Source organism: Heterodontus francisci, chromosome 1, assembly GCF_036365525.1.
Source record: "Heterodontus francisci isolate sHetFra1 chromosome 1, sHetFra1.hap1, whole genome shotgun sequence".
Taxonomy (NCBI): Eukaryota; Metazoa; Chordata; class Chondrichthyes; order Heterodontiformes; family Heterodontidae; genus Heterodontus; species Heterodontus francisci.
Window position 1 is genome coordinate 120,942,913 of NC_090371.1, and position 72,089 is coordinate 121,015,001.

Here is a 72,089-nt window from a genome sequence, read left to right on the forward strand (position 1 = left end):
AGAACCTCTTTCCTTATTCTGTCTATGTTGTTGGTACCTACATAGACCACAACGACTTTATCCTCCCCCTCCCACTGTGAGTTCCTCTCCAGCCCTGAGCAGATGTCCTGAACGCTGGCACCAGGCAGGCAACACAGCCTTCTGGAATCTGGTTCTTTTCCGCAGAGGACAGTCAATCCCGCTCACTATACTGTCCCCTAATACCACTACTTTCCTTTTAACTCCCCCTACTTGAATGGCTTCCTGTACCATGGTGCCATGGTCAGTCTGCTCTCCACACTACAACCCTCGCTCTGTCCATACAAGCTGCAAGAACCTCGAACTTGTTGCTCAATTGCAAGGGCTGAGGCTCCTCCACTCCCACCTTCTCGATCCCCTTCCCTGCCTGACTCACCATCACACCCTCCCTGACCACTCACCAAAACAGACGGCCCTATCCTAAGTGGTGTGATTGCCTTCTTTGGAACAAAGTGTCCAGGTAATTTTCCCTCTCCCTGACGTATCACAGTGTCTGCAGCTCGGCCTCCAGCTCAGTGACTCTGAGCCGAAACCCCTCAAGCTGCAGATACTTACTACAGACGTGTTTGCCGTGGACTGCCGTGGCATTCAGAAGCTCCCACATACTGCAGTCGCGGCACATCACCTGTCCTGCCATCTTTCTTGTGTTAATTTGATTAAATTGATATTTTCTGAATTAATTTATAATTCCCCTCCTTACTGAACTCCTTCACTTACCAAATGCCCTTCTTCACACTCTGTGCCATCCAGCAACACTCAGTGTAGACAAGCAGCACTGAGAGTAGCCTGAATTTATACTCTCTGAAAACAACGATGGGCTGAATTTTATGAGCATGTCGCAAATCGTGTGGGGGCTCATTTAAATGGAGGTCGCGGAGCGGCTGCCCCCGATGACATAGAGGGGGCAGCTGCCCTGTCCCCAGCAATGGCATCCGGTGCCACTGCGCAGGCCCAACACCATTTTTAAAGGGCTGCAAGCCCTTACCGGCAATTTTAATTTTTAAAGAGACATGGAGGGCAAATTAAAATTTAAAACCTTATTCACCGATCGAAGCCCCTTTCCCACCACCCCTCCCCATGACCATTAAATGTATTTAAGACGCATAAAAAACTTTTCTTCCCATCACCAACTTTGCTACATTTGCCCTTCAACCCCTTCCCAACATCCCTTCAGTCAATGAAAAAATGTTTTTGCCATTCCCCCCACCCCCACCCCCACACTGATAATTTTGCTCCTCCCCCCTCCCCCACCAGTGTCACGCCTCGGAACTCCGAACAGCAGCCGGAATATCAGCATGGGACAGCCGCTAGAACAAGGTAAGTTAATTTGCATGTGTTTAACTTAGTTTTAATACTGAAATGAAGGCCCCGCCACTGAGCGGCAGGGGGCTGCACTGAGGCCTCACTACCAACGATAAAATGCAGCGGGACCTTCTTGGCGTCGTCGTTCGTGGCTGGCCTTTCCCGGAAGAATTTTCCAGGCTCCCCGGCCACAACCCTCAATGTCGGAGGGCTCATAAAATTCAACCTGATGTGTTAGCTTTGCTGGAGCTCAGAAACCAGTTTAAGTTAGCCACCTAATTAACTAGCTACAGCTACTCTCAGAGAGCTTGTATACCCCTGTTTAAAACTGTAAGAAAGTTAACTTGCCTCTTAAACAGTAATTTCAGTTAATTGCAAAATGTAAACGAAACAAAAACTAGTCTTTAGAGAGATTAACCCTTAAAATCCCCTCACTTATCAAACTCCCTTCTTCACACTCTGTGCCCTCCAGCAGCACTCAGTGTTTTCAAAGTTGAATCCTGATGCTACCCAAATCTTAAATTAGTCTTTGGCTTTATTAACTTATTCCTAGAGAATCATAACTGCACATTTTCATTCATGTAGAATTAAGACAATTTTTTCAGCTATTGATTCTCGTGATTAAAAAAAGCTTCTAATGGCACATTTAATTTATCATCTCAGTTATATTAGAAACAATAATGGTCTCAACTATAAACCTGTTCCTCGAACCAAAGGCATGAAAGGAGTAGCTATACCACTCGAACAGTATATTTGATGATGTTTCTATGAAGTTATGATGTTTTTTTGTTAAAGTAATCATTTGAAACTGTAAAGTGCAGGATAATGATTAGCCTTTTATCCCCACATCTAAAAACACGGCTGTTACTTCTTCAGCAAGTGAGACAAATCCCATGTGTGTGATATTTCTCCTAGTATCATTGATATAATTTAGTAAATTCTAGCATTAAATAATTGTGAATGCTAAATTCTTTAACATCTATGATTTGAATCATGAAATAAACTGTCAACAACTTGGAGAATGCCCTGTTAAGGGCAGTTTGAACTTTTAATTTATCTTTTTAAGACCACAATTACCATATTTTCCAAAATATTCCCTATAAATGCTATTTTGAAGCCCAACAGCGTAGAAACTAAATTTTTGAGTAAGCAAATGAATAACTCAATAAAGAAAATTGTCTTGCCACTTAGCTCTTTGATTTGTCATTTTGACTTCATTTTTTTATGTTTTTTCATGATAATGCAATTCAACTGGAAAAGGTTGGGAGCTGCAAATGATATTTTAAAGAGCCACATGTGGTTCCAAAGCCACGGGTTCCTGACCCCACAGGCTATCCGATTAAAACCAATATTTAGAAAATTGACCCCATACTTCATATATAGCCTAGCATTCTACTAGCCTTTCAAATTGTTTTGCCACATTTTCTGGGCTACTGTTACTCTCAAGTCTCTTCCTAATTTTATCCATACTAATTCAATTATTCATGTATTCTTCTGTCCCACACTTCTTGGACCTATTTATAGCACTTTATCATTTATCATTATTAAATTTAATTTACCCTCTGTCTGCCCAATTGCATAAAGCATCAAATTCATCTTGCAAATCTTTTATTGCATCTTCTATCGCCATTGTTCTCACTATTTTTGTGTTTTTGGCAAATTTCACTGACATCAGCACTTTAGTACATTGTATTTTATTTTTCAAGAATTCTATACAGGAGTCATTGGACAATGCTTTATTGCAATGGATTCTCTGTCTGGTCAGGAATATAGTTATCTGAAGCCACTTGTGTTCAAAGCTATATAGATCAACAAACAAAAATTAATAATGGAAAAATGTTCAAACACTAAAGGGCCACTGAGAGTTCAGAACCCCCAAGGCCCTACAATAGCACACAAGATTGTATATTGATTCATTGCGCACAGCATCTTGCAGCGCCAGATTTGGGTGATGAAAATGAGACTGCACAAGTGCCTCATTTAAATTGCATCATTATTAAAATAAGGTATCCCGATAAATTTCATATCTTAAGGTGAGACTCCATCAACAGCGTGTACCTTGAAGTATTTACTTAAAGTCAGGTCAGTCCACTTGATAGAACACCAAGCAACAGTTAGGTGGAGCAAGTGGACCTGGAGAAGCAGGAAGCAGCTAAGCAGGGACCAAGGACTAATCCTTCCTCTGCTGCAGAGAGCCAGATTCCTGTTTATAATGGGCAGCTCATAGAGGAGAGGCTGTTAATTAGCAAAAGTACCCCATGAGGTCTTGTTGGAACATTAAGATCATCCAGCATGACATATTGTGGATTCTGTACAAATACAGCGCTAACATCCCTGCAGCAATGCAGGAGGGATACATAGACTTGCAGTTCATCAAGCAGGAAGTAGCAACTCCATGGATATCTGCAGGGAGCTGCCAAGCTCCAAAGTGCAGAACTTTGTTATGGCCTATTTTTAGAGGCATAACTGACGCCGGCACACAGCATGTGGCTGAACCAGGAGACCCAAAGTTCACCTGGAATGATACCTCGGGCCTCGTTGTAATAATTGGGGTGAGCTGAATCCAAATCACTGGCCCTTTTAATGATAAGTTACTCTTTCACTATATTACAGTTAGATTTAAAATTTGAGGCACTAGGGGACTGGGAGTCAATGTGGTCCAAGGAGGACTGAAGTGATAGGTGAGTGGGAATTGTGCGGGATAGGATACAGGCTATTGGATGAGCTGAATTTTATGGATGGTGGACATACAAGGCCAGCCAGGATAGTATTGGAATAGTTAAGTCTGAAGGTGAAAAAAGCACCAGGAGGTCAGTAGCAAATGGGCTGAGGTAAGAATGGAGGTGAGCTATTACAGTTGTACAAATTAATGGTCTTTGCAGTGGAGATGATGTGGGCTTGGAAACTCAACTTGATGTCAAACAGGTCGGCAAGGTTGCAAACAGTTTGATTCAACCTGAGACTATGGCAGGGGAGGGAGATGGAATGAAAGTGAGGCTAGGATGATTGTAGCAGAAACAAAAGACAATGGCTTCAGTTTTCCCAAAATTTAACTAAAAGAAATTGTGGCTCATCCAGGACTGAATGTCTGACAAGCAGCTGACAGCACAGAGAGATTGCAAAGGCTGAGACAGGTGGTGAACAGTTAGACCTAGGTGTCATCAGCTTACATGTGAAAGCTGGCCCATGTCTTCTGCTAATGTTGCCAAAGGGCAACATGTAGACAAGGAAAGGCCAGGGTGGGATAGGGTTTTAAAGGTAGATCCTTTGAGGACACCAAAGGGAATGGTGTAATGGTGGGGGTGGGAAGTGAAACCATTTCTAGAGATGCTTTGGCTATAGTGGATCATACAGAAAGTAAAAGTAGCAAAGCAACTGAAGGGTAACAACAACCACATATTGAATAAATGAAAATTTTCCTTTTTACAGTGAATATTTCACTCACTGGTGAAGCTGAGGCATATCCATTACTGTCAGAATTCTGGAAAACTCAATTAAGCATAAAACTCCTTTTTTGATCAGTTGCTGTGACCGGGTTACCTGTCTCATATATTTGATTACTGAAGTCTGGCAATTGTCATAGAGGTCAACAGCTGGTACTTGATCAAATATGGTGTGGCATTGAAGTTGAAGACAACACCTAGTCTCAAACAGACAAATGCTCCAAATTTGCAACAGCACAAAGGTAAACTTATCCACATCATTCTATGTAACAGCTGTGTACTTGATTGATTTACCCTCTGGGTAAACAAGTCCAAGATACCTCATGTTTCATGCTGAGGAAAATCTGCCTTGCAGCTATTCTCTCATTTGCAGGCATTTACAATCCTCCTTCTGGATAGTTTTGAAATTATACTCGGTGCCAGCCAATTTCACACAAGGCTGCATTATGGAAAACTAAATTCTGAAAATAAAACATGGGGTGGAGAAATAGACAATTTACAAGGATAAATGTCCTGGATCTCTGGAACAAAATACATTGGTAGGTTATTTCCTACAAATCATAGAAAATCCTTCAAATTCATTAAATGAAAAGACATTGCAATTCTTCCACAAAAGACAAATGCTGAAAGCTGCAATACCTTTGGAAGTGGTGAGTCATTTTGATAACTCACCCCTTACTTGCAGATTTGGAAAGTGCCATCATTAACCATTTTACACATTCTTCTGGCATTTGTGGTTTAACTGGATATGACACATGACCGAAGGACACAGGCAGCTCTCACTGAACCGCATTTTAAGCTTTTTTGTTTGGTTTTAACCACTACACGGTACTTTTTTTTCAAATAACAGCTCCTTTAATGCATCCACATTAATAAATGTTAATTATCGTAAGCCAGTCACCAGCCTTTTTCAATGCAGTATTCCCTAAGTTAATTAAATTGCAATCTCCTTATTTGGTTAATATAATGTATAGATGCATTGATGTTGAAAGAATAAACATTTACCACATTTATAATTTAATTTTATACATATATTTAGTACATCTGTTTAGGGCCTCTGTCTCAAAAGCAGTATCTTTTGCCTGCTAATAATATATGCTGAGTAAAGGGCAACTAGATAGGTAACTCTGCATATGTCGTTCAGACAAGTGGAACCATTCTGCCGAGCAACTGGTACAATCGTTGACTGTAAAATTCATCTCTGTGGAAAACAGAGACACAATTATATCTACACAAAATGGAACCTTCAGATTCTATTACCAGAGGCCACAGTGCAAAACATTGTCCTTGCAAGATACACCAAGTATGAGGCTCATTCATTCAGAATTACACAATGGAAGGAATTGCAAGAGAGCCAAGTCCAGTCACAGCATTTGCAACACCTGCATTTAAATGGCAAAATGTCTGTACGGTATTCAATGTCAGGCATCTGTCTTTGTATCGAATGCAGATTTAGATTTTTTAAATCCTTGAAATGAGGGTTGGTTAGCTCTGAATTTTATACTGGTAGGTCAGCATATTCATATTGATTTTATATAAACCATATCAATATTTAATTTGTTTTAATTCAGATGTTATGGAAACTTGGAACTAACACCTAGGGCAGTTTTTGTTCATCAAAAAGTTCAGAGAGATTGCATGTGGGGACATATTTCAAAAACAAAATTGTGATTTTTCGCCCTTTTCTAATGTAAACAATATAGTGACATGTGTGTGGGGTTGTCTGACCAATTCTATGAATTGTAAAATAGATCTTTCTCCATGTGCATCTTTATTCTTTGACGGTTTTTGCACTTTCCAAGATGCAGAAAATCATGGAAATGTGACACACCATGGGTAATTTTAATTTTTATTGCACAATTTCCTTTTCCATTGAAGTCAACAGAAAAGAAGATTGAGTAAGGTGTACAACAGGCTATGTGGAGTCTCAGCCAATGGGTTTGCGTATAAAAGAATTGGAGGAACCACACCCATGGTTTCCCAATATCTACTATTCCAATGTTCTTCTTGCTGGCCTCCCATTCTCCACCCTCCATAAATTTCAACTTTTCCAAAACTCTACTGCTCATATCTTGTTCCTTGCTGACATACTTGCCAAGCATCCCTCAATGCATTAGTTTTAAATCATATCTCTGTAATCTCCTGCATCCCTACATCTCCCGCAACACTCCATTCCTCTGAGCCCAGCTTTTTGTGAATCCTCTTCTACCTTTACCCCTTTGGCCTCTAGCTGTCTGGGTCCTACTCACCTGAATTTTCTTTCTAAACCTGTCCGTCTCTTCACCTCGCACTCTCCTCCATTAGCAAGACTTAATTGTGTTTTTAATTATAATCTTCTATAGTTTTAAATTTAAAGGGTTCAGTCATGGCACGAGAGCTTGAAGCCGTGATTTGCTCCTCTTGCTGCATGTGGGAATCCGGGAACATTTCCAGTCCCCGGGACCAACATGTGTGCAGTAAGTGTGTCCAGCTGCAGCTCCTGGAAGCTCTGGTTTCAGAGCTGGAATGGCGGCTGGAAACACTGTGGAGCATCCGCGGGTCTGAGAGCATTGTGGATAGCACGTATAGAGAGGTGGTCACACCGCAGTTGAAGGGACTTGAGGAAGGAAGGGAATGGGTGACCACCAGGCTGTCCAAGAGAAACAGGCAGGTAGTTCAGGAGTCCCCTGGGGTCCCGCTTGCAAATCAGTGTTCCATTTTGGAGGCTGATGAGGCTGGTTCCTCCAAGGAGTGCGGACAGAGCCAAGCTTCTGGCACTGCAAGCAGCCTGTCTGCACAGGAAGGGGGAAAGAGAGGAAGAGCAATAGTAATAGGGGATTCTCTTGTCAGGGGAACAGGTAGGTGCTGCTGTGGCCGTCAACGTGACTCCAGGATGGTGTGTTGCCTCCCTGGTGCCAGGGTCTGGGATGTCACTGAACGGCTGCAGGGCATCCTGAAGGGGGAGGGTGATGAGGCAGAGGTCACGGTACATGTTGGTACCAACGACATAGATAGAAAGAGGGATGAGGTCTTGCATCAAGAATTCAGGGAGTTAGGCTGTAGACTAAAAAGCAGGACCTCTCGGGTTGTAATCTCTGGATTACTCCCAGTGCCACGTGCTAGCGAGTATAGAAATAGGAGAATAGCACAGATGAATGCGTGGCTTAAGAGTTGGTGCAGGAGAGAGGTTTTAGATTCCTGGACCACTGGGACCGTTTCTGAGGAAGGTGGGACCTGTACAAGCGGGACAGTCTACATCTGAACCAGAGGGGGACTAACATCCTTGCTGGCGGGTTTGCTAGTGCTGTTGGGAGGAGTTTAAACTAATTTGGCAGGGGGAGGGGATGCAGACTCCGAGCAGAATAGGGACACAGCTAAGCACAGGAAAACGAACAAGTCAGAGGGAATACAGCGGAAGTAAGTTTCAAGGGAGTAAGACCAGGATGGAAGGCCTCTACTTTAATGCCAGGAGTATTGCGCAAATGACTACTGGCAACACCTATGCAGTCATATTCAGCTGGCCTCAGACACCGGAAACATCAGAGGAATGTATGATGGCATTAAGAGAGCTTTTGGGCCAACCATCAAGAAGATCGCCCCCCTCAAATCTAAATCAGGGGACGCAATCACTGACCAACGCAAGCAAATGGACCGTTGGGTTGAGCACTACCTAGAACTGTACTCCAGGGAGAATGTTGTCACTGAGACCGCCCTCAATGCAGCCCAGCTTCTACCGTCCATGTCTCTGCTTTAAAGACATCTGCAAACGCGACATGAAGTCCTGTGACATTGATCACAAGTCGTGGGAGTCAGTTGCCAGCGATCGCCAGAGCTGGCGGGCAGCCATAAAGGCGGGGCTAAAGTGTGGCGAGACAAAGAGACTTAGCAGTTGGCAGGAAAAAAGCCAGAAGCGCTAGGGGAGAGCCAACTGTGTAACAGGCCCGACAAACAATTTCTTCTGCAGCACCTGTGGAAGAGTCTGTCACTCTAATATTGGCCTTTATAGCCACTCCAGGCGCTTCTCCACAAACCACTGACCACCTCCAGGCGCTTACCCATTGTCTCTCGAGACAAGGAGGCCAAAGAAGAAGATTGCAGGTAAAACAGATAAGTTAAGGGCAATGATTGACACGTGGAATTGTGATATAGTAGCCATCGCGGAGGCATGGTTGAGGGAAAGGCAGGATTGACAGCTCAATATCCCGGGATATAGAATCTTCAGGCGAGACAGAGGAGGGGGTAAAAGAGGAGGGGGCATTGCAATATTAGTTAAGGAGTCCGTTACTGCAGTAAGGAGAGATGATATCTTGGAGGGGGCATCAAATGAAGCTTTATGGGTAGAGTTTAGGAATAAAAAAGGGACAGCCACATTGCTAGGTGTTTATTATAGACCCCCAGATAGTCAGCAGGAAATTGAGGAGCAAATATGTGCGCAATTTGCAGAGGTGTGTAAAAATAATAGGGTAATTATATTAGGTGATTTCAACTTTCCCAACATTAATTGGGATAGTCATCATGTTAAGGGCTAAGATAGAGTGGAGTTCTTAAAATGTACACAGGAGAACTTTTTAACTCAATAGGTAGAGGATCCAACAAGGGAGGGTGCAGTGCTGGACCTAATTCTGGGGAATGAAGCCGGACAGGTGGTTGATGTGTTGGTGGGGAAGCATTTTGGTGATAGCGACCACAACATGGTACAATTTAAGCTTGTTATGGAGAAAGAAATAGACAAGTTTCAAAAAAAGTTTTTGGATTGGGGGAGAGCGAATTTTAGTAAAATAAGGCAGGATCTGGCCAAGGTAGACTAGAAAGAGTTACTTGTTGGAAAATCTACAGAAGAGCAGTGGGGGGCATTCAAAAAGCAAATGAGGAGGGTACAGGCCCAACATGTTCCCTCGAGGGTAATAGGTTGGAGCAACAAGCCCAGAGAACCACGGATGACCAGAAACATTCAGGGTACGATGAGAAGGAAAAGAGAGGCTTTTAGCAAATACAAGGAGAGCAAATCAATGGAAGCATTAGTGGAATACAGAAAGCGTAGGATGGAGCTTAAGAAAGCAATTAGGAGAGCAAAGAGGGGATATGAGAAAGCTCTGGCTGGTAAAAGTAGGAAAAATTCCAAGATATTCTATAAGTATAACAATGGAAAGAGGATAACCAGGGAACGAGCAGGACCCATTAGGGACAAAGGGGGAAATTTGTGGGTGGAGCCAGAGGACATTGGTAGGGTGTTGAACGAATACTTCAGATCTGTCTTCACCCAAGAGAATGAGGATGTAGATATGGAACTTAGAGACAGAGACTGTGAGGTTCTTGAGCAAATTGTCATAGGGAGTGACAAGGTATTGGAGGTTTTGGAACGTTTAAAAGTGGACAAACCTCCAGGTCTGGACGATTTGTGTCCCAGGATGCTGTGGGAGGCGAGGGTGGAGATTGCAGGGGCTCTGACCCTAATTTTTAATTCCTCTCTGGCCACAGGGGAGGTGTCAGAGGACTGGAGAACAGCTAATGTGGTCCCAATATTTAAGAAAGGTTGTAGAGATAAACGAGGGAACTAAAACTAGTGAGTCTCACGTCAGTGGTAGGGAAATTATTGGAGAAAATTCTGAAGGAGAGAATCTATCTCCACTTAGAGAGGCAAAATTTGATTAGGAATAGTCAGCATGGCTTTGTCAAAGGGAGGTCATGCCTAACAAATTTGATTGAATTTTTTGAGCATGTGACCAGGTGTGTAGATGAGGGTAGTGCAGTTGATGTAGTTTACATGGATTTCAGCAAAGCCTTTGACAAGGTCCCACATGGGAGACTTATCAAGATAGCAAATGCACATGGGATACAGGGTAACTTGATAAGGTGGATTCAAAATTGGCCTAGCTGTAGGAGACAGAGAGTGATGACAGACGGCTGTTTTAGTGACTGGAAGCCAGTGTCCAGTGGCGTACCACAGGGATCTGTGCTGGGTCCCCTATTGTTTGTCATTTATATAAACGACATAGATGACTATGTGGGGGGTGGGATCAGTAAGTTCGGGGATGACACAAAGATTGGCCGAGTGGTTAACAGTGAGGTGCAGTGTCTTAGGTTACAGGAAGATATAGATGGGATGGTCAAATGGGCAGAAAAGTGGCAGATGGAATTTAACGCTGAAAAGTGTAAGGTGATGCACTTTGGAAGGAGTAATATGACATGGAAGTATTCAATGAATGGCCTGACACTGGGAAGTTCCGAGGAACAAAGGGACCTTGGCGTGTTTGTCCATAGATCTCTGAAGGCAGATGGGCAGGTTAATAGGTTGGTGAAAAAGGCATATGGGACACTTGCCTTTATCAATCGAGGCATAGATTACAAAAGCAGGGAGGTCATGTTGGAGTTATACAGAACTTTGATAAGGCCACTGCTGGAGTACAGTGTGCAATTCTGGTTGCCACATTATAGGAAGGATGTGATTGCATTGGAGGGGGTGCAGAGGCGATTCACCAGATGTTGCCTGGGATGGAACATTTAAGCTATGAAGAGAGGTTGGATAGGCTTGGGTTGTTTTCACTGGAGCAGAGAAGACTGAGGGATGACCTGATCGAGGTGTACAAGATTATGAGGAGCATGGACAGGGTGGATAGGGAGCAGCTGTTCCCCTTAGTTGAAGGGTCAGTTACGAGGGGTCACAAGTTTAAGGTGAGGGACAGGAGGTTTCAGGGGGATTTGAGGAAGAACTTTTTTACCCAGAGGGTGGTGACGGTCTGGAATGCCCTGCCTGGGAGGGTGGTAGATGCAGGTTGCCTCACATCCTTTAAAAAGTACCTGGATGAGCACTTGGCACATCATAACATTCAAGGCTATGGGCCAAGTGCTGGCAAATGGGATTAGGTAGACAGGTCAGGTGTTTTAATGCATCGGTGCAGACTCGATGGGCCGAAGGGCCTCTTCTGCACTGTATTATTCTGTGATTCTGTGAAAAAGCCTCTCAAGATTCAGCTGCAGAATTGATCTCCAGGTAAGGACTGGAATTATTTGTGCTTCTATTTTATTTTTATTTGGTCATGGGATATGAGTGCCGCTAGTAAGGTCAGCCTGTATTGCCCATCCCTAATTGCTCTTGAGACATTGGTGGTGAGCTGTCTTCTTGAACTGCTGCAGTCCATGTGGTGTAGGTACACCCACATTGCTGTTAGGGAAGGAGTTTAACCCAGCGACAGTAAGGGAACAGTGATATATAGTTCCAAGTCAGGATGGTGTGTGACTTGGAGGGAAGCCTGCACCCGGTTGTGTCTCTATGTGTCTGCTGCCCTTTTACTTCTAGGTGATAGTGGTCACAGGTTTGGAAGGTGCTGTTGAAGGAGCCCTGGTGAGTTGCTTCAAGTGCATCTCATAGATGGTGCACAATGCTGCCACTGGTGGAGGGAGTGAATGTTTAAGGTGGTGGATGGGGTTCCAATCAAGCAGACTACTTTTTTCCTAGATGGTGTCAAGCTTCTTCAGAGTTATTGGAGTTGCACTCATCCAGGCAAGTGGAGAGTATTCCATCACACTCCTGACATGTCTCATAGATGGTGGACAGGCTTTGGGGAGTCAGCAGGTGTGCAACTTGCTGCAGAACTCCCAGCCTCTGATCTTCTCTTGTAGCCAAAATATTTATATGGCTGGTCTGGTTATGTTTCTGGTCAATGGTAACCCTCAGGATGTTGATGGTGGGGAATTTAGCAATGGTAATAATGCCTTTGAATGTCAAGGGAGGATGGTTAGATTCTCTCTTGTTGGAGATGGTCATTGCCTGGCACTTACATCATATCCAAGCGTGAATGTTGTCCAGGTCTTGTTGCATGTGGGCACAGATTGCTTCAGTATCTGAGGAGTTGTGAATGGAACTGAACATTGTGCAATCATCAGCGAACATCCCCACTTATGTTGGAGGGAGGTTGTTGATGAAACAGCAGAAGATGGTAGGGCCTAGGACACTATCCTGAGGAACTCCTTCAGATATGTCCTGGGGCTGAGATGATTAGCGTACATCAACCACAACCATCATTCTTTGTACAAGGTATGACTTTGTACAAGCCATGTGAGCCGCATGGAAGATGGCAGGATCCCCAAAGACACATTGTACAGCGAGCTCGCCACTGGTATCAGACCCACCGGCCGTCCATGTCTCCGCTATAAAGACGTCTGCAAACGCGACATGAAATCGTGTGACATTGATCACAAGTCGTGGGAGTCAGTTGCCAGCATTTGTCAGAGCTGGCGGGCAGCCATAAAGACAGGGCTAAATTGTGGCGAGTCGAAGAGACTTAGTAGTTGGCAGGAAAAAAGACAGAGGCACAAGGGGAGAGCCAACTGTGCAACAGCCCCGACAAACAAATTTCTCTGCAGCACCTGTGGAAGAGCCTGTCACTCCAGAATTGGCCTTTATAGCCACTCCAGGCGCTGCTTCACAAACCACTGACCACCTCCAGGTGCGTATCCATTGTCTCTCGAGATAAGGAGGCCCAAAAGAAAGAATGACTCTAATCAGTGCTATTGACTGCAATTTTACTGGGGCTCCTAGATTCCACACTCGGCCAAATGCTGCCTTGATGTCAAGGGCAGTCACTCTCACCTCACCTCTATAATTCCACTCTTTTGTCCATGTTTGCACCAAGCTGTAATGAGGTGTGGAGCCGAGTGGCCCTGGCAGAACCCAAACTGTGCACCGGTGAGCAGGTTGTGTGCCACTTGATAGTACTGTCGACCACGCTGTCTATCACTTTGCTGATGATTGAGAGTAGACTGATGGGGCAGTAATTGGCTAAGTTGGATTTATCCTGCTTTTTGTGGGCAGGACATATCTCGACAATTTCCGCATTGTCGGGTCGATGTCACTGTTGTAGCTGTAGTGGAAGAGCTTGGACATGGGCATGGCTCGTTCTGGAGTACAAGTCTTCAGTACTATAGTTGGGATGTTGTCAGGGCCCATAGCATTTGCTGTAACCAGTTCCTTCAGCATGCAGTGCTTTGGGGAGCAGAAGAGAAAACAGGCTGAAAATGCATCCTGTGTTGTTTATCTGCACTGTTAGTTCAACAGCAGCACTGACTGGGCAGCCTATTATCCACGTTGACACCATCCAAGACAAAGAAGCCTGCTTGATCGGCACCCCATCCACTACCTTAAATATTCACTCCCTCCAGCACTGGCACACAGTGGCGACACTGTGTACATATGAACATACACACATACGAACATACAAATTAGGAGCAGGAGTAGGCCACTCGGCCCTTAGAGCCTGCTCCACCATTTAATAGGTTCATGGCTGAACTGATTACTCCACATTTCTACCCACCCCTGATAACCTTCCACCTCCTTGCTCATCAAGAATCTATCTACCTCTGCCTTAAAAATATTCCAAGACTCTGCTTCCACCACCTTTTGGGGAAGAGAATTCCAAAGACCCACGACCCTCTAAGAGAATTTCTCCTCCTCTCTGTCTTAAATGGACGACCCCTTATTTTTAAACAGTGACTCCTAGTTCTAGATTCTCCCACAGATCCTTTCTATATCTACCCTGTCAAGACCCCTCAGGATCTTATATGTTTCAATCAAGTCGCCTCTTACTCTTCTAAATTCCAGTGGTTACAAGCCTAGCCAGTCCAATCTTTACTCGTAAGACAGCCCGCCCATTCCAGGTATTAGTCTAGTAAACCTTCTCTGTACTGCCTCCAACGCATTTACAACCTTCCTTAAATAAGGAGACCAGTACTGTACACAATACTCCAGATGTGGTCTCACCAATGCCCTGTATAGCTGAAGCATAACCTCCCACTTTTGCATTCAATTCCCCTTGCGATAAACAATAACTTTCTATTAGCTTTCCTAAATACATGCTGTACCTGCATACTAACCTTTTGCGATTCATGCACTAGGACACCTAGATCCCTCTGCATCTCAGAGCTCTGCAATCTCTTATCATTTAGATAATAAGCTTCTTTTTTATTCTATCTGCCAAAGTGGACAATTTCAGACTTTCACACATGATACTCCATTTGCCAGGTCTTTGCCCATTCACTTAACCTATCTATATCCCTTTGTAGCCCCCTTATGTCCTCTTCACAAGTTACTTTCCTACCTATCTTTGTGCAAATTTAGCCACCATACCTTCGGTCCCTTCAACTAAGTCATTTATATAAATTGTAAAAAGTTGAGACCCTAGCACAGATCCCTGTGGCACACCACTCGTACCATCTTGCCAACCAGAAAATGACCCATTTATGCCGACTCTCTGTTTTCTGTTAGCTAGCCAATCTTCTATCCGTGCCAATATGTTATGCCCTACACCATGAGCTTTTATTTTCTGCATATATTTATATATTTTTTTAAATATGTTTATTTTCTGTACCATATACAAGATGCACTGCAGCAACTTACCAAGGTTCCTTCGACAGCACTTTCCAAACCCACGACCTCTACCACCTAGAAGAACAAGGACAGCAGACACATGAGAACACCTGAAAGTTCCCCTCCAAGTCACGCACCATCCTGTTTGAACTATATCGTCATTCCTTCACAGTCATTGGGTTAAAATGCTGGAACTCCCTCCCTCACAGCACTGTGAGTGTACCTACACCAAATGGATTACAGTGGTTCAAGAAGGCAGCTCACCACCACCTTCTCAAGGGCAATTAGGGATGGACAATAAATGCTGGCCTTGCCAGCGACACTCACATCCCAAGCACGAATTTTTAAAAAACCTTCACATACAGAGAATTGTACATAATACAAAAACAAGGAAAATCTAACAAGACTTTTCTCAAATAACAAAGTCAAATGAAAGATAAAAGAAAACCATATTATCTTCCTGAAAAAACTAGCTGACATGTTACTTTTAGCTTGGAATGGGATTAATGCCTGATGAATAAGGCATTAAGGTAAGTGGCACAATAATGTTCGTCAACACAATTAACAAAGCAAATGAATAACAAAGTTTTCCAACCACTTATCAGGAAAGAAGTGTCATTTAAGAGATCAAATGTGAATGGGAATGGATTGATAATAATTCTGATTTTAATAATAATAAAGCAAACAACAATAAAGGTGAACTCAGCTGTACTATTATCTGAACATTGAGGGTATTTACCAAAATTGGAGTGTTTGCATGTAACCTTTTTAAATCAAATCCTATACTTGTCTTTTCTTCAGATGACATGATCCTTTCTCAGAATCTTAGTGATTCTTTCATCCTCGGCCCACGAAGAATGTTTTCCTTTTAGACAAACCTTACAGATCCCACCACTGATAATGTGATAGCCATGATAAATGGTTGTGGTGTCATTACAACCCTGTAAGAGTATTTGTACAAAGGCTGGTATTCAGTGCAGAGGTGAGTGAAGGACCTATATTGGTTTTCTGCAATCTAGCTATGTTGGCTAATCAATAAATATTAATACTTTGGCACTTATGCAACAAATTCAGTCTTTTCTTTTTAACACACAGTACAGTTTGTACCAGCTTACAACAGTGGAAACTTTCTCTTTTGTTGATTTCAATTCTCCACATCAGAGCTACAAATTGAAACCTATGTTTTTGTCTGTTAAAACTATACAATTTAAACTCTTCTCTCCAAATTTTTTAAAAATTGCTATGTTTTACTTTTTCAAATTCTAGTCCTACTGGTATCTAATGGTGTTAGACATGAAGGAAGAATATCACAAAAGGTTATTTCCACAAAGAAAGGTTAATTCCTGAAACAAATGTTATCATCTTATCTGGGCTGCATTTCCTGAGATTCACTGAACTCAACCAGAAAACAAGAAGAACTGAATAAAAACACAACCATTTAAAACCTAAGAGACGTTAGGAATGAGAAAAGGTTTCTCCGCCCATCAAAGGTCATTCTTCTAGCACAATAGCTAAAGGAATGACTTTTGATGGGATTTAATTGTATTTTGAATAATCCCAATGCTTTTGCCTTTATTATTTAGATTATTTTGAACATTTGAATCAACTGGGTCCATAGTATTTACTGAAATATAAAAAGATTATTATCTTTCAGACTTTATCATTGGAAAAGTCATTTATTATCTCTGCTAATTTAACGATTTCTGTCCATCAGTACTGACAGAACACACACTAATGACATTTACAAATGGATGAATCATATATCAGTTCCAGAAAATATATTTAAGTCCTCTCTGATCAGGCCTGCCCCAATTTTTATACCAACAGATTAGTTTTCAAGATATTTCTTGTCAAGCATATTAAATTTGCACAAAATACTGACACATACTCTAGGTTTTCCTTACCCTTCCATTTATTACTAATAGATTGTGCATACATGTTAATCCATGCCATACTGCATACATTTCTGTTAACATCCACATTAGGTGCAGATGCCACACAAATAAATTTCTTATTTGACTCTTAGAAATGCATGGTATAGTATGGATTTACAACTTGCAATGGAAAGTCAATCAGACAATTCCGAACAAAATGCAATGAAACAAACCAATGACAAAAGACCTGAATAATCAATTACTGACTAAGAACATTCACAAGTCTTAATTTATTTAAAGTGATAAAGACAATGAGCATTTTATACATATTTAAAACAAATGTACTTTAATGCTTTAACAGCTATGTAGCTTCTTTTTCACAATCTCACTATGACTGCCTAATATTACGACTTGTTTCTAAATCTAGTGCAAATCTCTAAATAGTAATGTAGCATTCTGAACAAGACAAAGAATGTCTGACCTGCCAAAATTCTGATGTCCCAACAATCACTGCGTAAAACTGTGATTCCAATTTCCCATTGTTATTATTAATAAACTAGCCATTACATAGGTAAACACTTATAGCACAGCTACATGCTCAGACACATTAGCCATTACTAAATTCATAACAGTCTTCACTTGTATTTCAAAATGGTTCTTACATTTGATCAATTATTAGTTTAAAAGACTTTAAAAGTAAGATTGTACCACAAAATACTCTCTAACAACCAGGATCAATAGACACCAATAAACTATCCACTAATAATTAACAATATTTAGCCAAACTATTAAATTGTGCTTTAAAATAGCATATACATTTGGCTATGTCTCTTGAGATGTTATAAATGTATGTGGTATTATGGCTTCTCCTTTGAACTTGCATTATTCAATGTCTAGTGGATGAAATTGGGTTGAATTCAATAACTGATTTTATGCCCAGCCCTACTCATTAAGAATGGTTAGTTCTTCAAGGGCAGCAGGCATAATAGGTTATCTTATAATGTGTGCATGCAACATTAGCATTCTCCCTAGCAACATATTATAAAGAACAGAATAGTAATACAATGAATCAAGCTATTCTTCATGGCAATTCACTCTGGTATTTGATTATGAATAATATAATGAAAGATGTGCAATCATTACACTCTCTGAAATTTGTGAATGCAAAACAAAGAAAGCTGATGAGAGCTTTGAAAGATGGCTGAGTTCTTTACATATCTTATCATCCTCTTAAAATCGACATCTGTCTGCATGCAGATAGAACAACAGAAATCTCCTTGTTTTCCACTTAATAAATCAGTCAGTGCACTTTTAGCGTACAGGACTCTAATACTGATTTAATAACCATCTACATGGTATTTTAATTTTATAGACTAATGTATCAAACTGCCTTACAACAACAAACTGGCCTCTTAAAAACATATTCCAAATGGACAAGCTGTTATTTTGCTTTTTGTTGTGGTAAAGAAAACGTATTCTAGAGCAAGACGAATATTCATTCAGAACAGAGCAGTAGATCTTCCACTAAACAAAATGGGTAACATGTCAAGCAATGAAACTGCACAACTAATGTCAAATAGAGCAACAAATTGCTGATAAATGATGCCATTAAAAGCTGACAGAATGCTTTCAAAACACCCTCTTTCCACCAGCACCGATTTGAATCGCATGCTCTTTGCTCCGTGTAAATGAGTCAGCGATCACTGAAAACAGAGGGAGGAAGATTTTTAAACAGAAGAAAATGCAAAATCTAACACCGTAACCTTGTATATGAAAGCGATATTTCCTATCTATATATATAAATCATATTGATAAACCGCTGTGTTTTATTGATTGATCCACTTTCTGTTTTTTCACGAGCATCCGATTAACGGTGAGCTAGCGACTGCTTTTTCCTCCAGTTGACCTTTGCATCGCTTTGCCAGTTACTATTGCTCCCTGTTTCATAGACTTTATCAATAAACACATGGCTCACTAACACATACATTGAACCTGCAACGACTGTAATCACAATTCGGTTACTGTACCATAAAACAGAACGCAATACCATCCATCATTTTACATGAGGTTTAAAATAAAACAGCCATACCTTACATCTAATTCACCAATTCAATCCCTGATCATGTTTCGCCCCTCTTCTCTTTCTGCGTTGATGGTTCGGTTATGGCGTTTTCTTTGTTGTTGTTGGGTTGGGATGTGCCAGTCGCACGATGTGCAGTCCAGAGGTTTGGGTCTATTTCGCCTCCATTAACGCTTCTGCTGAGGGAGGACCAGTGGCAAAGAGCTGTCTCCTGAATAATCCCACACTCCCTATATGGACCATAGATCAGCCCTTTCTCCACGTGGGGAGTGACAGGAGCTGCTCCTCTTTGCAGCCAGGCAACAGTACGGGGCGCTTCTCATGGAGCTCGTTTTAATAAAGCTACACGCCCTGATACAGTCACAGAATCAATATTAAATGCAATTGTTAAACTTTGAATCAAACCTGAAAGTGTAGATTATATTAGGATGCCTTGTGAAAGGTAATGTCAATTATTGAATATATTCCCAGCAAAAGAATTATCCTGTCCGACATGAGGCAAATTACCACTTTTTCATAAAAGTGTATCTGCTGATGATCATGTTCACCTGATGCAAGTAAAACATAATCAGAGCAAACGTGATTATAATTTCTATTACGAAATCTAAACGTTTTCCCTATTCTTAGCTTTGTTTTTGTTTATTCTTCTATTTTCTCCCAAGTGACAGGAACACCAAGGAACATTTCTACGCAGCAGAGCAGAAGCACCTGGGTCCCAGAGTACTCAGCACAGACCGAGCCACAACCCAAGCACGTTTTGCTTCTCTCATTTCAACGCTGCTCCATCTAGTGTTTAAACCTACAGTTTAGGAACTCTCTCTCCGTCACCTCCAGTAATCCCGAGCAGTGGCTCCGAGTGACAGGCGACATCTAGAATCGTAGAGTTTTACAGGACATAAACAGGCCCTTCGGCCCAAGGCGTCTGCGCCAGCCATCAAGCACCTATCCAATCTAATCCCATTTTCCAGCACTTGGCCCGTAGCCTTGTATGCTTTGGCGTTTCAAGTGCTCATCTAAATACTTCTTAAATGTTGTGAGGTTTCCTGCCTCTACTACCCCCTCAGGCAGTGTGTTCCAGATTCCAACCACCCTCTGGGTGAAAAGATTTTTCCTCAACTCCCCTCCAAACCTCCTGCCCCTTACCTTAAATCTATGCCCCCTGGTTATTGACCCCTCCACTAAGGGAAAACGTTTCTTCCTATCTATCCTATCAATGCCCCTCATAATTTTGTATACCTCAATCATGTCTAAACTGGGTGGGAAATCTGGTGTTTGTGCCCAATGCGCACTAGCGAGCAGTGACAGCAATTCGTAAAACATGAATACTCACTGGGTTATCCATTTGGAAATGTGACCGTGTGCAACTGAAACCGAGGAGAGGTTATACTGTTATCTTTTATGTATAACAATATTTCAGTAGCTGGATTGAAGATAGTTTGGATGGAGAATTTCCTGATAATGATTAGGTATCTTTTCTACAACCATTTTTTAAAACTAAAACTGCTTTTGAAATACTTTACAATTCTTTCACAGCTGTTCACAGTCAGTGCTTGTGGAATAACTACCACGTGTGTTCAGACTCGAGTGATTCGGCTGATAACAGGATGTAAAATTAAGCTTTTTAATATATATTTTAAACTTTGAAATAAAAAGAGATGACAAAAACACCGCCCCTACTTCACCATGCACACCGTTATAATTTGCTTGCACACTCATCCTATCCCATTCCCTGTTCCTGCATCCTGAACCTGTTTTCATGGCACAGCATGGTTCAGAGATGCAGTAGGCTGAATTCTAAATGATATCCGGACGATAATGATCTTCAAAAGTTCAAGTCCTTTGCAATGATTTCTCCTCCTTTTATGCCTATAATTACAGTAAATAGTGCACCTCCCATTATTAGCCAGAGACTGGAATATTGTCAGATAGTTTAATAATTAGGACCAATAGAACTGGAAATTAGGCTATTCACTGCCATTGTAATAAATGCAAGCTATTCATTAATGTATATTTCCAGTTTTCTACTCTCCTCCCTTGAAATTGCTCGCACATGTGGGATTTGGTTCCATGCTGCTCTTCAGTAAATTGTCCCTGTTATTTTACATTCTGTTATCAGCCGAATCACTCAAGTCTGAACATACATGATGTGGTAGTTATTCCACAAGCACAGTGGTGTGAACAGCTGTGAAAGAATTGTAAAGTATTTCAAAAGCAGTTTTAGATTTATTTTATGTGTAAGCTAGAATTAGTCCTGACAAGTTATTTAACTGTGGAGGGTATGACAGCCCTGATCCTCTTCTTTCCAGCAGGAGTCATTGAACAGTGATCAGGAGCAGAAACTCTAGTTGTATGTTCACCTTCATGGCCAACTGTGGCACCCTAATGCGGTTTCAGCTTGTCTTTGTTAATTCAGTAGCAACCATGGATCAAACCAGGGTCCTCCTGGTTTGTATGGCATAGTACTACACTGGGCAATGCCTTTACCCACTCGTCAACAGGGGAGCTGATTATTCTTTATTTTACCCCTTTTTAAAGATAATCTTTCTTATTTGGATCCACAATCACTATTCTCCAATAGGGAGCAGGCAGATGATCTGATCTCAGGTCTTTGCCAATGGTGCTTTGTAGCCATCATCGACTATGCAGTGGCAGTTTGAGATGACATCCTCTGATTCATTTTCACTCCTTCCCTGCTTGAATATCTCCTTTCAAGTCCAACCAAGATGAAGAGCTTACTCTGAGAAATCATTGGCAGAACAGATGCCTTACCAGTACATGATACACCAACATACTTGGCACATTATTTAAGCCACATCAGCTGCTATTGCTTATTTTCAGTGCAACTTAAATAAATAGAAACAGTCGAATTCATAAGATACCTAACCTGAAAGAAACATTTGCCTTCAGTGACACTGTTGGTAGGATTGTGATTCCATTGCCAAAACACTAATTGTCATTATATTCTAAAATTACTTTAAGCAGAGTAGCTCTCCTGCTACCTCACCAGGACTAGTGTATGAAGTGAGCAGATCACAGCTTCACATTCCCACCCACCTGCCACCTGATACAGTTTCCCAGGCAATGTACAGTCCAGTGACAGATGCATTCAGCAGGGAATATCTTATCTGAACTGAGGGCAAAGGGAAATAAGGGTGAGCAGCCTCCTGGAGAAATTATGAATAAATACATTCCATCTAAGACAAAGCATGGGATTTTATTTTCAAGATATGCTGGTCAAGTGCCACCCTCATTCATGGAAGGAATAAGGTCCAGGCAATCCTGACACTGGGAGCGAGGAATCAGCACCTAGATAACCCAATAAGTTTATACTCTAACAGGTAGTGATAACAGGTCCTAATAGACAATCAATGGGAAACGTAGGGTGTTCTGAGTTTTTTAAACTCCAGTAATACCACATGGAGATGTCTAAGCCTTAGCTATTGTTAATCTGTTCCTAAGTTCTCTGGAATGGACTTAGAGGGAGATATTGCATCCTCCATCAGGTAAACAGAAATTTTACCTCCATAAATTTATTCGGAGACTCTGAAGCCTGGTGATGAGTTTTCACAAATGTCCAAAAAGAATCCTAGTTATTGCAATTCTTCCTAGATAATCATTGATTACCAAGCATGCCCCAAGCTTCACAAAGACACATGAAACACAAATGTACAAAAAATAGAATGGACATGATGCACTTTTTTTTGCAGCCTTCTGGCACTCGGTCGAACACAAAGTTGCCCCCTCTGGAGATACACATTCAGCAGGCATACATATGACGATGAGCATATAAGCAGAAATAATTCATGGTTAAAATAAAATAGTACAGAAATTTTGTTATGTATCAATAAATATGCTTACTTTTACTTACTTGGCCATAAGAATATCATTTATAAATGTTTGGGAGGACCATGACCTCAAGGGTGGTCCACGACCACCTCAGGGCAACTAGATATGAGCAACAAATGTGGCCTTGCCAGGGTCACCAACATCTTGAGAACAAATAAAAAAATTATCTAATTTTTCAATTGCATCACTCATTAGATCAGAATATCATTGCAAAGCCAATTTTTATTGTTACAATTTTCTATATCAGCGCAATCACAAAAATAATCAGTTTCGCACTTAATGAAGGGATTTTAACTGTGAAGGAAGTGTCAGCCAATAGCTAAATAAAAAGGTATAAGTTTGAAATTTATGGGTTGTAAGCTAGTTAAGGGTTAATTGATTGTTGCTTAAACTTGTTATGCATTGCAAAGGACAGTTGCTAACTGATGGTTTTATGATTTTTAAAAATTCATTCATGGGATGTGGGCGTCGCTGGCCAGGCCAGCATTTATTGCCCATCCCTAATTGCCCTTGAGAAGGTGGTGGTGAGCTGCCTTCTTGAACCACTGCAGTCCATGTGGGGTAGGTACACCCACAGTGCTGTTAGGAAGGGAGTTCCAGGACTTTGACCCAGCGACAGTGAAGGAACGGCGATCTAGTTCCAAGTCAGGATGGTGTGTGGCTTGGAGGGGAACTTTCAGGTGGTGGTGTTCCCATGTATTTGCTGCCCTTTTCCTTCTAGTTGGTAGAGGTCGTGGGTTTGGAAGGTGTACTAACAGACGTCCTTCAACAATGGCACTGGGGGTCCTACAATGAGGCGGTAGAATCATTATCACTGATAAGCACTCATTCAATATAATAAGCAGACGTTATAATCCACTGAAATAATCAGGGGAGTAAGGACAGTTATTTGAGCAGCTATTTTCTTTAGCAATGCAGCCTTTCAGACAGAGAAAAACAAGACCAACCAGGTGCTAGAAGCTCTGATAGGAATGTGGAAGAAGAGATAGAGACTGAAATGAACAGTTGAGCTCTCCCTCTACCCATACCTTCCTTCCCTTGTAGAAGAAATCAGACATGGGAGGAGGTTGCTGAAAAGGTCAATATTACTGTGTCCAGAATCTGAGAAAAGATGTAGGAACTGAAGAAATCTGCTATGGAAAGCTAATATTACTGCTCTGCATGATAAGCATCTGCCATTAGTAGACATGTAATAAAGTCATCTCTGTTAACATTTTAATTTTTCACAAATACAAAAGCAAAATACCGCAGGAGTTGAAAATCTGAGATAAAATGCTGAAATACTCAGCAGGTCACAGACAGCATCTGTGAAGACAGAAATACGGATAACATTTCAGGTCAATGACCTTTTGGCAGAACTGGAAAAAGTTACAGATGTAACAGGTTTAAAGTAAGTACAGAGGCGGTGGGCCAGGGAGAACAAAAGGGCATGTCTATGATAGGGTGGAAGGCACGAAAGATTAAAGGGATGATGGTGCAAGGTAAAAGGAGATGGTAAAGGGACAAATAAAGGAACAAAAAATGGGTCTGGAGGACGTGCAAATGGGAAAATCAGAATCATTACCAACTGTTGTCATCCAAAAAAAAGGGACAGAGGTTATGATCTGAAATAGTTGAATCCAATGTTGAGTCCAAAAGGCTGTAAAGAACCTAAACAAAAGATTGAGATGCTGTTCCTCAAACTAACATTGAGCTTCATTGTAACAGTGTAGGAGGACGAGGACAGAAAGGTAAGAGTGGGATAAGTGGGGCAGAGAATTAAAATGACAGGCGACTGGAAACTTGGGGTCATGCTTGTGGATTGAGTGGAGGTGTTCCACAAAGACGTCATTCAATCTGCATTTGGTCTCCCCATTATAGAGGAGATTGCATCATGAGCAGTGAATTTGGTATACTAAATTGAAAGAAGTACAAATAAATTGCAGTTTGGGGTCTTGAGCGGTGGGAAGGGAGGGGGTAAAAGAGCAGGTGTTGCATCTCCTGCACTGGCATGATAAGATGCCATGGAAAGGGGAGGGGATGTTGAGGGTGATTGAGGACTGGACCAGGGTGTCACAGAGGGAATGATCCTTTGGAATGCTAAAAGGGGAGGGGAGGGGCGGGGAAGATATGTTTGGTGGTGGCATCACACTGGAGAAGGCAGAAATGGTGGAGAATGATCCATTGAATGTGAAGACAGAAGGGTGGAAGGTGAGGACAATGGGAACCCCTTCATGGTTCTGGGACGGAATGGGTGAGAGCAGACATACAGAAAATGGAACAGACACAGTCAAGGGTTCTGTCAACCATAATGGGAAGGAATCCTTGGTTGAGGAAAAAGGAAGACATATCGGAAGTACTGGTATGGAAGGTGACATCATCAGAGCAGATGTGATAGAGACAGAGAACTAGTAGAATGGAGTAGAGTCCTTACAGGAAGCGGGAAGAGAGAAACTGTAGTCAAGGTAGCTGTGGGAGTCTGTGGGCTTATAATGGATATTGGTCAATAGCATATTCTCTAAACTATATCCCCAGATAGAGAAGTCGAGGAAGGGAAGGGAAGAGTAGGAGATGGAGCGAGGGAAGGGTGGAAATTGGAGGCAAAGTTGATGAAATTTTCCAGTTTGCGGTAAGAGCAGGAAACAGAACCAATACAGTCATCAATGTACCAGAAAAAGAGGTGAAGGAGGGCATCTGTGTGGAACTCGAACAAAGAATGTTCCACTTATCCCTCAAAAAGGCAGGCATAGTTAGGACACACACAGGTTCCCAGAAGAACACCTTTTATTTGGAGGAAGCGAATGAAGTCAATGGAGAAGATTTTCAATGTGAAAACAAGTTCAGCCAGGCAGAGGAGGATAGTGGTAGATGGAGACTGATTGGACCTCTGTTCAAGGAAGAGGCAGAGAGCCCTCAGGCCATCATGGTGGGAGATGGAGGTGTAGGAATTTGGACATCCCTCTTTTTCACGTTGGTGGACATCAAAGCTGTAGGGATAGATGATCTGGATGCAGTTTCACCATAAAAGAACCAGGGCTGAGAATGTTCTGTATGAATGGTGAAATTCACCCAACCTGTCATTTATCATGTTCCTTGTACCAACAGCCCAGAGACATCAATTCAAGGGGGTGCAGATAATGTAGATGAGGAACAGACATGGTGAGATGCACAAAACCAAGGAAGCCAGGGCATCCAGCTGTAAACATAGAGCCAGATGTAGTTGAGTGGAGGAGTGAGACATGTTGTCCCTGGCTGCAGAGAAAAGATATAATGATTTCAAAGTTCCTCCATGAAGTGAAGGATGCTAGAAGAGCATCAGAGAAATAGAAGTATGTATAGCCTCTCCCAAACTGTTCAGCAGATTGATAGAGGTGGAGTACAGTGCCCTGATACACACCACCATCTTGAAGGCTTCAACACATTGCAGAACAGCCTGGAGACTGTGGAAACTACAGGAGCAATGTCAAACCTTTATCTGTTTCATGAGAGGTCCAAGCAAGTCAGTCAACTCAATGTGGAGGGATTGAATGAAGGACTCCAGATCTTAGGGACCATTTAGAGAGGTCATTGTCAAATGGATTGTAAATTATACAGGGCAGCATCTTGGAGGAATTAGGGAGTATTCGGCTGATTCTTTTCTGGGGATTGAAGGATTTTTCTGATTCTGTGAAATCTGCTTTCCTGATAGATGATAACTAGAATCCTGTTTCCAGTGCCAGTGGAGAAGTTGATATCTATTTTCCAACACAGTTAGTGAGAAGTATTTTCTGAATTACCCAACAATGTGGCATTTATATAGCAGCTTTAACGCAGTAAATCATCTCTAGGTGCTTCACTGGAGCGTTATTAGACACAATTTGACACCAAGCCACATAAAGGTACAGTAGGACGGGTGACCAAAAGCGTAGTCAAAAAGGTAGGTTTTAAAGAACATCTTAAAGGAGGGGAGAGAGAGAACGAAAAAAAAGGTGAAGAGGTTTAGGGAGGGAATTTCAGAGCTAAGGCAAAGCTGCCAATGATGGAGTGATGATAATTGGGGATGCACAAGAGACCATAATTGGAGATGTGCAGATATCTTGGAGGGTTGTAAGGCTGTAGGAGGTCACAGAAATAGGGAGGGACAAAGTCTTGGAGGCATTTGAAAGCAGGATGAGAATTTTAAAGTTGAGGCATTGCCAGACTGGGAGCCAATGCAGGTGATGGACTTGATGCAAGTCAGAATATTGGCAGCAGAGTTTGGATGACTTTAATTTTTTGGAGGGTGCAAGGTGGGAGGCTGACCAGACAAGCTAATGAATCATATATTGTTCAGTTTCTAGGAAAAACAATTTCTGTTAACCATTCTTTGTCCTGAGAATATACATTGCTTTTAATATCTTCTGCTGTGAAGCATTTCCGACTTGGCACAATGCAATTGCACAGAAGGTTGAGTTGTTGAACTTATTTTTTAAAATTATTTGTGGGTTGAGTGTGTTTTGATTCCTTGCTATATTGCCACTAGTGGCCTTTGTCAGCAGGCTTCATCTCCTTGTTGTTTAATGGAATTCACAAAAGTGTTAATATATCATCAAGTGAATAAAAGATACCTAAAGTGATTCATTGCATGCTGATTTACCATGGTTTATCATCTTCAGTATATAGTATAATCTTACTAAAAAGTTATTGTTAAATTAGGGACTGAGAGATCCGTTCCTCATTTCTTATTTGTCACTGCAGAATTCCCTTGTGTACAGATTGCTTCTGCTTTCCTTCCTCCTTAAGTCATAAAATTTATTAACACCAGTCTTTTCCTATGATTCTGAAATATTTGACTTCTCTTTGGAAAAATTCTCCCTTGTTTACTGAATACCATGTCATTTTGCCAAGAATAGCATCCTTAAGTGAATGCTGTGCCTCAGCTGAATAATATTTATTTCTGCTGTCTTTGATAAAGAACATCTGACTACAATATCAAGTTTATTAAAGATCCTGTGTTATCCCACCAGCTATTTGGGGGGAGTGGGGGGGTGCGGGGGTGGGGGTCACAATAATGCCAGAAACAATCTATACTGTTTCTAAGTATTTAAAAAACATTGTATCTGTACCACTGAGCAAGTCATATGGGAAAGCCAAAAAAGCAGTGATTGTTCAGCCAACTCATTGACTGCTGACTCAGCTGATAGCAGTCTGTTCTGAGTCAGGAGGTTGTGGTTTAAGCTCCACTGCAAGCATACAGCACATAATCTAAGGGAGTACTGCATCATCTTTTAGATGAGATACTAAACTGAGGAAACAAAAGATAAAACATTTTACCTGCAAAAAATCTGACACAAAAAAAAACATAGAATGCTGGAAACACCTTGCAGGTCAGGCAGCATTTGTAAAGAAAGGAAAAAAGTTAACATTTCAGGCATAACCCTCATCAGAGCTGGGGGGGCGGGGGGGGGGGGGGAAATCACATAATAAAAAGTGCAGTGGCTACCTTAAATGAATATGTGCTTCCGGAACACTGTACAGGTGATCTCCCTCATTTGAATAAAATGTAGGGCTTTCATGAGTCCTGCTTTTGGTAGGTGTGAAATAAAAAAAGAAAATGCTGGAAATACTCAGCAGGTCCAGCAACATTTGTGGAGGGAGAAACAGAGTTAATGTTTCAGGTCAGTGACCCTTCATAAGACCAGAAGTGTTAACTTTGTTTCTCACCACAGATGCTGCCAGACCCGCTGACTATTTCCAGCAATTTCTGTTTTTATTTCAGATTTCCAGCATCTGCAGTATTTTTCTTTTGTTATGGTAGATGTACATGGCGGGCAGCCATAAAGGCGGGGCTAAATTGTGGCGAGTCGAAGAGACTTAGCAGTTGGCAGGAAAAAAGACAGAGGCGCAAGGGGAGAGCCAACTGTGTAACAGCCCCGACAAACAAGTTTTTCTGCAGCACCTGTGGAAGAGTCTGTCACTCTAGAATTGGCCTTTATAGCCACTCCAGGCGCTGCTCCACAAACCACTGACCACCTCCAGGCGCTTACCCATTATCTCTCGAGATAAGGAGGCCAAAGAGAACATGTTCTCAGCACCACGGGTGTCGGCTGATTGCTTCATCAGGTGCTCACTGCGTACTCACCAGTCCACAGCGCTACACAATGTGAGACACTCACAGTATAGCAACATTATTGGCACTAGTGAGGGGATTGCATTAACAAGCCTGAGATTTTTACTTAGTGCGTATGTCAATAGCACAGGATAGAGGAGGCGGTGGTGTAGTGGTAATATCACTGGACTAGTAATACAGAGGCCCAGGCTTTGGGGGCATGGGTTTGAACCCCACCACAGCAGATGGTGAAATTTGATTCAATTAATAAATCTGGAATTAAAAAGCTAGCCTAATGGTGACCATGAAATTATTGTCGATTGTTATAAAAACCCATCTGGTTCACTTATGTCCTTTAGGGAAGGAAATCTGCTGTCCTTACCCGGTCTGGCCTACATGTGATTCCAGACCCACAGCAATGTGGTTGTCTCTTAAATACACTAGCATGCCACTCAGTTCAAGGCAATTAGGGATGAGCGTAAATGCTGGCTGAGCCAGCGATGTCCGCATCTCATGAATGAATTTAAAAAAGGTATTTAATCAATTAATTGCAGAATTGGAGGAAATTTCACTGGTCTTCCACTATTACTCTCATGGCAGACAGGGTGACAGCCTTACCCTTTCCCTGAGGAAATGACATAAATGAATGTTTTCAGTTGTATTTGTTTTTTTTAATTTTTGCAGGTCTGTCATCTCCAGCTTAGATTATGATGAGAGATAGAACCTCCACAGAATTTCAGAGCTCAGGATCTGTATTTTCAAATCAGGATGAGGAAACTGATATCCGGATGAATTTCAGGTCCTGACTCCGTCCCTCAACAGTTTTACTCTAGAGATGCCATTTTTAAATGTGAATGTCCTCATTGGGTAGGAGGCGATTCTTTAAGGTTTTAGTTTAGGCAGGCATCAAGATCGGCGCAGGCTTGGAGGGCAGAATGGCCTGTTCCTGTGCTGTACTGTTCTTTGTTCTAGTGGAACCGAGCACCTCCAGGAGATGGGCACTGTCTGCCTGGTGCCAGTGGCAAAGGCAGGCGGCAGCTGTGTTGGGGATGCTGCTGCCTTGCCGAAAAAAGCGGGTAGCTCCTTACTGGGCAAACAGTGTCCCCGGGATGAAAGTGTCCTTGAAGGAAACATGGAAGTCCAGCGCTAGCACCCGCACAAGAAGCTACATTAGAAAACAGTCTTGAGATTAAAGACTAATAAACTTTATTTGGTCCCGTGACAAACCCAACATGTTCGGGGTCGTCAAATTAAAGATTAAAAATGTCATTCTAAACTGGAGAGGCGCCTTAACAAGCTCCTTAAGGAGCTTAAGGGGCCATGAATTGGCAGCGACCAGGTTTCCTGTTCCCCCTCACCACCTCCACCCCACACAGGCCTTTTCAAAATTACAATCTGTCCCGGAAGCATCGGGAATCAGAGATGACCTCAAGGAATGCGATTTTAAAATCACAGCCACGTCGGTTCCCAAGCTCACGGCCCTTTGAAAATTCGGCCCCATATGTTTAACTTATTATCTACGCTGCTCTTAATAAATACATTCAAAAACTAAAGCTGCCTTTATTTTCTAACTTCTAGCATAACTTTAAAACGCATAGCCATCAATACTAAATTGTCCATTTTCCTTTCTTCTAACACAGTTTTCATATTCCTAATACTGACTTTAGTTAGCCTCAGCTTTTTTTATACTTGTGCCTGCTTTTTTGACAACTGTATCTTTTAAATAGAGAAATTAAGCAGCACAGTGGTACAGTAGTTAGCACTGCAGCCAGTGACCTGGGTTCAGTTCTGGGTACTGCCTGTGTTGTTCAACCTTGCCCGTCTAAGAGCGAAGTCCAAAGTACGGAAAGTCCTCATCAGAGAACTCCTCTTTGCTGACGATGCTGCTTTAACATCTCACACTGAAGAATGCCTGCAGAGTCTCATCGACAGGTTTGCGTCTGCCTGCAATGAATTTGGCCTAACCATCAGCCTCAAGAAAACGAACATCATGGGGCAGGATGTCAGAAATGCTCCATCCATCAATATTGGCGACCACGCTCTGGAAGTGGTTCAAGAGTTCACCTACCTAGGCTCAACTATCACCAGTAACCTGTCTCTAGATGCAGAAATCAACAAGCGCATGGGTAAGGCTTCCACTGCTATGTCCAGACTGGCCAAGAGAGTGTGGGAAAATGGCGCACTGACACGGAACACAAAAGTCCGAGTGTATCAGGCCTGTGTCCTCAGTACCTTGCTCTACGGCAGCGAGGCCTGGACAACGTATGCCAGCCAAGAGCGACGTCTCAATTCATTCCATCTTCGCTGCCTTCGGAGAATACTTGGCATCAGGTGGCAGGACTATATCTCCAACACAGAAGTCCTTGAAGCGGCCAACACCCCCAGCTTATACACACTACTGAGTCAGCGGCGCTTGAGATGGCTTGGCCATGTGAGCCGCATGGAAGATGGCAGGATCCCCAAAGACACATTGTACAGCGAGCTCGCCACTGGTATCAGACCCACCGGCCGTCCATGTCTCCGTTATAAAGACGTCTGCAAACGCGACATGAAATCGTGTGACATTGATCACAAGTCGTGGGAGTCAGTTGCCAGCATTCGCCAGAGCTGGCGGGCAGCCATAAAGACAGGGCTAAATTGTGGCGAGTCGAAGAGACTTAGTAGTTGGCAGGAAAAAAGACAGAGGCGCAAGGGGAGAGCCAACTGTGCAACAGCCCCAACAAACAAATTTCTCTGCAGCACCTGTGGAAGAGCCTGTCACTCCAGAATTGGCCTTTATAGCCACTCCAGGCGCTGCTTCACAAACCACTGACCACCTCCAGGCGCATATCCATTGTCTCTCGAGATAAGGAGGCCCAAAAGAAGAAAGAAACTGCCTGTGCAGAGTTTGCAAGTTCTCCCTGTGACCGTGTGGGTTTTCGCCGGGTGCTCTGGTTTCCTCCCACAGCCAAACACTTGCAGGTTAATAGGTAAATTGGCCATTGTAAATTGCCCCTAGTGTAGGTAGGTAGTAGAAGAATGGTGGGGATGTGGTAGGGAATATGGGATTAATGTAGGATTAGTATAAATGGGTGGTTCAAAAACAAGAAATGCTGGAATCACTCAGCAGGTCTGGCAGCATCTGTGGAAAGAGAAGCAGAGTTAACGTTTTGGGTCAGTGACCCTTCTTCGGAAGAAGAAGAAGTGACCCGAAACGTTAACTCTGCTTCTCTTTCCACAGATGCTGCCAGACCTGCTGAGTGATTCCAGCATTTCTTGTTTTTGTTTCAGATTTCCAGCATCCGCAGTATTTTGCTTTTATATAAATGGGTGGTTGTTGGTCAGCACAGACTCAGTGGGCCAAAGGGCCTGTTTCAGTGCTGTATCACTCTATGACTTATTTCACTATTATGAGGCTTGCTAGTTACCCAATTAGGCTTTATGTTATTATGAACTCATCAAGTGTTATTGTGGCCAAAGAGTGAAAACAGGTGCTAAATGAATACACTGCTATTAAGACTAACCTGTTTGAAAGTCTAGATTTAGCACACAATTTTGGTCCTAATTGCTGATTACCATAATTTGAACGTGCCTGGAGATGGAAAACAGAAACCTTGCAGGTTTGGCACTCGTGTTGATTAGAAACAATTTTTGTGGAGCAGTATATGGAGGGTCCTCACTTCCATTTCCACTGGAAGTGTGGAGTGCTCTGGTTGGTTGACACACAGCGGCAGATTGCAGGATGGCTCAGGGATTGAGTCCACAGGTTTTCAAATGCAGCACTTGATGTCCGGAGGAGGAGGATGGAAGAATGCCACCCCAACCTCTTTGCCCTCGTGTCCCTCTCTTCTGCAGCAATTGGTGCTGTTCTGCCTGGCCTCATGTCCTTCTGCCATTCCTTGTCCAGGCCAAGGGGGACCCCTAGCAAGATGCCTATGCCCTTTCTCTTGGTGAATCCTATAAGGTGGAGTGGCACAACACACACTCTTTTTAGAGAAGTCCTCAGAGAATTTCCGGAATAAATGTTGTTTGAGTGTTAGTGAAGTCTTGTCAAAGTGTGCCAGAAAGTGTCCTGATATGTTTCAGCATTCCCCTTCACAGTTCCAGCAGCAATGATCATGAAATGGTGAGTATCCCTTTAAGTGTTGGGTATTCATTTAAATGGCATTTGAAATCAACATCAACACCGTGTTTACACCTAAACAGTTGGTCGGTCTTAGAAGAGGGTGATAGCCATCAAAATGCCACACAACCACTTTAAATGAGCACTAGCAGCAATTTTAAGTGACAATCAGCTTTTTAACAAGCTTCCATGTTGGCTGTTCCTAGCACTGATTTTAACTCTTTACCAAGATGGTGTCTTGCATTAAATGCTGACTAAACTAGCATTTCAGCTCAAGACCCATTTTGGCCATCTCGTTACCTTTAACCTTTTCCCTAAAGTATACGTGAAAATTGCAGTCACCTTTTTATCTTAGGGTTTCCTTGTCCTTCAATGTAGATTTTAATAAATTTGTTTTTCTTCTTTTTCACAGTTATTCTAACCCAGCAGTAGACCCTAATGCATCTCCCACAAATTTCCCATCATAAGTGAAAAATTTGCCTTTCTGAAATCAGGTACCGACACTAAATTATTAAGTTACCTCAGCACTATAAAGATCACTGTTGCTCCCCACATAGAAGTCGATTATCATCTTGGGCTCACTATCTAGTAGTTTTTCCTTTTGACTATACTCTCTAACATGTTGAATAGCAAATTAATAATTGACAGTATCAACAAATAATTTTGTCCTGTCTTCCTGTGCGCTTAGGTGCCCCAAATTAGATGTTATTCTTACTTAGCAGCATATCACTAAATGGATAGAGGGTTAAAACCCCATGTCAAAACACGACATTGTTCTGCTACTCTTTAAATTGATCATAAAGTTCCCTGTCCTTGCTTAACATACTGCTTAAAAAGCTCATAAGGGCCAAGGAATAGTTATGGACTAACTTTAATATCCAGTTGCCCTGAATCAATTTCAATTCTCTCCTGCTGACGAACATTTTCCTTGACTATTGCAATTACATTCTCTTATATAAACAAAGCTACATGCCTCTTTTGTGATGCAGCCTATCATTTTCAAATCCTTCGTTGCTTTCACCTGCACTTCTCATCCATCACTATTGTCCAGCCAGGTTTCAAAGCTAACAATTTTGTCTAAATTCTCTAAGGAAGCACATACACCATGCCTATAATTCATTTTATTTTTAATACTTCTAGCATTAGCATGTCAAATGTCACGTGATCAGATGTCAAGTGTTTGATAATGTTGTCGTCTCCCAATTCTGTGTCCGTCTTCTTGCAACTCCATGAATGGACTTCCAGAAGACATTCAATAAGGTTCCATGCAAGAGACTGTTAGTAAAAATGAGAGCACATAGTATTGGAGGCAACCTATTTACATGGGTAGGGAATTAATTAGGAGTAGGAGTCCAAGGACAGGGACAATTTGTGCATACTCCTGTTGGCAGGAATCTGGACTGGGACCTCAGTATTTCACTATATAAATTATTTAGATGAATTACATAATTTACAGCACAGAAACAGGCCATCCAGCTCAACAGATCTATGGTGGTGTTTATGCTCCACATGAGCATCCTAACACCTTATTTTATCTCACCCTATCAACATATCCTGCTATTCCTTTCTCTTTCATTTATTTATCTAGCTTCTCCTTAAAGTCAAGCTGCTCAAAAAATATCAACGAAGTTCCCTTTTAGAGTTCATTGAAAGTGCTAGGCAATTTCAGCATTTTAATTGTACATTGAGCAATTTTCACAACTGTTTTTATACTCAAAAGATACAATTACTCCATCAGGATCCCTTTTAAAGTGTACATCCAAGTTTCCTGATGACACTCAGTAAGTGTATTGATGGAGCAGAAGTTACAAAGAGGCATGATAGATTAAGTGGGTGGGGAAAACTGTGGCAGATGGAGTTCAATATAGAGAAGTCCAAGATCACTTTGAACCTAAGAAACATAGGTCTTTATAAATGGTAAAGAACTTAGGAACTGTGGAGAAGCAGAGAGATTTAAGGTTCCATGAACAGAAATCGCTAAAACTGGTGGACAGATACAAAAAATAATTTAAAATGTTAACGGAATATTGGCCTTTAACTCAAGGGGGCAGGAATAAAAAGAAGTGGAATTTCTGCTGTAGTCACATTGGGAGCACTGCATTCAGTTCTGGGCATTGCAGGAAGGCTATATTGGCCTTACAGAGAGTGCAGCACAGATTCACCAGACTAATACCGGGGCTAAAATGGTTAAGTTATGAAGACAGGTTGCAGAGACCAGGCTTTTATTCTCGAGTACAGAAAATTAGGGGTGATCTAATTGAGTTGTTTAAGATATTGAAAGGATTTGATAGGGTAGAGAGAAACTATTTCTTCTGGTGAGGCAGTCCAAAACATGAGGGCATAACCATAAAATTAAAGCTAGTTCTTTCTGGGGTGATGTCAGGAAACACTGCTTCAAACAAAGAATAGTGAAAATCTGTTAAATCTCTCCTCCAAAATGCTCTTGAAGCTAGATCAATTGAAAATTTCAAAACTGATAGATTTTTGTTAGGTAAGAGTATTAATAGATATGGAAACAAGGAAGGTAAATGCAGTTGAGATAGAGATCAGCCATGATCTAATTGAGGGATTTAAACATAACGATGAGAATTTTAAAATTGAGGCACTGCTGGACAGAGAGCCAATGTAGGTCAGTGTACACAGCAACGATGGGTGAGTGGCTTGAGGTGCTGAATGGCCTATTCATATCCCTATGTTCCTAACTTTTCCAATCAACAGCAACGACTTGTATTTATATAGACCTTAACATAATAAAACATCCCAAGGTGCTTCACAGGGGCATTATAAAACAAAATATGACACCAAGCCACATAAGGTGATATAACGGCAGATGACCAAAAGCTTTGTCAAAGAACTTTGAAGGTAGAGTTTCAGAGGATGCACTGATGGAGGAATTCCTGTTGGAATGAAGATCCAGGAGGCGTGCAGAATCAGCTACAGGGCAGAAAGATGACAGCAAAGTTGGAGGTCACCATACGATTCAGGAGCAGCGAGGACATGCAGTTCAGTCCAGGACAGAGTACCGCTGGCCAGAAAACAAATTGTAGCTGAAGCCGACAATCAAGTTTCTTCCCTGTCACAGTACTGAAACAGTTTCAATCACAGTCACAGATGACATAATGTGTGACTGTAACCATAGTGCAATATCTCTCCATCCTTCTCAACCTGTCTGCAGACTTTGTCATCCTCCTGTTCCCTTACTACTGATTACATTTGCCTTCCAGCCCACTGTCTCAGACTATTTGCAACCTCGGTTTCTTATTTGACCCTGAAATGAGCTGCTGACCATATATACTCTTGATCACAATGTCTACTTCCACCCCCATAATGTTGCTTGTCTCTGCCCTAGCTTCAGCCTATCTGCTGATGAAACATTCATGCGTGCCTTTCTTTAAGCTCCAGACTTGACTATACCAATGCTCTCTTGGCTAGCCTCCCATCTTCTAGCCTCTATAAACTTAAGTTCATCCGAAACAAAGTATCCTGAGTTGTGCCAGGTCCCATTCATCTATCACCCCTCTGCACACTGACCTACAATGACTCCTGATCCAACAGTGGCTCGATTTTAAAATTCTCATTGTGTTCAAACCCTTCCATGGATTCTCCCCTCCCTATCCCTGTAACCTCCTCCTGTCCTGCAATGCTCCAAGACTCTGTGTTCCTCCAATTCTGGCCCTTTGTTCCATGCAGGCCCTTCAGCTGCTCGGTTTTAACCTCATTAATTCCCCTCCCGAAGCCTCTTTTCCTGTCCAGTTCTCTCTCCTTAAGAAGCTTCTCCTTAAAAGTTTTTGGTCACCTGTCCTAATGAATTTTTCCTTGGCTGTGTCAATTTTTGTCTGATTAAGCACCAGTGTAGCACCTTGGGACATTTTACTACATTAAAATTCTACATAAATGAAAAAAATAAAAACAGGAAATGCTTTTATTTCAGATTCCTACATCTACAGTATTTTGCTTCCACGCAAGTGTGAGTTGCTCTTGTGGTCAGAATGTCAGAAAAGATTTACATGTACATAGCCATCGTTCAAGTGCTTTACAACCAATGAAGTACTTTGGAAGTGTAGTCACTGTTGTTATGCAGGAAACACAATCAAATCTCCAAGAATAAGATTCTGACTGGGTCCAACTAGAATTGGCAACCCTAAAATTGCCTTGTGATCTCTTGCCAATGGCCTGCCCTCATCTCCAATTATCTGGCAGCAGGAACTTGTACCCACGAGCTTGCAGCAGACGAGCCCCAGCTAATACATTACGAGTCTGACACATGCGCAGTAGTGGGCTTGAAGTGTCTAAGAAGACTACAACTCCCAGAGTGCGTAGCGGGTTTGCTGGGCGCATGCGTGTTGGCCGTTGGCGAGCTGCCTTGCAAACAGTCGGGGGGCCTGGCGGTGGGTGGGATGGTCAGTTGAGGCGGAGCCGACGCCATGGGCAGGTTGATGGCGGCTCGGGCCGCTCGCAGGGCAGTGCTGCTGCCGACCATGCTGACTTTTGGTGTGATCGTGGCGTCGGGCGGGCTGCTACTCATGATCCAGAAGGGCATGTTAGCCGAGGTGGATTCTCTGAATGGCCGCACGTACGGAGTCCGGACTCGTGGGCACGACGGCGCCAAGCCCGGCCTCACCACCGAGCAGGACTGGAAATGGAGCGAGGACACGGACTACCTGGTAAGAACGGCCCATGAGTGACCCATGGTTGTTAGTGTAACTAGCTATTAGTAACTACTAGTTATAGTAACCAAGACCATCTGCAAGTAACCGCCACTTATTTTAACTAGCATTTACCGGGGAGACTTACATGGTAGACATGACATTTGTAGAAGAGATCAATAAAGATGTAAAGTCATCTAATGTGGGAGGGGGGAGAAGAGATAATAAACTAATCAAAGATAAAGGGAATAAAGCTTTTGGCATGAATGGATTGCATCTGAAGATATTAAAAGCCCTTGGTCTAGATGAATTGCATCTACAGATATTAAAAGAAGATGGGGAAGAGGTAGCAGAGGCACTATTACATACATATAAAATTTCATTAGATAAGGGAGGAGTGCCAGAGGAGTGGTGAACAGCTAATGTGATTCCTGTATATATAAAAAGGAAGATTGAGTAAGTCCAGGAAACTGTAGACCATTTAGCTTCACTTCAGTGGTAGGAAAGATAATGGAATCCTTACTCAAGGATGTAATAGCAAAGTATCTAGAAACTGAAAATATCATAGTCAATATGGAGTCCAAAAGAAAAACCAGCCACATTGAATTCTTTGTAAAAAAAAAAATAACAGTAAGACGATATAGTAGATGTAAGACGTTTGAAATTATAAAAAGCCTTGCGAAGGTACTGCATTTTAGACTCATCACTAAGGTTGGAACATATAGACTCAGGACCAGTAGCAAGCTGGCTGCAAAATGGAAGACTGTCGGGTTTAAAGGTACTCAGATTGGCAGATGGTTGGAAGTGATCTGCAAAGATTGATGTTGGGACCCTCAGAAATCGGCAGTACAATTTCAAAATTTGCAGAAACACCAAATTGGGGGTATGATTTCCTCTAATTAAATATTGGGAAGACTGAAGCCTCTTTTTTGGTCCCCACTCCAAACTCCATTCCCTAGCTACTGACTCCAATCTTCTCCTTGGCAACAATCTGCGATTAAGCCAGTCAGTTCACAACCTTGGTATCACATTTGACCCTGAGATGAGCTTCCAAATTCTTATTCATGCCATCACTAAGACTGCCCATTTCCACCTCCAGAACATGACTTTGCCCCTGCCTCAACTTATCTGCTGAAACCCTCATTCATGCCTACGTTACCTCTGGACCTGACTATTCCAACATACTCCTGGCTGTTCTCCCATATTCTACTCTCAATAAACTTGAAGTCATCCAAAACTCTGCTGCCCATGCCTTTACCCGCACAAAGTCCTATCACACTTGCGCTTGCTGACCTACATTGGCTCCTGGTCAAGCAATGTCTTCATTTATAGAGTCATTTACAGCGTAGAAGGAAGCCATTTGGCCCACCGAGTCCATGCTCCACGGAAATCTGGCAATCAAGTCAGTCCCCTTTCCCGTAGCCCTGCAAGTTTATTTCCTTCAAGTGCCTATCCAGTTTCCTTTAGAAATCATTGATTGTTTCCACTTCCACCACCCTTATGGACAGCGAGTTCCAGGTCATTATCACTCGCTGTGTAAAAAAAAAAAAGTCCTTCCTCACATTCCCCCTGCATCTCTTGCCCAAAACCTTCAATCTATGTCCCTTCGGTTTTGTACCATCAGTTAATGGGAAACGTTTTTCCTTGTCTAACTTAATCTAAGCCTGTCTTAATCTTGTACACCTTTATCAAATCGCCCCTCAATCTCCTTTGCTCCAGGGGCAACAACACCAGCTTTTCCAACCTAACTTTGTAACTAAAATCCCCCATCCCTGGAACCATTCCAGTAAATCTCTTCTGCATACTTGCAAGGACCCTCACATCCTTCCTGTTGTGACCAGAACTGGACTCAATACTCTGTTTGGGGCCTAATCAGAGCTTTGTGAAGGTTCAGCATAACTTCCCTGCTTTTGTACTCTATGCCTTGATTTACGAAGCCCAAGATCTCATATACTTTGCTGACCACTTTTTCAATATGTCCTGACACCTTCAAAGATTGATGCGCATGCACCCCAAGGTCCCTCTGTTCCTGCACAATATTTAGAACTGTGCCATTAAGTCTGTATTGCCTCACCCTATCCCTTCTGCCAAAATGCATCATGTATTAAATTCCATCTGTCACTTGTCTGTCCATTCTGCTAGCCTATCTATATCCTGTTGACATTGATTGGTATCATCCTCACTGTTTGCCACTAGTCAAGTTTGGTCTCATCAGCAAATTTTGAAATTCTTCTATGTATTCCAAGATCCAAGTCATTTATATATAGCAAAAAAAGCAGTGGTTCTAGCACTGACCCTTGGGGAACACCATTGTCTACCATCCTCCAGTCTGAAAAACAACCATTTACCATGATTTGCTGTTTATTGTCCTTGAGACAAATTTTTATGCAATTGGACACTGACCCTCCTATTCCAAGAGCCTCAATTTTGTTAACCAGTCTTTTATGTGCTACTTTATTAAATGCTTTCTTAAAATCCATATAGACAACATTGACTGCAGTGTCTGTTATTTCATCAAAAAATTCAATTAAATCCATTTTACAAATCCATGCTGGCTCTCCTTAGTTAACTTAAACCTCTGCAAGTGTTGATTTTTTTCCCCCTGATTATTGTTTCTAAAACCTTACCCACTACTGATGTTAAACTAACTGGCCTGTAGTTGCTAAGATTGACCTTACACCCTTGAATAATGTTGTCACATTTGCCACTCACCAATCCCCGTTCTAGAGAAGATTGGAAGATTATGGCAAGCCCTTCTGTTATCTCCATCCCCACTTCCTTTCGCAATCTGGGCTGCAATCCATCTGGACCAGGTGACTTATCTACCCTAAGTATAACCAGTCTTTCCAGTACCACCTCACTCTCAACTTTTACCTTATCCATTAAACTACACCCTCTGCTTTACCAATATTTTGTCAGGGTCCTCTTCCTCAGTAAACACCAATACAAAGTACTCATTAAGTATTCTAGCCTTGCCCTGTGCCTCTAAGCATATATTACCCTCTTTGTCCCTAATAGGCCCCATTCCACCTCTTGCTACCCTCTTAGTATTTACATGCTTCTAGAAGATTTTTGGGTTCCCTTTTATGTTAACTGCCATTCTATTCTCATATTCTCTCTTTGCCCGTCTTATTTTCCTCTTCACCTCCCCACTCAAGTTATTATCTTTGTCCTGATTCTCACTTGAAGAATTCACTTGGCATGCATCATACGCCCTCTTTTTTTTTTGTTTCATCATAATCTCTATCTTCCTCGTCATCCAAGGAGCCCTGTTTTTGGTTCCCCTACCTTTTGCCCTTGTTGGAATGCACCTAGCCTGTATCTGAAGCATCTCTTCCTTAAAGATAACCCATCTGTCCGTTACACTTTCTCCTGCCAGTCTTTGGTTCCATTTTATCCTGGCTAAATCCCTTCTCACTGCATTGAAAATTATCCCTCTTCCAATCTAACCTTGTATTGTTCCTTGCTTTTCTACATTACGAGTCTAAACCCAAGTGTTCCCCCACAGACACTTGGTTCACTTGGCCCACCTCATTTCCCAGATCCGGCAATGCTTCCTTTCTAGTTGGGCCAAGAACATACTGATCAAGGAAGTTCTCCTGAACACAATCCAGAAATTCCTGCCAGAGGCCTGCTACCTGACCTGAACCCAACGGGACCCGACGACATATGTCGGTTGCGGGTCAGGTTGGGCCCGTCTTCCGGGGCTGGCTTTTGGTCTCGGCCCGGGTCGGGTGGGGCCGGACACACATGGTAAGTGCTCTGCTGGTAAGTATTAAAAATAAAAAATAAACTTACCTGAGCTGGGAGTCCAGGACGAAACTGAGTCTGCACAGTGAGCGAGTGATGTCACTATGACATCTCGCGCATGCGCTGCAGCTTTTTGCAGGTTCGATGTAAGGAACGTAAGTAAAGGAATGGTCGGGTTGGGCTGGGCTCAGGGCCGCTGTGGTTCGGTCAGGGTCGGGTTCTTTTTCCCGACCGAAAGCAGGCCTCTAAATCCTGCCCCTCCTTTCCCTTTACTCTAACATTTTCTTAATCAATATTTGGGTAATTAAATACCCTCCCAATATCACCACAGTATAGTTCTTGCACATTTCTGTGATTTCCCTGCAGATTTGCTCCTCTATCTCTCGCTCACTATTTGGAGACCTATAGAATACCTCTAGCAGCATGATCATACCCTTTTTGCTTCTCAGCTCTAACCAAACGGATTCTGTCCTTGCCCACTCAAGGACATCCCCTCTTTGCAACACTACAATGTCTTCCCTAATCAGTGCTGCCACCCCACCTCCCCTTTTTCCTCTTTATCTTTTCTGAACACTTTATATCTTTGTCTATTAAGCACTCAGTCCTCACCATTTGTAAGCCACATTTCGTTATTCCGCTATATTCCCATAATGGTATTTGTGCTTGTAGCTCACCAACCTTGTTGATCACACTTCGTGCATTTACATACATGCATTGTAATCTTGTCTTTGCATTCACAGAATCACAGAATTGTTACAGCGCAGAAGGAGGCCATTTGGCCCATTGTGTCCTCATTGGCTCTCCAAATGAACAATTCACCTAATGCCATTCCCCGGCTTTCTCCCCGTAACCCTGCACATTCTTCCTTTTTCAGATAACAGTCTAATTCCCGTTTTAATTCCTCGATTGAACTGGCCTCTACTACCTTTTCTGGCAGTGCATTCCAGTTCCTAACCACTCGCTGCATGAAAAAGTTTTTCCTCATGTCACTTTTGCTTCTTTTGCCAATCACTTTAAATCTGTGCCCTCTTGTTCTCAATCATTTCATGAGTAGGAACAATTTTGCCCTATCCACTCTGTCCAGACCCCTCATGATCTTGAATGCCTCTATCAAATTTCCTCTCGGCCTTCTCCAAGAAAAACCATCCCAACTTCTCCAAACTATCTTCATAACTGAAGTTCCTCATTCCTTGAAACATTCTTGTGAATCTTTTCTGTACTCTCTCCAACGTCTTCACGTCTTTACTAAAGTGCAGCGACCAGAACTGGATGCAGTACTCCAGCTGAGCCGAACTAGAATTAGAATTAGAACATTACAGCGCAGTACAGGCCCTTCGGCCCTCGATGTTGCGCCGACCTGTGAAACCATCTGACCTACACTATTCCATTTTCATCCATATGTCTATCCAATGACCACTTAAATGCCCTTAAAGTTGGCGAATCTACTACTGCTGCAGGCAGGGCGTTCCACGCCCTTACTACTCTCTGAGTAAAGAAACTACCTCTCACATCAGTCCTATATCTATCACCCCTCAACTTGAAGCTATGTCCCCTCGTGTTTGCCATCACCATCCGAGGAAAAAGACGCTCACTATCCACCCTATCTAACCCTCTGATTATCTGATACGTCTCTATTAAGTCACCTCTCCTCCTCCTTCTCTCCAACGAAAACAACCTCAAGTCCCTCAGCCTTTCCTCGTAAGACCTTCCCTCCATACCAGGCAACATCCTAGTAAATCTCCTCTGCACCCTTTCCATAGCTTCCACATCCTTCCTATAATGCGGTGACCAGAACTGCACGCAATACTCCAGGTGCGGTCTCACCAGAGTTTTGTACAGCTGCAGCATGACCTCGTGGCTCCGAAACTCGACCCCCCTACTAATAAAAGCTAACACACCATATGCCTTCTTAACAGCCCTATTAACCTGGGTAGCAACCTTCAGGGATTTATGCACCTGGACACCAAGATCTCTCTGTTCATCTACACTACCAAGAATCTTCCCATTAGCCCAGTACTCTGCATTCCTGTTACTCCTTCCAAAGTGAATCACCTCACACTTTTCCGCATTAAACTCCATTTGCCATCTCTCAGCCCAGCTCTGCAGCCTATCTATGTCCCTCTGTACCCTACAACATCCTTCGGCACTATCCACAACTCCACCGACCTTAGTGTCATCTGCAAATTTACTAACCCACCCTTCTACACCCTCTTCCAGGTCATTTATAAAAATGACAAACAGCAGTGGCCCCAAAACAGATCCTTGCGGTACACCACTAGTAACTAAACTCCAGGATGAACATTTGCCATCAACCACCACCCTCTGTCTTCTTTCAGCTAGCCAATTTCTGATCCAAAGCTCTAAATCACCTTCAACCCCATACTTCCGTATTTTCTGCAATAGCCTACCGTGGGGAACCTTATCAAACGCCTTACTGAAATCCATATACACCACATCCACTGCTTTACCCTCATCCACCTGTTTGGTCACCTTCTCGAAAAACTCAATAAGGTTTGTGAGGCACGACCTACCCGTCACAAAACCGTGCTGACTATCTCTAATGAACTTATTCTTTTCAAGATGATTATAAATCCTGTCTCTTATAACCTTTTCCAACATTTTACCCACAACCGAAGTAAGGCTCACAGGTCTATAATTACCAGGGCTGTCTCTACTCCCCTTCTTGAACAAGGGGACAACATTTGCTATCCTCCAGTCTTCCGGCACTATTCCTGTCGACAATGACGACATAAAGATCAAGGACAAAGGCTCTGCAATCTCCTCCCTAGCTTCCCAGAGAATCCTAGGATAAATCCCATCTGGCCCAGGGGACTTATCTATTTTCACACTTTCCAAAATTGCTAACACCTCCTCCTTGTGAACCTCAATCCCATCTAGCCTCGTAGCCTGAATCTCAGTATTCTCAACAACATTTTCTTTCTCTACTGTAAATACTGACGCAAAATATTCATTTAACACTTCCCCTATCTCCTCTGATTCCACACACAACTTCCCACTACTATCCTTGATTGGCCCTAATCTAACTCTAGTCATTCTTTTATTCCTGATATACCTAAAGAAAGCCTTAGGGTTTTCCCTGATCCGATCCACCAATGACTTCTCGTGTCCTCTCCTTGCTCTTCTTAGCTCTCCCTTTAGATTCTTCCTGGCTAGCTTGTAGCTCTCAAGCGCCCTAACTGAGCCTTCACGTCTCATCCTAACATAAGCCGCCTTCTTCCTCTTGACAAGCGCTTCAACTTCTTTAGTAAACCACGGCTCCCTCGCACGACAACTTCCTCCCTGCCTCACAGGTACATACTTATCAAGGACACACAGTAGCTGCTCCTTGAATAAGCTCCACATTTCGATTGTTCCCATCCCCTGCAGTTTCCTTCCCCATCCTACGCATCCTAAATCTTGCCTAATCGCATCATAATTTCCTTTCCCCCAGTTATAATTCTTGCCCTGTGGTATATACCTGTCCCTGCCCATCGCTAAGGTAAACCTAACCGAATTGTGATCACTATCACCAAAGTGCTCACCTACATCTAAATCTAACACCTGGCCGGGTTCATTTCCCAGTACCAAATCCAATGTGGCATCGCCCCTGGTTGGCCTGTCTACATACTGTGTCAGAAAACCCTCCTGCACACACTGGACAAAAACTGACCCATCTAAAGTACTCGAACTATAGTATTTCCAGTCGATATTTGGAAAGTTAAAGTCCCCCATAACAACTACCCTGTTACTCTCGCCCCTGTCGAGAATCATCTTCGCTATCCTTTCCTCTACATCTCTGGAACTATTCGGAGGTCTATAAAAGACTCCCAACAGGGTAACCTCACCTCTCCTGTTTCTAACCTCGGCCCATACTACCTCAGTAGAGTCCTCAAACGTCCTATCTGTCGCTGTAATACTCTCCTTGATTAACAATGCCACACCCCCCCCTCTTTTACCATCTTCTCTGTTCTTACTGAAACATCTAAATCCCGGAATCTGCAGCATCCATTCCTGCCCCTGCTCTACCCATGTCTCCGAAATGGCCACTACATCGAGATCCCAGGTACCAACCCATGCTGCAAGCTCACCCACCTTATTCCGGATGCTCCTGGCGTTGAAATAGACACACTTTAAACCAGGTTCTTGCTTGCCAGTGCCCTCTTGCGTCCTTGTAACCATATCCCTGACCTCACTACTCTCAACATCCTGTACACTGGCACTACAATTTAGGTTCCCATTCCCCTGCTGAATTAGTTTAAACCCCCCCGAAGAGCACTAGCAAACCTCCCCCCCAGGATATTGGTACCCCTCTGGTTCAGGTGAAGACCATCCTGTTTGTAGAGGTCCCACCTACCCCAGAAAGAGCCCCAATTATCCAGGAAACCAAAACCCTCCCTCCTGCACCATCCCTGCAGCCACGTGTTCAACTCCTCTCTCTCCCTATTCCTCGCTTCGCTATCACGTGGCACGGGCAACAACCCAGAGATAACAACTCTGTTTGTTCTCTCTCTAAGCTTCCACCCTAGCTCCCTGAATTTCTGTCTTAAATCCCCATCTCTCTTCCTACCTATGTCGTTGGTGCCTATGTGGACCACGACTTGGGGCTGCTCCCCCTCCCCATTAAGGATCCCAAAAACACGATCCGAGACATCACGATACAAGTTCAACATAACCTCCTTCTCTTGCCCTATTAATAAAGCCTATGATACTGTATGCTTCATTAACCGCTCTCTCAACCTGTCCTGCCACCTTCGACTTATGTACATATACCCCTAGGTCCCTCTGTTCCTGCACCCTTTAAGAGTTTTTTTTTAGAGATACAGCACTGAAACAGGCCCTTTGGCCCACCGAGTCTGTGCTGAACATCAACCACCCATTTTATACTAATCCTACACTAATCTCATATTCCCAACAAACATCCCCACCTGTCCCTATATTTCCCTACCACCTACCTATACTAGTGACAATTTATAATGGCCAATTTACCTATCAACCTGCAAGTCTTTTGGCTTGTGGGAGGAAACCGGAGCACCCGGAGAAAACCCACGCAGACACAGGGAGAACTTGCAAACTCCACACAGGCAGTACCCAGAATCAAACCCGGGTCCCTGGAGCTGTGAGGCTGCAGTGCTAACCACTGCGCCACTGTGCCGCCCTTTATGTTATATTGTCCTTCCATGTTCTGCCTAGCAAAATGATTCGCTTCTCATTTCTCTGCATTGAACTTCATCTGCCACTTGTCCGCCCATTCCATCAACTTGTCTATGCCCTTTTGAAGTTCTACACTATCCTTCTCAAGTTCACAACGTTGCAAGTCCTTCTCAGTCTGCTCCTATCTAATATAGTCCTTCTCTAGTACTGTCAACACTCCAACATTCTCACATTATGCACCTTATTCCTTCTTTCTACTTCTATATGCTGGTGTCCGTCCCCCTGCCAATTTTAAACCCTCCCCAACCACATTAGTGAACCTCCCCGTTGAGGGCATTGGTCCCAGTCCTGGAGGTGCAATCCCTCCCTTTTGAATAGGTGCCTCCTGCCCCAGAACAGGTCCCAATGCCCCAAGAATCTGAAGCCCTCCCTCCTGCACCATGCTTCAAGCCACTCATTGATCCTCCCTATTTCTACTCTCGCTGGCACATGGCACTGGGAGTAATCCAGAGATGACTACCTTCAAGGCCCTACTCTTCCACTTCCTCCCTAACTCCTGAAAATCTGACTGTATGACCTCAATACTTTCTCTTGCTATGTCATTGGTACCAACGTGTACCACACTTCTGGTTCACTCCCTTGCCCCTGCAGAATATCCTGCACCCTTTCGGTGATGTCCTTTATCCTGGCAGCAGGGAGGCAACACGCCATGTGTGGCTCACGGTGACAATTATAGAAATGCCTCTCTGTCCCCCTGACTATGGAATCTGCTAAAACAACTGCATTTCTCCGTTTTGCTGCTCCCTCCTATACAGTCCTTTGCCCATAATGCCATGGTCTGGACTGCACTCCTTCGGGGTATCATCACTCCCAGCAGTCTCCAGCGCTGAGTACCTGTTTAAGAGTGATGCGCATGCTGAAGACTCCTGCACCTCCTGCCTCTTCCTAGTCTTCTGGATGGCCACCCACTTACTAACTTGAACTCTTACTGCCTGTGGGGTGACCACCTCCTGGAAAGTACGATCCAGGAAACTCTCCTGCTCCATGATGCTCCACAGTGACTGCAGCTGCCCCTCAAGCTCAGAAATCCTGAGCTCAATTTTAAAATTCTTAATCCTTGTTTTCAAATCCCTCCATGGACTTGCACCTCCCTATCTCTGTAATTTCCCCCACAATCCTCCAAGATATCTGCATGCCTCTAATTCTGGCCTAGTGAGCATCCCTGATTTTAATGTGGTATATTTAGATTTTCAGAAAGCTTTTGATAAGGTCCCACACAAAAGGTTAGTAAACAAAATTAGAGTGCATGGGATTAGGGGGCATATACTGGCATGAATTGAGAACTGGTTAACGGACAGAAAACAGAGTAGGAATAAATGGTCATTTCCAAGTTGGCAGGCTGTGACTAGTGGGGTACCGCAAAGATCAGTGCTTGGGCCCCAGCTATTCACAATCTATATCAATGATTTGGATGTGGGGATTAAATGTGATATTTCCAAGTTTGCAGATGACACAAAACTAAGTGGAAGTGTGAATTGTGAGGGGGATTTGGAGAGGCTAAGCGAGTGGGCAAAAATGTGGCAGGTTATCCACTTTGGTAAGAAAAACAGAGTATTTCTTAAATGGTGAGAGGCTGGGAAGTATTGAACTTCAAAGGGACTTGGGTGTCCATGTTTGAGTCACTGAAAGCTAACGTGTAGGTACATCAAGCAATTAAGAAGGCAAATGGTATGCTGGCCTTTATGACAAGAAAATTTCACGATAGGAGTAAAGATGTCTTGCTGCAATTATATAGGGCGTTGGTGAGACAGTAACTGGAGTATTGTGTGCAGTTTCAGTCTTCTTACCTAAGGAAAGATATAATTGTCAGAGGGAGTGCAACGATGGTTCAACAAACTAATTTCTGGGATGGTGGGATTGTCCTATGAGGAACGATTAAATAGAATGGGCCTTTATTCTCTGGAATTTAGAAGAATGAGAAGTGATCTCATTCAAACATACAAAATTCGTATAGGGCTTGACCGGGTTGATGCAGGAAGTATGTTTCCCCTGTCTGGGGAGTCTAGAACCAGGGGACACAGTCTCAGAATAAGAGGCAGGCCATTTGGGACTGAGATGAGGAGGAACTTCTTCACTCAGAGAGTGGTGAATCTTTGAAATTCTCTGCCCCAGAGGGCTATGGAAGCTCAGTCGTTGAGTATGTTCAAGACTCAGATCTATAGATTTCTACATATTAAAAACATCAAGGGATATGGGGATAGTGCATGAAAATGCTGTTGAAGTAGATCAGCCTTGATCTCATTGAATAGCGAAGTGGGCTCGAAGGGCTGAATGGCTTACTCCTGCTCTTATTTCTTATGTTCTCATGTAATTGCTCCACAATTGGTGGCTAAGCCTTCAGTTGCCTCGGCCCCAAGCGCCGTAATACCTTGCTTATACCTCTCCACCTTGCTTTCATCCTTTAAGACACTCCTTTAAACCTACCTCTTTGACCAAGTTTTTGGTCATTTGACCTAATATCTCCTTATGTGGCTTGGTGTCATACTTTGTTTTATAATGCTCCTGTGAAGTGCCTTGGGACATTTTATTTTGTTAAAGGTGCTATATAAATATATGTTGTATAGTTGATACAGTGGAGGACTGTGACAAAATATTGGAAGAGATTAATAAAGTTGCAGAATAGACATGTAATTGGCAAGTGAACTTTGATACAGAATTAGGAGGCCATATAATCCTTGGAAAATAAGGCTGAAATTTTATGGAGTTAGTCCCTGCCAGATTGGCAGGACCATTTCCAGATTGGGAACCTGATTTCCTAATGGGTGGGATTTGCTGAGGCTCATTCCCAGAGCAACAACGTTAGCATCCCGCCTCCAGGCTCCCCGACTAATTAGGGAGGGTGGACAGGATGACAGGTCCATTCTGTCAAAGGAAGAACTTTTAATTAAAGGGACAACAGCATGGGTTAGAAGAGGTCACCAGCACTTGGATTTTTGAGGCTGCAGCACCACAGGAATGGAGAGGAGACCTGGGATGGCTGCCCCTGGGTGCCTCACTCTTACTTTGAGGTCCTGCTGCAGAATCTGAGGGGCTGCAGTGAGGTGAGCTCTTCCAAGGACAGGAGAAAGAGGACAACCTCTCAAACCAAACAGTCATGGTTGGAAGTGGCTGAGGTAGTCAGCAGCAGGAGTATGGTCCTTCCTACATGGCGACAGTGCACCAAGAGGATCCAGGACCTCAGGAGGGTGGGAAAGGTGAGTGGTATAACACTTTCAGATGCTAAATGTTGTTGAAAAATCCAACCACTCTCAAGTCCACAGGATTAAAGCAAATAAATACTTTATTTCAAGCATATCCAAGGGAGAAGACTTATTCCAGGAGGCTGTTGATTTCAGCAGCAACCTGCTGTGAGAGCCAGAGCTTCCTGGGGCATTCGTACACAGACATGCTGAGAGAGCTGATCCTCTGCCTCTAGACCCTGACAGCTGAATCTGTGTCCATCCCATCTGCCCTGTGGAGGACAAAGCAGCTGGTACTGCTCCTGCTGTTGCTCCTGTTGGAGCTGATGGCGGTGTGTCGCTTCTGCTCTTGCCCCTCCGCAGAGGTAGAAGGTGGAACTGCATAAGCTGCCCCAATGCTGTATTAAAGGCTGGCAGGAGGGAAGTGCACCTGAGGGTGAGTGAAGTGCTAGTCAGGTGAAGCATTTTCTTAGAAGTTGGCAAACCTCTGAAGCAGCAATTGCGCTGTCTGAGAAAGTGCTTTGAACAGTAATCTCTCACCTGACCATGGCTGGAACACCTCAGTGTAACTTATCAAATCATTCCCAGATTGTCAGTTTCACTGAAGAAGCTCTTCATGGTGACCCTGGCGAGTGGAAGACACAGCATGGAACCCGTGTGCTGTTGGAAAAGAAGGATTCCATAGTTAAAAAGGCTCTTAATTGCCTTCCTAAACCTTTCCACCTCTTTACTTCACTTTCCTCCTTTAAGACACTCCTACCTCTTTGGTCATCTGACATATCTACTTTTGTGACTGTCATATTTTGTTTTATAATGCTCCTGTGAAGTGCCTTGGGACATTTTATTATGTTAAAGATGCTATATAAATATAGGTTGCTGTTAATAGTGTACTGCCTGTGCAGAGTGAAGGGCGGCACAGTGGTTAGCACCGCAGCCTCACAACTCCAGTGACCCGGATTCAGTTCTGGGTACTGCCTATGCGGAGTTTGCAACTTCTCCCTGTGACCGTGTGGGTTTCCTCTAGATGCTCTGGTTTCCTCCCATGTGCCAAAGACTTGTGGGTTGATGGGTAAATTGGCCATTGTTAAAATTGCCCCTCGTGTAGGTAGGTCGTAGGAGAATTGAGGGAAAGTGGGGATGTGAGAGGGAAAATGGGATTAATGTAGGATTAGTATAAATGGGTGGTTGACGATCGGCGCCGACTCAGTGGGCCGAAGGGCCTGTTTCGGTGCTGTATCTCTCTGACTCTGACTCCAGACTGTGCTAAGGTCTTTCCAGAGTGGAGCTTGAACCTTCCAACCCAGAGTTGAAAGAGCTACCAGTGAGTCAAGGCTGACAGCTTAAGTAATTGAAGAAGGAGCAAAGTTTTTCATACTGTGGTAACTCTACCTTCAAGCATTTGCCTTAAAAAGTTACCTATGTGTAGGGGGTTGGGGTATGTATATTATGTATCTCCCTAATTGCTTTCAAAATTTCTACCTCTAGATTATTCAAGAGATTCGGAACAGGACTGTTCAGAGCGTGTGCAAACAAAAAACTATGCCACATGGTATCTTGGATTTAGCATCATCACAGCGGCGGAATTTGCTAAAACACATCCTGGTCAATGATGAATATAAGTTTTTGTATTGTTATGTACCCAAAGTTGCATGTTCTAACTGGAAGCGTGTTATTAAAGTTCTGAGCGGTGAGCTGGACAATGTGAATGTGCAAATCAAAATGGACCACAAGAATGGCCTGGTCTTCCTCGGAGATTTAAAGAACAGTGAAATTAAATACAGGCTGAAACATTACTATAAATTCATGTTTGTTCGAGACCCAATGGAGCGATTATTGTCAGCTTATAGAAACAAGTTTGGAGAAATTGAGGCATACCAGCGGAAATATGGAATGGAGATAGTGAGAAGATATAGGGAAAATGTGGGACAGTCCAAGGGAGATGATGTTACTTTTACAGAATTTCTCCAGTACTTGGTGGATGAAGATGTAGAAACTATGAATGAACATTGGATGCCAATTTACAATCTATGCCAACCATGTGCTGTGACATATGACTACATTGGCTCTTATGAACGATTGCACAGTGATGCTCGCTATGTACTTCAAAGTGTTGGGGCCCCACGTAGTGTTGAGTTTCCTCAAAGACAGGCATGGTATAAACCTATCACTAAAGAGACCTTGCATTACTATCTATGTAAAGTGCCACAAGGACTTCTGAATGAACTTTTACCAAAATATATTCTAGATTTTTCACTATACACTTATCCTCTCCCAAATGTTACAAGTGAATACTGCAGACATTGAAGGGCTTTATCGATGCTGTGTGGGTGGGAAAGCTTTTTCCATTTATAATCTAAATGCTAAATATAAAGGGGTCATTGGCATTACAGAGATTTTATACCAGTGCTTTTGCGTGATGTCATTACATACACAACATTGGGATCATTATCTCCCTAGTATGGTGACAATTCCCTGCCTCTAACCCCTTCCCAAAATTCTTTTGAGACTTAAGTTTTGGCATCACTGGTTAGTTTTGAGAAGTCAAATTTGAATTTTGTGGGTTATTGCCCCAGGACCAGTATTACTAACACTAACTGCTTTTGGCTTCAATGTCATAGTTTCAGGTGGTCTAAAGAAAAGACACAATCTTTTAGCTTTTTGAACATTTTATCCATCTACTTGCACTGTATTGACATTTATCATTTATTTCATTTCTTTCTGTTCCTTTTCTTCTTCCTCTTCATTTTTTCTTTTTCCTTTGCTCTTCACTTATATTTCCATTTATTCTGTTACCAGTAGAAAATTCTGCAGTGACTTGCCAGTTTACCTGATTGTCATTAAGTAGCACTCGTTACAATTTCCTATTTTGTATAATAACCAATCACACCCACTGTTAACAATCTTAACAGAATAGCAACACCGTGAATCTTACTGGGTTTTTCAGGTCCAGACCATTGTCTTCCTTTGATTCTCACTTTCTTTCTTCGAATAAAAGAGCAGGTTTCAGACATTGAAGCAGTGATATTTCTAGCCCCTGGTTTTTAATTCTGGCAGAATGACAAAAACCTTAATGATGCAATGTAAAATTGGATTTTTGTCATTGACTATGTATGTGGATTTGGCACAATTTTTCAAATGTACAGAATGCACGAGGTGCTTTGTGATGCTATTTGCTTATGCCTCCCACTAATGCAAAAATTCCATGGAACACCACTTACTTTTTCATGGCTTCTACAGAATTGTCATGGAAGATCCTTTTTTTATATATATATGTGTTTCAAAAGCCACTGTGAGTTGGTTGGAATACAGTTCATTAGGAGCAAATAGGGCTGATGGTAGTGCAATTTTTAAAATGGGTATTTTTTAATGGAGATATTACAGGTCAAATAAAATATCACTTTTACTGTTAGTTTTGTTTTTATTATTTGTTAACAGTGGCTGGTGTGTGTTTCTCTGATGACATTTTCAAATCAGGCATTTGACTAAATGTTATATATCTGATGATCTGGATGTATTTCCACAGTTTAGTTGGCTGTACTTCTTTGCTAGCACCATATTGTAATATGTTTGCAGAGTACTGGCTGGAGTAGTTACAAACTGAACAGTGCTAATTTTCATATTCACCTATGGTGCCTGATAGAGGGTGATATTGGCATCGCGCATGTCCTTTGGTACTGCTCCCTCATCCCAGCACAGGCCAAGCAGTTTATGGAGTGCTGAGAGTATAGCAGGCTTGGCACTCTTGACTATTTCAGGGATAATGCCGTCCTTTCCAGGGGCTTTTCCACTGGCTACAGAATCAGTGGCATCACTGAGTTCTGATTTTGTTGGCTGTTCATCCAGCTCATCCATGACTAGCAGAGACTGGGCTGCATTGAGGGCGGTATCAGTGACAACATTTTCCCTGGAGTACAGTTCTAGGTAGTGCTCCACCCAGCGGTCCATTTGCTTGCGTTGGGCAGTGATCATGTCCCCTGATTTAGACTTGAAGGGGGCGATCTTTTTGGTGGTTGGCCCAAAAGCGCTCTCAATGCCATCATACATTCCTCTGTTTCCAGTGTCGGAGGCTAGCTGAATACGACTGCATAGGTGTTGCCAGTAGTCATTTGCACAGTGCCAGGCTGTTCTTTGTGCAGCGCTTCTGGCTACTTTAAGTGTTACAGATGTTAACTTGCTGGGGGCTTTCTTGTAGTTCAAAGCAATGCGCTTCGTGGCTATGACAGGTTCCAGCTCTTAGAGATTGAAACCAGTCTGCATTCTGCTTCTCACGTTTGCCAAAGGTGGTCATTGCTGAGTCATTGATGGCGTCTCTGATGTGGGCCCACTTGGTCTCTGCATCCCCTGTGGGAGTATTTTGAAGGGCTTTTTCAAGTGAATTTAGAAACTTATGTAACAGCTGTGGATGAGAAATTCTGTTAGTGTTGCTACGCGGGCGGCCCTTCTGCTTGGAGTGATGTAGCTTCTTTGGTATGAGTCTAACGTTGCTGCACACCAGGCAGTGGTCGGTATCTCAGTCCACAGTGTGGAAGCTGCGTGTGATTTGGCCAGTTTGAAGAGGCTCGCCTTGTGATAATGAGGTCCAGCTAGTGCCAACGACTTGATCTTGGGTGCCTCCATGAAACCTGGTGACAGGGTTTAGCATGAAAGAACGAGTTGGTGATGCAAAGGTTGTGATAGGTACACAACTCCAGTAGTCTCTGTTCATTATCATCACCCTCTATAAGAACAAGGGTGACCGCAGTGACTGCAACAAGTACCGTGGAATCTCCCTGCTGAGCATAATGGGGAAAGTCTTCGCTCGAGTCGTTTTAAACAGACTCCAGAAGCTAGCTGAGCGTGTCTACCCTCAGGCAGTGTGGTTTTCGAGCAGAGAGATCCACCATTGACAAGCTGTTCTCCCTTCTCCAGCTACAGGAGAAATGCCGTGAACAACAGATGCCCCTCTACATTGCTTTCATAGATCTCGCCAAAACCTTTGACGTCGTCAGCAGACGTGGTCTCTTCAGACTACTAGCAAAGATCAGATGTCCACCAAAGCTACTAAGTATCATCATCTCATTCCATGACAATATGAAAGGCGCAATTCAGCATAGCAGTGCCTCATCAGACCCCTTTCTTATTCTGAGTGGTGTGAAATAGGGCTGTGTTCTCGCACCTACACTGTTTGGGATCATCTCACTGCTGCTCTCACATACGTTCAAATCTTCAGAAGAAGGAATTTTCCTCCACACGAGATCAGATGGCAGGTTGTTCAACCTTGCCCGTCTTAGAGTGAAGACTAAAGTACGGAAGGTCCTCATCGGGGAATTCTTCTTTGCTGACGATGCTGCATTAACATCCCATACAAGAGTGTCTGCAGACACTCTTCGACAGGATTACGGCTGCCTGCAACGAATTTGGCCTAACCATCAGCCTCAATAAAACGAACATCTTGGGACAGGACGTCAGAAATGCTCCATCCATCAATATCAGCGACCACGCTCTGGAAGTGGTTCAAGAGTTCACCTACCTAGGCTCAATTATCACCAGTAACCTGTCTCTCGATGCAGAAATCAACAAGCACATGGGAAAAGCATCCGCTGCTATGTCCAGACTGGCCCAGAGAGTGTAGGAAAATGGCACACTGAATTGGAACACAAAAGTCCGAGTGTATCAAGCCTGTGTCCTCAGTACCTTGCTCTTGGCTGAAATACGTTGTCCAGGCCTTGCTGCCATAGAGCGATGTCTCAACTCATGCCATCTTCGCTGCCTCCAGAGAATCCTTGGCATCAGGTGGCAGGACGTATCTCCAACGCAGAAGTCATTGAGGAGGCCAACATCCCAGCATAAACACTCTACTGAGCTAGCGGCGCTTGAGATGGCTTGGCCATGTGAGCCGCATGGAAGATGGCAGGGTCCCCAAGGACACATTGTACAGCGAACTTGTCACTGGTATCTGACCCACTGGCTGTCCATGTCTCTGCTTTAAAGACTTCTGCAAATGCGACATGAAGTCCTGTGACATTGATCACAAGTCGTGGGAGTCAGTTGCCAGTGATCGCCAGAGCTGGCGGACAGCCATATTGGCAGGGCTAAAGAGTGGTGAGTCGAAGAGACTTAGCAGTTGGCAGGAAAAAAGACGAGCGCAAGGAGAGAGCCAACTGTGTAACAGCCCGACAACCAATTTTATCTGCAGCGCCTGTGGAAGGGTCTGTCACCAGAATTGGCCTTCATAGCCACTCCAGGTGCTGCTTCACAAACCACTGACCACTTCTAGGCTCTTGCCCATTGTCTCTCGAGACAAGGAGGCCAAAGAAAGAAAGGGTGTATAGTGCCTTAATAAAGCACTGGTGTTCATTTCTGGAGTTCTAGAATTGAAAAGCAGAGAAGTTATTTTAAACTTGCATAGAGCCTTGATTAGACTGCACTTGAAGTACTATGCACATATTATAAAGAAAAGGGTATAGAGGCATTGGAGAAGATACAAAAAAGATTCACAAGGATGATACCAGAACTGAGAGGTTATACCTATGAAGAAAGACTGTACAGGCTGGCAAGAGAAGGCTGTAGGTTGACTTGACAGAGATCTTTAAAATAATGAAGGAGTGCTGTTTCTGTAGTCATTATCTCTGCTATTGGGAACGATGTTTAGGCTACTACTTCTCGTGACAAATGTTCCCTCCAGATTCATATCCAGGAAACACAAGAAAAATTAATTCAATTTCAACTGGAAGAAATACACTAATAGTTACCATTAGCTGAAACATACTTACATCCAAACACAAAATATTAGCTGAATTTTTAAATCGTTTTATACTCAACATTAGCTGTTCCTTTAAACTCTGTTTGTAATGGTCAGAAATAGCACTAGGCAGCAAATAACAGAAATGTGAATAGTTTGGGATACATGCATAATTAAGATGCTGCTCACCCTATAAAGAAATCAATGTGGACTGTGATTGTAGTGTGGACTGGGTAGAAGTGTTGCCACCCAATTTCTCACTGCTGTCTCTCCTGAATCCTAGTGGTAATATTTGTACGTGAACAAACTTTTAATGAAGTATTTGAAATTGCTATTTGAAAATGGAGTGAAAAATTTAAAAACCAGCCAGAATTCCACAATTGTCTCCTCCTGTCTTTCTATTGCCATTTTTAACTAACAGCATTGTATATTTAGCAATTTATATATGTAAAAACATGTTTGCAGAGTATTAAAACCATTCACTACCTTTTTGTGATGATAGGGGGCATGTCTAAGTCTTGACTCTTTACTGAATGTCTTCTTTCTGTTTAGTCTTATACTTCCATTTTGATGAAGGATCTATATCTGAAAATAATTTCCTGCTTTACATATCTAGGAACTGATCATTTACCCAGGTGTTCAATTGTTTCTGTAAAGCCAGAGTATGAATTTAACAAATTGACCAAACTGATTTTAAGAACATAAGAACTGGGAGCAGGAGTAAGTCACACAGCACCTCAAGCCTGCTCTATCATTCAATAAGATGTACTTTTACATCATCACCACTTTCCTGTGTTAAGATCCACCAACAAACCAAAAGCATTGAATCCACCAACTGACACTAATTTAGGAAACAAATAAGAGACAAGATTTCATGTTTATAAATTTTACTTTAACACAAACCAAAACCAACATAAATTAAACATGAACTAACACTTAAACCAAAATTGATGCATGTATATTGTTACGACTGAGGCAGGAAGAGTGCAGTCTTTTCTAGTTCCACTTCTTCACAGGTCACAACATATTTAAATGTTAAATATTAAACCTCCGCTCAGTCCATAAGCATGACTCCGAGCTTCCGGTTGCTGGCCTTTTCGACACCCCGTTCCCCACCACCTCCCCCCCCCCCCCCCTCCCCCACCCCCTGCTCTCATGCTCACATCTCTGTCCTGGGATTGCTGCAGTGTTCCAGTGAACATCAACGCAAGCTTGAGGAATAGCATCTCATTTACCGATTAGGCACACTACAGCCTGCTGGATTGAACATTGAGTTCAATAATTTCAGAGCATAACAGGTCTTCCTTTTTTATTTGATTATTTTATTTTAGATTTTTCAGTTTGTTTAGTTTGTTTCCACTATGCTTACCCACTGTTTTGGTTTTAAAACATTTTTTTATGTTTGTGCTTGGAGTGCTCTGTGCTTGACAGTCATTCACAACCTATCTGTACTAATGCATTGTCTTTCACCACACCATTAACATACTGTTCGCCTTTGTTCCATGACCTTCTGGTCAGTTATTCTCCATGACCTGGTCCTATCAACACCTTCACCTTTGTTATCTCTTGCTATCCCCACTTTATTTGCTTAAAACCTTTTACATTTCTAATATTTGTCAGTTCTGAAGAAGGATCTCTGACCTGAAACGTTAACGCTGCTTCACTCTCCATAGATGCTGCCAGACCTGCTGAGTATTTCCAGCATTTCTTGTTTTTATTTCAGATTTCCAGCATCTGCAGTATTTTGCTTTTATTTATATTTAAATGTTTACCCACTTATTGATATAGCCAGTTATATACCTGGATTTTATTCTGAAATAAAAATAAGCAAGCAGGTTTCATTAATAAAGAACAAAATTATTCATTTTTTAATCAAACAAAACTTATTTAGTAAAGATGCAAAGCATTAACACACAAATTTAAAAGGAAACTTCCATATTTCAATTAGCCTAATAGCCACACACACACCAGTTAAAGAAAAATAAAGAAGTTTTCTCTGCAGAGATCTCCTTACAAAAAAGACAACAATACTTGTTCATTGTTGAAGGAAAAGATTATGGAATGATATCAGTCTTCCCTCCCGTATTGGCATCGCAAATACGCATAGACGGCTGTCGCTGGGATCTTTTTGGAGCAGTTCTCTTCAGGCAACATTGAGGATTAGTCTGGCTGGCTTTGCAGCAGAAATGCAGTATCAGGGGTTTCTATTTCTCACACTGTATTCTCAGGGTTCCTCAGAGGGGTGGAGAAAGGATGAGCTGAGTGCTTCTCTCATTGAAACAATATCCAAACCAAAATCAACTCTTGACCACCATAAATCTTGACATGTCACTTCTCTGTAAACAACTCCCATAGTCAGAAAGCACCTGCTGTTTACTTAGCTGAAGACATGTGACTTCCATTAAGTGTGTTTTTAAACAAAGTCCTAAAGTCCTTCCAGTGACTTTAAAAAAAAAACCAAGTCCTGCAGCTCCTCAGATATGTCCACAGATTTTTACACACAAGTCCTCAAAAATATTAAAACATGGAAACACCTTCATAACAATATCTTAAAGGTCACAAGTTAACTATCGGATGCAACAAGGAAGTATCTGAAGTCCTTTGGCAGTCGTACCAGCAGCAAGATGCCGAATTGTCATGAGGTCCTTCAGGTCTTTGAACTTTTCAAGTAGATCTCCAGATTCCTGTCTCCCAAGTCGCAAATGCCAGTTTCTACTCAATAGCAGTTTCTCTGCAATCTGAACCCCACCAATAGTCATAGAGAGATACAGCACTGAAACAGGCCCTTCGGCCCACTGAGTCTGTGCCGACCAACAACCACCCATTTACACTAATCTGACATTAATCCCATATTCCCTACCACATCCCCATCATTCTCCTACCACCTACCTACACTAGGGGCAATTTTTTACAATGGCCAATTTACCTATCAACCTGCAAGTCTTTGGCTGTGGGAGGAAACCGGAGCACCCAGCGGAAACCCACGCGGTCACAGGGAGAACTTGCAAACTCTGCACAGGCAATACCCAGAACAAAATCCAGGTCCAATAATGGGCTGAATTTTACTTTAGGCAGACAGGAATCCGCCACCGACGTGAAAGTCGGTGGCGAACCCGTTTCCGCCTAGCCCGAGGACCCGTCCCGTATTTTACAGGTCCCCAGGCTTTAATTGTCCCGAGGCGGGACTTCCGCCCACTTGAGGGAGGAGGTCCCGCCTCCGTGAGCTGCCGGCTTAAAATTCAGCCCACTGTCTCCACCAAATCTGCACACCCGTCTGGTCCTTCTGTGATTTTGCTTAAAAAAGTCCTGATGGTGTAGCTTCACTGGTCCCACCTTACATAACTTTAACGGCGCTGAAAACAATGGTAGCAACTTGTATCTTCCAAGGGTCAGCTCCCAGAAAACCAGTTCCAGCTCAAAGAGCTTGCCTTTTTAAAAAACTAACAACATCCAGCTTTGCAAATGGCTTCTACCTTCTTGTGTCTTCTTGTGAAAACTGGAAACTAAGCTCCAATCACATATCTCTGGTTTAAAATAAACCTGTTTTGTTAAGCTGGTTCTGACCTCCCTGCACATTGAAGCTTTTAAGTTTAATTTTCAAATCAAGGTCTGTCTCAAAAAACACACTTTCAATCCAAAGTCACAGCACTCAACTGTACAGAACCTAATCCACATACGACAACTCCATAACACTCTCCCCTTGAGAAAAATAATGCCTTACCGTAGTAAGGTTTTATTTCAAACAGTTAAGAAAAAAGTTATTAATACCATAAACATTTTTTAAAGCAAATAGCTTATTGTATACTGTAAAAGTAACATCATATTTACAAAATTATACAGCTTAACCAATAACAAAATTGAGATTAATAGTATTCAGACATGGTAACATTTTCACTCTTCAGAGCTTTCCTTCACTTTTACAACTTTTTAAACTCTGGAGAGATCATCAGCAATTAATTTAAATGGCTGTGACATTAAGCTCCAACAAAATAACCTGAAGTTCTTTGATCTGAACTATTCCAGAAACAAGAGTGGGTTGTGATCTGTATAAATCGTTATTCCCCCGACTATCGGTTACATATTCTTCAAACTCTTGTAAAGACAGTGCAAGACTTAAAGCTTCTTTCTCGAAGGTCGAGTACTTTATTTGATATTTATTGAGCTTCTTAGAGAAGTAGCTAACAGGCCGTTCCATAGCAGCATCATCATCATAGAGCAGCACCACTCCTACCCCTTCATCACTGGTGCCACTTTGAATGGTTTATTAAAATATGAGGCTGCAAGAACTGGTTCTTTTATTAAAATGGCCTTTAACTTCTCAAATACTGTTTGGCATGACTCTGACCATTCAGATTTAAAGTTCTTCTTTAACAGATTAGTCGATGTGGTGACTACTGTGCTGAAGTTAGGGACAAATATCCTGTAGAACCCACACAAATCCAGAAATCATAACACTTCTTTCTTGGTCTTGGGTTCAGGAAAATCTATTATCGCCTGAACCTTGGCCTCTTGTGGTAATACTTGACCTTGAACCATGATTGTCTTAAATAAGTGAATTTGGCCTTGGGAAAACTCACTCTTTGCCAGGTTTATGACAACGTTAACCTTGGCCAACCTGTCAAATAGAGTTCTTAAATGTCAGACATGATCACTCCACGTATTGCTGTATGCCAAAAGATCATCAGTGTACACAAAAGAATCACTCAAATTGGCAATCACCTGATTGGTCAATTGTTGAAATGTGGTCAGTGCATTTTTCATACCAAGTAGCATGACTTTGCATTGGAAGAGACCACCAGGTGTCTAAAAGCTGATTTTTTTTAGCTTGGTTGGATAAGGGGACTTGCCAGTATCCTTTAAGTAAATCAATCTTACTCACAAAGGCCGGGGTCCCCACCCTATCAACACAATCTTCAAACCTCAGGGTAGTGTCCTAGGCCCAACCATCTTCAGCTGCTTCATCAATGACCTTCCTTCAATCATAAGGTCAGAAGTGGGGATGTTCGCTGATGATTTCACAATGTTCAGCACCATTCGTCACTCCTCAGATACTGTAGCAGTCCGTGTAGAAATGCAGCAAGAGTTGGACAATATCCAGGCTTGGGCTGATAAGTGGCAAGTAACATTCGCGCCACACAAGTGCCAGGCAATGACTATCTCCAACAAGAGAGAATCTAACCATCTCTCCTTGATGTTCAATTGCATTACCATCGCTGAATCCCTCACTATCAACATCCTAGGGGCTACCATTGACCAGAAACTGAACTGGAGTAGCTATATAAATACAGTGGCTACTAGAGCAGGTCAGAGGCTAGGAATCCTGCGGCGAGTAACTCATCTCCTGTCTCCCCAAAGCCTGTCCACCATCTACAAGGCACAAGTCAGGAGTGTGATGGAATACTCTCCACTTGCCTGGATGGATGTAGCTCCAATAACACTCAAGAAGCTCGACACCATCCAGGACAAAGCAGCCCACTTGATTGGCACCCCATCCACAAAGATTCACTCCCTCCACCACCATCGTACAGTGGCAGCAGTGTGTACCATCTACAAGATGCACTGCAGCAACGCACCAAGGCTCCTTAGGCAGCACCTTCCAAACCCGTGATCTCGAACAACTAGAAGGACAAGGGCAGCAAATGCATGGGAACACCACCACCTGGAAGTTCCCCTCCAAGTCACACACCATCCTGACTTGGAACTATATCGCCATTCCTTCACTGTCGCTGGGTCAAAATCCTGGAACTCCCTGCCTAACAGCGCTGTGGGTATACCTACCCCACATGGACTGCAGCGGTTCAAGAAGGCAGCTCACCACCATCTTCTCAAGGGCAATTAGGGATGGGCAATAAATGCTGGCCTGGCAGCGACGCCCACATCCCATGAATGAATTTTAAAAAAACCTTGGGATCGGATAGGAGTCCTTCTTAGTTACCACATTAACCTTTTGGTAATCTATGCAGAACCTTTGAGAACCATCTGGTTTTGGTATAGAACAACAGGAGAACTCCAACTACTTTTACTGCGTTCAGTTATGTCAGTTCTTAACATGTACTGGACCTCCTCTCTGGCTTTGGGCAATTTACTGGGATTGAGTCTGTAGGGGTTTTGTTTCATTGGTTCAGCTACCCTTACAATAAACACTTGGATCACCAGAGAAGTACAACCTGGCTTATCTGGACAGACAAGTTTACACTCCCTCAATAGGTCAGCAATGTCTTTCCTCTGGTGCTATGTTAAGTGTTGTAGCACCTCATCCAGACCTTCTAAGACCTCTGTGTTAGCCAGCTCCACTGCAGGAGGTTCAATCTGGGAACACTTAGACTCATCATCTGGTTTATCACATGCACCACCTGTGCTACAGCTACTGGCTGAATATGCAGCCACATGTACAGGAAGTGTCATCAGTTACAGCAGCTCATGTTTCAGAGCTTGAGCAGCAACTAGCATCACTGCGGTGCATCTACAAGGCTGAGTTTCATGGATAGCATGTTTATAGATGTGGTCACTCCACAACTTAAGAGTATGCAGGCAAAGAGGAAATGGATGACCACCAGGCAGTCAAGAAGGACCAGACAGATAATGCAGGAATCCCCTGAGAGCATCTCCCTCACCAACCAGTATTCCGTTTTGATTTTTTTTTGTGAGAGTGATGGTTCCTCTGGGTGAACAGCCAGATTCTAGACCACGGCACCACGGATGGCTCAGCTGTACCAAGGGTGGGGGTGGGCGGTAGGAAAAAGATTGGAAAAGCAGTAGTGATAGGGGATTCGATAGAGGAACAGACAGGCATTTCTGCAGCCACAGAGGTGAATCTAGGATGGTATGTTGCCTCCCTGTTGCCAGGGTCAAGGATGTCACAGAGCAGCTGCAGAGAACTCTGAGGTGGGAGGGTGAGCAGCCAGTAGTCATTGTCCATATTGTATGAATGACGTAGGTAGCAAGAGGGGATGAGGTCCTGGAGGCAGAGTTTGGGGAACTAGGAAAGAAACTAGCAAGCAGGACCTTAAAAATAGTCATCTCCAGATTACTCCCAGTACTACACACAAGTAAGTATAGATCTAGGAGGATAGAGCAGGATGGAAGGCTTTAGATTCCTGGGACATTGGGATCAGTTCTGGGGGAAATGGGACCTGTACAGGCCAGACAGGTTGCTTCTGAACAGAGCCAGGACCAATGTCCTTGCAGGGTGATTGGCTAGTGTTTTTGGAGAGTGTTTAAACTAACTTGGCAGGGGCGCAGGAACCAGGAGGTAATACTAGAGAGGAAAATCAAGGTGCACAGAGAAGGTGGGAGAGACAGATAGCACTATAGTAGAAAATAGTAAGCATTAGGTGGGGTCAGTGCAAAAGGAAATGTAATAAGGTCTAAATTAGTTTAAACCATGCATGTATATGAATGCGTGGATTTTTGTAAATAAGGTTGGTGAGCTGCAGATACAGATAGTCACGTGGAAATATGATGTTGTGGCAATGATGGAGACCTAGATCAAAAAGGGCAGGACTGGATGCTAAGTATTCCTGGATACAAGGTGTTCAGGAAAGATAAGGAAGGAAGGAAAGGAGGATGGGTAGCTGTTGATTAAGATGCACTTTACAGTACTGGAGAGAGAGGTAGTCCTAGAGGGGTCAAGGACAGAATCTATTTGGGTAGAGCTAAGAAACAATACAGGTACCATTACATTGCTGGAGGTATTCTATAGGCCACTAACTAGTGGGAAGGATTTGGAGGAACAAATTAGCAAGGAAATTACAGAGAGGTGCAAGAATTATAGAGTAGTCATAATGGGGCACTTTAAGTATCCTAATATAGGCTGAGATAGTAATAGTGTAAAAGGCAGAGAGGGGCAAGAGTTTCTAGAGTGCGTTCAGGAGAACTTTCTGCATCATTATGTTTCCAGTCCAACGAGGAAGAAGACACTGCTGGATCTGGTTCTGGGGAATGAGGTGGGACAAGTGAATCAAGTGTCAGTAAGGGAATATTTAGGGGACAGTGACTATAGCGCCATAAGGTTTAGGTTAGCTCTGGAAAAGGACAAGCAGCAATGCAGAGTAAAGATAATTAATTGGGAGAGGGGCAACTTCAATATAGTGAGAATGGATGTTGCACAAGTAAAGTGGAATCAAAGATTGGAAGGAAAAACTGTAACTGTACAATGGGCTGCTTTTAAAGATGAGATAGCTTGGGTACAGTCAAGTTACATTAGGTACATTCCCAAGAGGGGGAAGGGTAGGGAAAACAGATCCCGAGCTCCCTGGATGATAAAAGAGATGAGAGTAAAATGAAGCAGAAAACGGTACGTATGAGGTAGATAATATAATTGTGAACCAGGCTGGAGATAGAAGATTCAGAGGGGGCATGAAAAACAAATAAGAGAAGCAAAGAGAGAGTAAAGAAGAGACTCATGGCTTACATAAAAGGGAATTTAAATGTCTTCTATAGGCACATAAATAGTAAAAGTCTGCTAAACGAAGGAGTGGAGTCAATTAGGACCTAAAAGGGGATTTATGCATGGAGGCTGAGGTGCTAAATAGGTACTTTGCAATCTGTCCTTAGCAAGGAAGAAGATACAGCCCAGGTCAAGGGAATTCAATGATACTTAGGGAAGTAAGGGTAGAAATTGCAGAGGGACTGTCCGTAATCTTCCAATCCTCTTTAGATACTGATACAGAAGACTGGAGAATTGCAAATGTCACACCCTTGTTCAAAAAGTAGTGTCAGGAAAAGCCCAGCAACTACAGGCCAGTCAATTTAACCTCAGTGGTGGGAAATCTTTCAGAAATGATAATTTGCGACAAAATTAATGGTCACTTGGACAAATGTAGATTAATTAAGGAAAGCCAGCATTGATTTGTTAAGGGCGAATTGTGTTTAACTAACTTGCTTGTGTTTTTTGATAAGGTAACAGAAAGGGTTGATGAGGGTAATGCAGTTGATGTGGTATGCATGGACATCCAAAAGGCATTTGATAAAGTGCCACAAACAGGTCTGTCAGCCACAAAACAGGCCTGTTAGAGCCCATGGAATAAAAGGGACAGGAGCAGCATGAATATGAAATTGGCTGAGTGAGAGGAAACGGAGAGTAGTTGCGAGTCATTGTTTATTGGACTGGAGGAAGGTGCATAGTGCATTCCCCAGGGGTCGGGATTTGGGCCCCCTGCTTTTCTTAGTATATATTAATGACCTAGATTTGGGTGTACAGGGCACAATTTCAAAATTTGCAGATGACACATAACTTGGAAGTATTGTGAACTGTGAGGAGGATAGTGATAAACTTCCAGAGGAGATAGACAGGCTGGTGGAATGGGCGGACAAGTGGCAGATGAAATTTAATGCAGAAAAGTGTGAAGTGTTTCATTTTGGTAGGAAGAATGAGGAGAGGCAATATAAAATAAAGGGTGCAATTCTAAAGGACATACAAGAGCAGAGGGACCTGGTTTTATATGTGCACAAATTATTGAAGATTGCAGGGCAGGTTGAGGAAGCAGTTAATAAAGCATATGGGTTCCTGGGCTTTATAAATAGGGCATGAAGTACAAAAACAGGGAAGTTATGATAAACCTGTATAAAACACTGGCCTGGCCTCAAATGGAGTATTGTACCCTGTTCTGGGCACCAGACTTTCAGAAGGATGTTAAGGCACTAAAGAGGGTGCAGAAACGATTCACGAGAATTCCAGGGATGGGAAACATCAGTTACATGGATAGCTTGGAGAAGCTAGGTCTGTTATCCTTGGAGAAGAGAAGATTAAAAGGAGATTTGATAGAGGTGTTCAAAATCACGAGCAGTCTGGACAGAGTAGATAGGGAGAAACTGTTCTTATTGGCTGAAGGATCTTGAACCAGAGGACACAGATGAATGGTGACTGGCAAAAGAAGCAACAGCGGCGTGAGGAAAAAAATTTTTACGCAGCGAGTGGTTAAGATCTGTAATTCACTGCCTGAGAGTGTGGTGGAGGCAGATTCAATGGAGGCCTTCAAAAGAGAACTGGATAATGATCTGAAATTAAAAAAATTGCAGGGCTACTGGGAAAAGGCAGGGGAATAGGACTAGGTGAGTTGCTCTTGCAGAGAGCCTGTGCAGACACGACGGGCGGAATGTTCTCCTTCTATGCTGTAACCATTCTATGATTCTATGTTCACGGTCATAGTACCTTTTCAGTGCATTCACATGACACACCCTTTGACTTTTCTATCTGTCTGGGGTACTAATCAAATAGTGCACCTCACTGAGTTTTCTTTTGATATGGTATGGTCCACTAAACCTAGCTTTCAATGGTTCACCAGGCAAAGGCAACAAAACTAACACCTTATCTCTGGGTTCACTCTGGGTTCAAAACTACATGCCTTAGCTGTTCTACCTGCTTGGGTTTTCACCACCTGCTGAGAAACTCTGAGACATTCTCTCGCCATGTCATAAACTTTTGAGGGTCTTCCTTGGAACTCTGACACATAGTCTAAGAGGTAAGTTTCCTCCTCCTCTGCCAAAAATCTCTCTTTAATGAGTTTAAGTGGACTCCTAACCTCATGCCCATAGACCAATTTGTTTGGACTGAAACTAGTAGACTCAGCATGTGTGTCCCTGGTTGCAAATAACAAAAATGATACCCCTTTATGTCAATCATGGGATACTCAAAACATAGGCCTTAATCATACTCTTTAGGGTTTGGTGATATCTCTCTAAAGCACCTTGTGACTGTGGGTAATAAGCAGACGATTTGAGCTGCTTCACTCCCAAACCATACATGACCTCCTGAAATATACCTGACATGAAAAGAATGAATTTCTTTTGGCAACCCATACCGAGTGAAAAACCCCTCAATCACAATGTTCACTGTGATCTTTTTCAAGGGTATTGCCTCTGGAAATCGATGGTCAGGAAATACTTATGACCTGACTTAGTCATTGGTAAGGGTCCAAGACAATCCACAAGAACCCTACTAAACAGTTCATCAAATGCAGGTATTGGTATTAATGGGGCTGGCTTAATCGAAGTCTGTGGCTTCCCAATCATCTGACATGTATGACATGTCTTACAGAAGTTAGCCACATCCCAGTGCAGTTTTGGCCAGTAAAAATTCCCTAGCATTACCCTAGCCTGTGTCTTCTGAATACCCAAGTAACCTGCAACAGTAATCTCATGGGCAATTCGCAAAATGTCACTGTGGTAGCAAGGAGGGGCGACAGTTTGATAGACTACAGCCCAATCCTCATCAGCAGGCCTCTCGGGAGGTCTCCACTTCCTCAGAAATAATAACACTCAGGGATCTTTTCAGCGTCTGCCTCAGAACACACCATCTGAGACAGGCTTCTTAAGTCATGGTCTGCCTGTTGTGCCTCAATCAAAGAGGATCTGCTTAACAATTCACCATTGTTAGCCTTGGAGCCTCTATCATCAACATCCCCATCCAAACCCTTCTAAAGGTTTTCAGTCAATCAAAAACCAAAATTGTCTCCACAACAACTGAGTCCTTCTCATCTTGTTTAACCCTATGAGCCTGGGATCAAGTCACAACATAATCCATGAATATTTCATAGAGTTATACAGCACAGAAACAAGCCCTTCAGCCCATAGAGTCTGTGCCGGCCATCAAGCACCTATCTATTCCAATCCCATTTTCCAGCACTTGGCCCATAGTCTTGTATGCTATGGCGTTTCAAGTGCTCATCTAAATACTTCTTAAATGTTGTGATGGTTCCTGCCTCTACCACTTCTTCAGGCAGTGCATTCCAGATTCAAACCACCCTCTGGGTGAAAAATCTTTTCCTCAAATCCTCTCTAAACCTCCTGCCCCTTACCTTAAATCTATGCCCCCTGGTTATTGACCCCTCCGCTAAGGGAAAAAGTTTCTTCCTAACTATCAATGCCCCTCATAATTTTGTACACCTCAATCATGTCCCCCCTCTGCTCTAAAGGAAAACAACCCTAGCCTTTTCCGTCTCTCTTCATAGCTGAAACGCTCCAGCCCAGGCAACATCCTGGTGAATCTCCTCTGCACCCTCTCCAGTGCAATCACATCCTTCCTTTAGTGTGGTGCCCAGAACTGTACACAGTACTCCGGCTGTGGCCTAACTAGCGTTTTATACAGCTCCATCATAACCTCCCTGCTCTTATATGCCGCGGCTAATAAAGGCAAGTATCCTATATAATATAAAAGCAAAATACTGCGGATGCTGGAAATCTGAAATAAAAATAAGAAATGCTGGAAATACTCAGCAGGTCTGGCAGCATAGAACATAGAACATAACAGCGCAGTACAGGCCCTTCAGCCCTCGATGTTGCGCCGACCTGTGAAACCATCTGACCTACACTATTCCATTTTCATCCATATGTCTATCCAATGACCACTTAAATGCCCTTAAAGTTGGCGAGTCCACTACTGTTGCAGGCAGGGCGTTCCACGCCCCTACTACTCTCTGTGTAAAGAAACTACCTCTGACATCTATCCTATATCTATCACCCTTCAACTTAAAGCTATGTCCCCTCGTGTTTGCCATCACCATCCGAGGAAAAAGGCTCTCACTATCCACCCTGTCCAACCCTCTGATTATCTTATATGTCTCTATTAAGTCACCTCTCCTCCTCCTTCTCTCCAACGAAAACAACCTCAAGTCCCTCAGCCTTTCCTCGTAAGACCTTCCCTCCATACCAGGCAACATCCTAGTAAATCTCCTCTGCACCTTTTCCAAAGCTTCCACATCCTTCCTATAATGCGGTGACCAGAACTGCACGCAATACTCCAGGTGCGGCCGCACCAGAGTTCTGTACAGCTGCAGCATGACCTCGTGGCTCCTAAACTCGATCCCCCTACTAATAAAAGCTAACACACCATATGCCTTCTTAACAGCTCCATTAACCTGGGTGGCAACTTTCAGGGATTTATGTACCTGGACACCAAGATCTCTCTGCTCATCTACACTACCAAGAATCTTCCCATTAGCCCAGTACTCTGCATTCCTGTTACTCCTTCCAAAGTGAATCACCTCACACTTTTCCGCATTAAACTCCATTTGCCATCTCTCAGCCCAGCTCTGCAGCCTATCTATGTCCCTCTGTAACCTACAACATCCTTCGGCACTATCCACAACTCCACCGACCTTCGTGTCATCCGCAAATTTACTAACCCACCCTTCTACACCCTCTTCCAGGTCATTTATAAAAATGACAAACAGCAGTGGCCCCAAAACAGATCCTTGCGGTACACCACTAGAAACTATACTCCAGGATGAACATTTACCATCAACCACCACCCTCTGTCTTCTTTCAGCTAGCCAATTTCTGATCCAAAGCTCTAAATCACCTTCAACCCCATACTTCCGTATTTTCTGCAATAGCCTACCGTGGGGAACTTTATCAAACGCCTTACTGAAATCCATATACACCACATCCACGGCTTTACCCTCATCCACCTGTTTGGTCACCTTGTCAAAAAACTCAATAAGGTTTGTGAGGCACGACCTACCCTTCACAAAACCGTGCTGACTATCTCTAATGAACTTATTCTTTTCAAGATGATTATAAATCCTATCTCTTATAACCTTTTCCAACATTTTACCCACAACCGAAGTAAGGCTCGCAGGTCTATAATTACCAGGGCTGTCTCTACTCCCCTTCTTGAACAAGGGGACAACATTTGCTATCCTCCAGTCTTCCGGCACTATTCCTGTCGACAATGACGACATAAAAATCAAGGACAAAGGCTCTGCAATCTCCTCCCTGGCTTCCCAGAGAATCCTAGGATAAATCCCATCTGGCCCAGGGGACTTATCTATTTTCACACTTTCCAAAATTGCTAACACCTCCTCCTTGTGAACCTCAATCCCATCCAGCCTAGTAGTCTGTATCTCAGTATTCTCCTCGACAACATTTTCTTTCTCCACTGTAAATACTGACGAAAAATATTCATTTAACACTTCCCCTATCTCCTCCGATTCCACACACAACTTCCCACTACTATCCTTGATTGGCCCTAACCTATCTCTAGTCATTCTTTTATTCCTGATATACCTATAGAAAGCCTTACGGTTTTCTTTGATCCTATCCGCCAATGACTTCTCGTGTCCTCTCCTTGCTCTTCTTATCTCTCCTTTTAGATCCTTCCTGGCTAGCTTGTAACTCTCAAGCGCCCTAACTGAGCCTTCACGTCTCATCCTAACATAAGCCTTCTTCTTCCTCTTGACAAGCTCTTCAACTTCTTTAGTAAACCACGGCTCCCTCGCTCGACAACCTCCTCCCTGCCTGACAGGTACATACTTATCAAGGACACGCAGTAGCTGCTCCTTGAATAAGCTCCACATTTCGATTGTGCCCATCCCCTGCAGTTTCCTTCCCCATCCTACGCATCCTAAATCTTGCCTAATCGCATCATAATTTCCTTTCCCCCAGCTATAATTCTTGCCCTGCTGTATATGCCTGTCCCTGCCCATCGCTAAGGTAAACCTAACCGAATTGTGATCACTATCACCAAAGTGCTCACCTACATCTAAATCTAACACCTGGCCGGGTTCATTACCCAGTACCAAATCCAATGTGGCATCGCCCCTGGTTGGCCTGTCTACATACTGTGTCAGAAAACCCTCCTGCACACACTGGACAAAAACAGACCCATCTAAAGTACTCGAACTATAGTATTTCCAGTCAATATTTGGAAAGTCTGTGGAGAGAGAAGCAGAGTTAACGTTTCAGGTCAGTGACCCTTCTTCAGAACTCCCATAGTTCCCAAGTATCCCATATGCCTTGCTAACCACCTTATCTACCTGTGCTGCTGCCTTCAGTGATCTATGGACAAGTACACCAAGGTCCCTCTGACCTCTGTACTTCCTAGGGTCCTACCATCCATTGTATATTCCATTGCCTTGTTAGTCCTCACAAAGTGCATCATCTCACACTTCTCAGGATTAAACTCCATTTGCCACTGCTCTGCCCATTTTACCAGCCCAACTATATCATCCTGTAATCTAAGGCTTTCTTCCTCAATATTTACGACACCACCAATTTTCGTGTCCTCCGCAAACTTACTGATCGTACCTCCTATATTCACTTCTAAATCATTAATGTACACTACAAACAACAAGGGTCCCAGCACCGATCCCTGCGGTACACCACTGGTCACAGGCTTCCACTCACAGAAACAACCCTTGACCATCACCCTCTGCCTCCTGCCACTAAGCCAATTTTGAATCCAATTTGCCAAATTGGATTTTACTTTCTTAACCAATCTCCCATGTGGGACCTTATCAAAAGCCTTACTGAAGTCCATGTAGACTACATCAACTGCTTTACCTTCATCTACACATCTAGTCACCTCCTCGAAAAATTCAGTCAAGTTAGTTAGACACACCTCCCCCCGACAAAGTCATGCTGACTATCCCTGATTAATCCCTGCCTCTCCAAGTGGAGATTAATCCTGTCCCTCAGAATTTCCCAATAACTGTAATTACCTGGTTTATCCCTGCTACCCTTCTTGAATAATGGTACCACATTCGCTGTCCTCCAGTCCTCTGGTACCTCTCCTGTGACCAGAGAGGAT

At 43.0% G+C, this 72,089-nt stretch overlaps 1 protein-coding gene across 1 annotated transcript; it reads left to right on the forward strand.

The window, feature by feature from the left end:
• Window positions 1-37,414: 37,414 nt before the first annotated feature.
• Window positions 37,415-57,042, forward strand: chst14 (carbohydrate (N-acetylgalactosamine 4-0) sulfotransferase 14). Its single transcript, XM_068035004.1, has 2 exons — window positions 37,415-37,717; window positions 51,325-57,042. The coding sequence occupies exons 1-2, from the start codon at window positions 37,478-37,480 to the stop codon at window positions 52,141-52,143; spliced, it is 1,059 nt and encodes a 352-aa protein (XP_067891105.1). The 5' UTR covers window positions 37,415-37,477; the 3' UTR covers window positions 52,144-57,042.
• The last annotated feature ends 15,047 nt before the right edge of the window (window positions 57,043-72,089 follow it).

Excerpts from the sequence above, each read along its gene's own strand:
- chst14 (XM_068035004.1), top strand. The coding sequence starts at position 37,478 with ATGGGCAGGTTGATGGCGGCTCGGGCCGCTCGCAGGGCAGTGCTGCTG. Across the intron at positions 37,718-51,324 it reads GCGAGGACACGGACTACCTG|ATTATTCAAGAGATTCGGAA; the intron begins GTAAGAACGGCC and ends TTCTACCTCTAG.